The 72,089-nt window shown below is 42.9% G+C and overlaps 1 protein-coding gene across 2 annotated transcripts; it reads left to right on the top strand.

Annotated features, from left to right (window-relative positions):
- Positions 1–37,585: 37,585 nt before the first annotated feature.
- gabra1 (gamma-aminobutyric acid type A receptor subunit alpha1) lies at positions 37,586–70,410 on the top strand. Of its 2 annotated transcripts, none has more exons than XM_080435525.1 (7): positions 37,586–37,603; positions 42,192–42,412; positions 44,658–44,740; positions 47,770–47,913; positions 49,747–49,899; positions 68,893–69,095; positions 70,003–70,410. In XM_080435525.1, the coding sequence occupies exons 1-7, from the start codon at positions 37,601–37,603 to the stop codon at positions 70,318–70,320; spliced, it is 1,125 nt and encodes a 374-aa protein (XP_080291651.1). In that variant the 5' UTR covers positions 37,586–37,600; the 3' UTR covers positions 70,321–70,410. The 2 variants fall into 2 exon arrangements, with proteins under 2 accessions (XP_080291651.1, XP_080291650.1); XM_080435524.1 differs by having other exon boundaries at positions 70,000–70,410.
- Positions 70,411–72,089: the final 1,679 nt, after the last annotated feature.

The raw sequence follows: 72,089 nt of genomic DNA, 5'->3' as shown, positions 1-72,089 counted from the left end.
GACATAAAAGGGACAGGAAGTGACCTGGCAACAGGAAATGACAGGATGAGGGCAGAGACACAAAGGGGGTCAAAAGACGGTTGGGAGTGAGAGATGGAGAGAGCGAGATAGAGAGAGAGAGAGAGAGAGAGAGAGAGAGAGAGAGAGAGAGAGAGAGAGAGAGAGGAGGGAGGTGCAGGCAGAGAGAGAGGCCAAGTAGTGCTCAGTGGCTTGGAGAGAGACATCAGCAATGGAGAAGGAGGGTAGGAGATGGGAGGCCGAACAAGGAGATGAGTGAGGGGGGGTTGGGGCGGTCGCTGGATGTAATAGGCAGACGATAAGGGACTGGATGAATGGTGGGACGGTTGGACCCGCCGCGTGGATGAAATAAGGGGTGTAGACGAGAGCGGGAGGGAGTGACAGGAAATGAAATAAGGTAGGCAGTGGCTGGGCAGTCAGCGTCAATGGCCCCCGAGACAGATAAGTGAACGGACAAAAGATATCCGTGTATAGCAGGGGGAAGAGCCTTGTCATGTGCTGTTGTTATTGATCATGCTACTATTGATGACGGGCGATGATGGTGGAGATAATGGTGTTGTTGTGATTGCCTCTTGGAAATCCAACCCCGGCTGTCTTTTCTCCGTCTCCCCTGCCAGGGGCGCTCAACTCCCCAAAGAGCTTCCACTGGTGGGATGGGACCCATTAATATTCATCATCAATCACTTCAGAGTCAAGCCCGACGTGCTGACTGCCCTCGAGTTAATTCCTGCTAAGAAGATGACTTTCAGGAAATTCAGGCTGTCGTCAATTCCACATAATTCACGGGAGAGGGCGGTGGCTTTCGCCCGGATGGACGCTTTCGTGCCAACAGAACAAACTACAATCCGTTCTACCAGCCCTATAGCTCTGCAACGCAATGCTTGAAATTTAAACTGGCGTCTTGAGGCACCGTTATTATTTGAGCATAAATAAAAGAGACTTTGAGGTCCTTATACACCGGGAGCATGACGAAAAAAAGTTCACATCAAACTGGTTTGGTGCTACCTCATTCATACAGTTTGATTTGCAATTAAAAATCTAGGTTTTACGTTGCTTTGTCGCCAAGTAATATTGTTTATTGTTTGTTGTTTATTACGGATCCCCATTCATCCTCACCGCAGTGAAGGCATAATTATGGTAGTCATGACACAAACATCAGTTTAAATTAATGTGAATTAATGGCACAACATACACGCTCTCTGTGTGTACCTTAAAGGAGTAGTTCACCCCAAGAAAGTATTAGGAATGCGACAAAACAAAAATAATCTCCATGAATTCAAGGCTTCATGGGGTGTGTAATTGATAGAACATACGTAATTCTTGGGTGAACTACTCCTTTAAAAGGTAAAAAGGGCGCTACTGTAGAAAGCCAAGGTGTGAGCACTGCACAAGAGACCACTGCATGTGAACTCCATTCAAGCAGATGATATATTATGCTGGCTCACCTAATCCTGCCTGCCTTGAGCACGTCCAGACAATATGAAGTTCATGATCAATATGTTGATCTCCACCAAGGCCAAGCTTATCTCTACAGTACCTATAATGATGTGATGGGCAGGGTTGCCAGATCTGCTTATTATAATTTCCCCGCAAGATTTTATTTGAAAATAGCCGATCTACAAGCTCACAACGCGTCGCTTCGCGACGCGTTGTGAGCTTGTAGATCGGCTATTTTCAAATAGCTGATGTATATGTTAAAGTGCTCATGTGGCCCATAGTCGCTTCTTTTGGGCTGGTTTTCCTAGACCTGGTTGCTTGTTTCTCTCACAGAATCTGGCAACACTGGTGGTGGGTTCCATCACTCAGAATGTTGACTTAACTCCGAGTGTAAACATGGACCTGTAAGAGCTGAGCTGAAGAAGCTGGGAAGTCTTTCTTTCTTTCTTTTTATTTGTTTCAAACACCATAAAATAAAAAAGTCACAATAAAACAATAAAAGTTAAAATATAAAATATATTAAAACAAACCCAACTATCTCAATGAACAATAGTGTTTGAAAAGGAGCAGGGAGAAGCTAATAATATCCTACCCCTTCATAACAGTTTTATATAATCTTATGAGAAAAAATATATAAAAAACAAAAACAAATGGGAGAACCAAATTTACACATATATTAATACTTCAACACAACTTCACAACGCAAACCTTTCCATCATCACCAACTATTTCAATTTCCCTCTATAGTAAATATACAGAGTCCTGCAAAGATTTGTAGGCCTTGACTGAAGAAGAGTTGAAACGTCCTGAACAGATATCATTCCTCAATTTATTTGGTAAAAACTAGTGATGGGTCGTTCATGATCGATTCGTTCATAAGAGCTAGTTCTTTGCCGTGAACGTCAGCGAACCCGTTCACTTCCTTAAACTGTTTCGTTCACGATTTCGTTCATGCTAAGCTTAGACCTGTCACGGACCATGCGCGCTGTTTACCGCGCCGTGCGCACGCACTCGTTGCCGGCCGGAACCGGAAGCCCTACTGAACGGGAACGTGAATGAATCATTTGAACGAATCATTGACGTGAACGTGAACGAAATCGTTTTTTCCCCACCACTAGTAAAAACAAAGTACAAGAGGGTTCCATGGAGTTTGACCTCTGACCGGCAGCCTCTCGGCCCGGAGTGAACACAGTCAGATTGCATATTCAGTTATAGTTTTCCTATTATAGCAGTGGTTCATACATGTAGGTGTGATAGAGAGGCAGGTCCATGTGTGTGGGTCAACCCATGAAAGGTGAGACACCACCAGTTGACGTGATTGGATCAACTTGATCAGCTGCTGATTTGATTTACAATTGTGGCAGGAAGGGAGGGAGTGAAGACAGAGGGCTTCTAGGTTAAACAAAGGAATTCTGATTACTATTCACACCAGGCTTCAAGGCCAGCAGCTTCTTGGACAATAGGTCAGGATTAACATAGTGAAGACATGCTCAGAACGGAGACGCCCGTGACAGACAGATAGACTGGGATCAAGACAATTTGGGTAAATATATCTTCATGATTCAGTTTACAATATATGGGGTCCAAATATACTACACCTTCTCATTGCTGTACTTCTTAATAATGCTTTTCTTATATTGATGTTTTAACTGTGGCATACTATTGCTTTAATTGTTTTATCTTTTCCTGAAGTTAATTCCACAGAGTAACCCTGCAGACTGAAATGCACATACCTTTTTCTTTTCAAGATCTTTTTATTAGATTTTTAGGGGCAAGCAATACTGCACATACATTTTTATATCGTATCGCAGAGAGAGTAAGAAATTGTACATATACTACATTCCCCTATCCCACCCTCCCCCCACCCTCAATTCCCAGGACAGTTATAGGCACAATTGTGAGAGAAAATTTGAAAAAAAAAGGAAAAACAAGGAGGCACGAAAATTAATCAGAGCAGGTAGAATAGGAAAAAAGCAGATATAAAAATAAAATAAAAAAACATAAAAATAAACATTTCGGGTTTGCTGTGTGCTGCAGTCGCAACAGGCATACGCCACACTATGCAACCTGTGTGTTGTGGTAAAGAGTCATGAACGAAATGCACATACCTTTTTGAGTAGTGCGGACTATAGGCTGCTGTAAATCTTCCTTTCTTCTTAGGTCATACCTTCCTTCTTCTTTATCCTTAAACATTTTTTGTAGGTTCCTTGGAAGTAAAGTATTCCTTGCTTTAAAAACCTTCCGCACAGATTTTCATTTGACACAGGCCATGAATTTTAAAATCTGTTTTTAAAAAGTTTTAAAGAAAAAATACCATGACATTTTCCCCCTTTTTTAAATTCATATTCATATTATTTTATCATTCCAACTTAGTTTGTTTTTGCCAATTATTTGAGGGCACACTTGCAATATCATCACAGTCCACAGGTTGAGAACCATTGGGGTGAGCCAACATCTTCTACATAAAGGACAGCATCATGAAACCCAAATGGTCAGATGAAAGTCTCCAGGTCATTCATTCAAAACAGAGACGCATGGTTACGATCACTTGCCACTTGATGTTGTGATATTACAGGTTTAACTTGACCATCACAAGTTGCAGCTACGGATATGCCACAGCCCTCTGCACACACAGCTAACGTGGAAGGTCTTGTATTACCACAATAAAAGCTCCTAGTCTCACTTTTGTTGTGTTCCTTTTTCCTACAAAACGTTTATCTCGTAAAGAGACTTACAGTGATTGTCCTTTGGACGGGCACGCCTTAAGTGGTGGGTGGGCCGATCGAATCGCCGTGCATGATTTTGTGCCCCAACCAGCAACGTTGGATATTTGATGCATACGTTGGATCAGTCCCACAGGATAAAGATAACGTTGTGACTCTGGACGAAGCAGGTTGGTTTAGTTGGCACGGTAGTGCACATTGGGCACTGCGCTGTGATGCGGAGATGGAGACGCTGTGCGACCCAGAATGAAGCATTTGGGTTAAATCTAGTCGGACGTGGCAAACTGCTGACAGTCACTTTGAAAAACAGAATGAGCCTTGACCCCCCCCCCCCCCTCACCCTGACACCATTGAGAGACAATCTGCTGTTCATGTGTCAACCTCTGCAGGTAGAGTATACTGTAACACTTCATTCCAACCCACATGTCACCCATTTAACTGACATTCCTCTCTCTAGCCTGGCTTAAGGACAATTTCTTTGGGCACACCCTGACTATTACTGGTCTATGATAGTGATCGGTGGCTTGCCAGGGCTCGCTACAGAAGCTTGATGTTCGCTATCTGATTTGCCATAAATGCCTCCTTTAGAACACACCACTTTGCACTCTACTGTATATTCTTTAAACTGGCCATCTTTACATACCGTCAAAATATGTATTAATTATTTTTAAAGCGGCACTATGCAACTTCTACCCCGGATTTGACCACAGGTCTCCTCCTGTGCAAGTGCTGACATTTTTTTACCACTGAGCTACTAGAGCCTGCCTGCTTGCTCAGGGGAGAAATAGAATGTTGACCTTCAGGTTAAAATGAATGTCAAACCAGAAACAGATCGTGTCAAAGGTCGTGTCAAACCAGACACGGGATCTAAATGTCTCAATAGAAGAGCAGGGGGACCAAATACAACCACCTCAATTGTTTAAGTTATTGTATTAACATACTCTACCATACAAATTGAACAACATCACATTTTGTTCACTAAAAAGGTTCATATAACACCTTTAATATACAAAACTCTCTTATCTGTGTCAGCTGTTGCCTACCTCATATGCTGTATACAACACCCACCCGACAAGTTTGATTCTGCTTAAGGTCCCAAAAACAAACAGAGAAGTTTAAACCTGGACACTTTCATCACGTTAAAGACTCTATTATGGACATGCTTAAAGAGGAATGCTGCTGTCCTTCAGATTGTTTGGCAATTTATTTGTTTTATCCGGTCTCTGCAGTTATGCCTGGTTACATTTATGGTTTATTGTGTTTTTATTCATTAATTGTGCTCTTTCTTCTACTGTGCTGCCTATGCGTTTCACTATTTTTTGTTGTATTTGCTTTTAACCTGATTGAGTTCTTTTAGCCCCTATTTCCCCTCTCCCTCAAAAGTGCCTTTTGCCAGGCCACAATTGTACTGTAAATAATAATATGTTCTTAATTTGTCTTGCCTCGTTAAATGCAGGTGAAATAAAAACAACAAAAGAGTAGACACTCCTGAACCTTGACTCATGACACCTTAACCTTAACCACTCCAGCCCTACAGTATATACTTCATCATATTGTAAGACGAATACCGAAAATAGCCGATATACAAGCTCACAACACATTGCGATGCATTGTGAGTGAATTATGTTCAACTACACACAGAGAGAGTACAAAAAACAAAATAACAAACAAACAAAAAAAGCATATTTTTTTGCAAAGACATTCTAAGTAGGTTAACATCGCTTTTGAAAAGCAACTTTGTTCTTCCACAGAAAATATCTGGAACAGCAGTTTGGGAAGTTAAACCAAATTCTCCCATTTTTGTTGTTAGTAGTGATGTTTCAAAAGAATATGCAAACGCAAACACACACCCACGCATGCACGCACACGCACACACGCACACACTCCCTGTTCCTGTTGTGCTCATCGCCTTGCTGCATTTTATATTGTCACATTTCAGTGCATTCAGCCTCAAAGAGGTAAGTAGACCGAAACATTGCCGTTGCTATAAGTGCACAAATAGTGATTACTTTAGGGACCCTGCAGGGGCCCTAATAGACTAATTATCTAACAGGACTAAGGGTGCATCCAAATAATCTAGATAATGACATCCTATGTCTTTTCCTAACCACTTGTCCTTGACCGTGATGGAAAATGTCATGAGGTCAAGGAAAGAAGTGAAGGAGAATGCATAAGGACTTAGGAAAAGACATCTTTTATATTATACGCTTGGCTTGATAGGCTATGTAATCATGCAAAGGCCTTTGTTATTGATGGGGGTCGGCTGTGGTGAAACTACAGCCTTCCAAAGATGGACTAGAAAAATCACTTAAATGTTCTCGTCTGTCTATCGCTTTATACCTACACGGTACCAAGCACGAACATACATGCACGGTAGATGGGTTAAATTTCACACACACTTACATTTGCACACAGAACCTAATGGAAACAAAAATGCTACACAGCCTGGATACATTGCACCGTGCATTCATGACATGTAAGTTATATAAACCCGGCCAACCCACCGAAAAATCTTACATACACACACAGCAAAGTCCTGAGGGTCAATACAAAAATGTGACGACGAATACATTAACCATAACCACTCATCTACTACTCTACACAACATCATAACAAATAAAAACAATGTGGCCAAAAATGTCTCGTCGACTTCGGCCAAACTTATGACATAATGATCTTATTATTACAGCCTATCTTAGGAATCACCACATATCTCAGGGTAAACCTTGGAATTGTGACTTAATTGTGCTTGGAAGCAGCAGCTTTGTGGGATTGTTTGATTTAAAAAATGTCTTTTGAATAGTGCTGGAGCAAGGAATTGTGGGGCAGCAAATCTGTCCTTTTGTAAAGGATGGTCCAGTGTACCCTATGCATGCCAAAGGAGATAAGAATGGAAGCATTGAAGCAGCTTTGCTTAGGGTTTAGAGAATTCAACCAACTCTTATCATGGCTGCTGCTTCCAGGTCATTTCACTCATTTAGGAGCCTTCCTAAGCAAAAAAAAAAGACTATTCAGATGCACCCTAGGGGGCTGTGTGTACACAAAAAGCACTTTTTGAGCGCTTTGGATATCATGTCCAGGGTGCTTCTAAGGAGAGTTTATTGATGCCCACTTGAAAATTTAAGCGATGTACGCCGAGAGCACTGTAATGCGATGTCTGGCACTGGGAAGGGGAGTGCTCCAGCACGCCTTTACCATAGAAATGCATGGTAGGAAAGCGCTGGCAGCTCAAACAATGCTTTCTGTGTACACGGCCTCTAAGAGTCTAACAACCCTGCTTGCCAGCCTTTAGAGGCTGTGCTGCTCCTTTACACCCAACTGGAAATGTTGGCCGAAGGGTAGTGCCAGCTCAGAGGAAATGCCATGGGGTCACTAAAAACAGATAAGGTTCTGACTGCTGCGAGCGTGAATGCACTCAATACACACGCAATAGCAATCTCCACGTTAGATTTTGAGATGTGTTGTGTGCCAGCTGACATTTTTGGCCTAAAGTGGGGGCTAGAGGAAAGGCCATTGGGTCACCAACACATCGCTAGAATTAATTCTCCCAGGAGCGCGGATGTGCTCTACCAGTTTTGTGGCAATCCAGCCATAAAATGTTGACGTATCTTGTGTGAAACCGGAAGTTCTGGACTAATGGTGCCACTAGGGTAAAGGACAGCGAATCCCATGGCAATCCAGCCAGTAGTTTACAAGATTAGTTTTGGACTAACGTGGTGGACTTTTTTTTCTTCATGAAGGGCCTCAGCTAGTAGTGTGCATCAACATTTAATATCATTTTAGAATATTTTATATACCCGCTTGTCAACAAGAGCATAATGAACCTAGCCACTACACACGTTTATAGTATATAGCCATCACCACAACCACCACAACTACCATCACACTGTTACCTCGGTGAGCTTCACTGGTCACCTCTCCCTCACCAGAGAGGTCCACCGCTTCTCATCAATCATGCTCAACTAGCTACAGAGAGGTAGGGGAGGTAGAGGCACATTGGGATGAAGTCGCTGGTGCCTAAACGGGTGCAGTTGTTGTTTACAAATTTTCTATGGGTGATGACAACATTGAGCTGAAACTGAAAGTCCAGCCAGAGATGTTCCTTGTATTCAGTCTTGAAAATAAATGTCATTCATTCATTCATTGTCTCCGCCAGGCCGAAAGGCATGGCGAGAGAGTATGTTTTCGCCCCTGTCCGTCCGTCCGTCCGTCCGTCCGTGTGTCCTGTCTGTGTGTTACCAGCTAATCTCTGGCACCGGTCGCTCCGAAACTGTGCACACACACTCCCTGGATGCCAATTCAGAACCTCTGCCCCAATTTTTTCACATGGGCCTGTTATAGCGCCACCAGGAGGTCAATTTGTGCAAAACCCTTTTTTTTTACATTACTCCTACAGATTTTATCCAAACGTCATGCAAATCGGTACACAGTATCTCTATAGTCATGTGATTAACACAAATCTGTCCGATTTCCCATATTCCATCCGCATTGCCTATGGTTGGCTTCCAAAGTTTGCAGGATTGGTCCGTTTTGAACAAAAAACTCAAACCTCAAACGGAAATCGCAGCTTGCGATTTCCGTGAATTTTCACACACACATTCCCACTAGGCCGAGGAAGAAATGCCACCCTTTTCACATTGGCCTGTTATAGCGCCACCAGCAGGTCTAATTTAGCAAAACACATTTTTGGAACAAAATGCCTCAAATCATGAATGCAGTGTCCGATTGCCGTGAACGACCTAAGAATAAATGGCACCCTTTTCACATTGACCTATTATAGCGCCACCAGGAGGCCACAATAACGTGCCTGACCTGACGGAGACCTGTGCTCCGAGGAGCACTTTTTCTAGTTTTCTCTCATTCTGAAGCTTTCGAGGTCTCCCGCTTGTATACATGCTGCACAAACACACAGACACACGCACGCACAGTCGCACGCGCACACACAGTGTATCTCAGGGAGAATGGAGGTAGTGTTTGGCGTTGAGTTAGGTCTTTAGGTCCCCGCTTCATCGGTCACAACCAAGGTCAGCAGTTTGATGAAGATTGATGCAGGTGTCATGTGCATAAGATTATACTGACGTCCATGTGTGTGCGCGCGAGCACCCGCACGTGTGCGCGCGTGCGCTTGTGTGTGTATATATGTATGTGTGTACATGTGCATGTGTGTACTGTAAGTGCAAATACATTTTCACAGTTAAGCAACATTTACCTATCCAACACTGTGATGGAAAGGTGTGACTGTGTGATCCTGACAAGCACTTTCAATTTACATTAATGTATTCCAAATGATATACCTTAATGATTACTTCATTTATGTATTGAACCAATATACACGTTACTGTTCAGTATCAGCATCAGGTTGACAACACTGCTTTGACTGTCAATACGTCATGGTACGTTTTATTTAACCGAATTGGAACGTGGTCCCTATTTAATCAAAGGAGGTTATCTGGGATGTGAGGCCATGGGGTACAAAACCCAACCTCTGATCTGTGCATCTGAATGGAACAAAAAGGAATGAAATCAAGATTAATTTATAAACAGAAAGTTCTATCTATGTCATCATACAGTACGTTTGCGTTTACAGGAAGTCATACAATTTTTAGGGACTTTTGATACAAAAATATCGATCTATTGATAGATTTGTCCTCATGATGCTCTAAAAGTGTAAAAAAAAACATATTTTTCATTTCACCACGTCTTTAAGCACGGTCCATACTTCTTCAGACGTCCGGACATTTCCTTGCAATGGTAGGTGATAGAACTACAAATTTACCATTTTACCATTTTACAAATTAACATAAAGTCAGCAGCAAAGTTCTCATCAGTGCCCTTGCCCACAACGTTTTCTCCATTTCATTTTAGTGAACTTGTTCAAATGTATTACTGAAAGAAAGAAAGAAAGAAAGCAAGAAAGAGGACAGACCAGGGGGGAGAGAGAGAGAGAGAGAGAGAGAGAGAGAGAGAGAGAGAGGAGAGAGACAGGTAAGGTGACACATTTTATGCTGGAAAAGGCTCTCGGAAAAGGTGTCAATGCCATACGCATTGACACTTTGTTTCAGCTGAAATTACGTCATTTAAGTGTAAAGTATGTCTTGATCACATAGCCCAATACATAATGTTATTTGAAAATGTGGAATGTTCACTTTAATTACAGACATGTACTGACATTGCTGCTTTGTGTTCATGTTATGGTGCAAGGCTTGCAGGTATACCACAATAAATGTCCATGCAGTGCAAAAGCACTATGACACTTGTCTGAGCTTCATCTAAATCAAATGTCTAGGCCATCTTCTTAAGTTAGTAAGTTACCAGATTTTACATAATATGGGCCCAGTGCGTCAGAACAGAAGCGCTAGCTGCATCCCATTCCAATCAGAAAGAAGCAAGTGATTGACCCCCCCAGTGTTTTCTTTCAGTGATAGAAAAAATAAACGTTATGACTGCAAATCGACATGGGTAATTGACGCCTCAGAAAGTGGTACTGTAGCTACTCCCCTTCGTGACTTCCTTCCTATAGCTTTCACAGTCACTGGGTGGGGACGGCGATGGGGGTGGGGTATTCTCACACTTTATATGCAAATGTTCAATCATTATCGTCTAACCAAGTTCAGAGAAACATTTTCACCTCAATTTTAATCTGTTTACATTCACCGACACCTTGCCAATTGGGCTGAAAATGGCCTGCACCTGTTTGACAGTGATGAGCTAAGCGGCACACAGAGACATACAGACACTCGTTATATGACGCCAGCAGCATTTTAAGTCTCTCTCTCTCTCTCTCTCTCTCTCTCTCTCTCTCTCTCCTCTCTCTCTCTCTCTCTCTCTCTCTCTCTCTCTCTCTCTCTCTCTCTCTCTCTCTCTCTCTCTCTCTCTCTCCTCTCTCTCTCTCTCTCTCTCCCCTTTTCCACCCCCTGTCTCTCCATCTTTCTGTTTCCTCATTCACTCACTGTTTCTCTAACCCTCTCTCTCTCCATCTTTTCCTCATTCCTCTGTCTATCTCTCAAGCTGAATGGCAGCAACTCACGGCAAGAAAATAGCATCGATTTATTTGTGCTTCGTCTTGTTGTGTTGGTGCACTTTTCAAGAGGCACTTTTCAAGAGGCACGTCACAACGCAGGTGCATCTGGGGGAGCGGGCGGCAACACGAATGTCAGACACTCCACCGCGTGTGTATCAGCGCTCGGCAGGAGGGAACAAAATGACAGCAAGGGTTTAGAACAAAGTTATCCTTTCATGTTCCAGTTATCAAAGAGAAGGGCAGGATTGTACAAGCTAGAGCAGATGGAATGTTCTGTCGTGACAGAGGCTCTCCCGAGTGTCTACCTGAGGATGGTTGATTTATTCACAACAGGCAGGTGACTAGGCCACCATATGTATTTGGTAATCCTGATCAGGCAGCAAAGAAGCTCCGCTGGATATGAAGCCAATACGGAAGTGTTTTTCAGCTCTGCAGTTCTTATTAATGGCCTAGAGGGTGTCGAATAATTACCACGCCATTGATTACAATGGGGATTTGACCGAACTTTACACTTGATTTTATTAGTAATCATCATAAAATGTATGATGATATGATAATATTTATGACATGAATTACTAATTTAATTAATAAATATTGTATGCTTTCAGACGCTAGTTTAAAGTCTTCTTTCAATCACCATGATATGCGTTTTTTGTAAATTATGGTCCCATTCATTTTAAATTGATGATAAAGTAGGGTATGCGTCTAGGGCTTCTACTGGCTCTATTGAGTGAAGACCCGCCCTCGCTGCCGTTCCAGCCAATAGCATTCGTTTCCGGTTGCTTTTCGGGACCGAAAATTCCAAGATGGTGTATTTGAATTCGCCGAAAAAGTGGCTTCAAAACGGGTGACGTCACCGTTCCCTTAGTCCAGCGCTACTCAACCCGCGGTTTTTTTTTAAGCACAGGATAAAAATATACATTTCCATTCAAATATATGGGTTGCTAAAACATTTTTCAAAAACAAACAGACAGACATACATACAGGTGCGTCAATTGTTACAGGTATAATGCATAGTTTTCTATGCATTTCGGGTTTTTGGGGGGGTTTGACCCCCAAATTTTTCCGGCCGCACGGCTTTGCCGCGCGCCCAGGATAGGTGTCTGCCACTGGACATACACACAACACAAAATAAACTGGTACAGTGAAAAGAATATGATGTCAAAATGTACATTTTCTTGTGTGTTACAAAATCGAAAAATCCGAAATAGGACCGTCATTTTTATGGCGGCCCCTTGGACTTTTGGTATTTTGCTGAGTGGCCCCTGAGCCATCTTAAGTTGAGTAGCCCTGCCTTAGTCCATATTTTTTTTACAGTCTATGGCCCTGACTTGAACCTAATTTATGCATCACCGCAAGCCGGGGCTGCTCGCCATAAATAACGAACATAAAAGAGATGCGTCACATTTATAGCTCGAAAATCAGTTATTCACGGCGAGTGACACCATTGTGCGACAACACATAAATTAGGCTTAACTAATGTGAGCGAATGATCTGTCAGTGACAAACACAGCGGGAGGATGTGAGAACACGTCTCACGTTGGACGAGATCCATACCGATCCCCTCATGCTAAGGTTCCCCATTAACCTTTAGTCTGCAGCGCGGTCAAGGAGCAGACAGACCGGACAATCAGATAAGTGGAACTGGATCTGAGCCGGTGCTGACAGGCGTCAGCGTTTCCCGTTTCCCATCTCCCTCTGGCTCTTCCTCTCTGTCTGACCATTCAAAAAAAATCATTATTGGTATATCGCTACTAAAAATGTAATCCAAATCATAAGAAAGACAAATACAGTATAAACTCATTTCAAGACACTGATATTGTCCCTGAAATCTATCCTCCTATCCCATATAGCAAGAACAATCCATTTAAAGCTAAAAATACCGTAGCTCTTATGTATACATTTTAACAACCACTTCTCCCATTTTCAACCAATCTTCATATAATTGGTCCTCACACTCATGCTCATTAAAGAGATGGTAGCATTTATGTCAGTCTGTGTCTCAGAGGTGGGATCTGGACTGTTCAGAAACCTGCCTACCAGTGACATCTTCTCTAGGCAGGTTTGGTCATATCAAAGATTTCAAACTTTAATATCATATTATTATTATTATTATTATTATTAATGGCAAGAACAATGGCTTTTATTTAAGTATGCTAACTTTCCAGGAAGAGAAAGGCTGTAGTTTCTATTAGCTTGGAATCACCTTCGGTGATATCATTGGTTGGCAGGTTTCTGAACTGTCCGTACATAGAGACGCAGAGTGAGTATACAGACATTGTGCCATCTTATTACAGTATATGAAGATAAGATTGAAAATGTGTGAAGTGCTCCTTTAACGGTAATAGGTTATATGGCAGGTTTGACATATTTTATGTCATGTGGTTGAACAATATGTCATGTGACCTAGCAACGCCAGTCCTGCATGGAATACAAGCCTAATGGTAAGATTTACCACGGTATACAATTACAATTTATGCATTTAGCAGATGTTTTTATAGGCTGAGTCTTATTTTTATAGGCCTGTCACTGTGTTTGGGCACACCTCCTGTCTCCATTTTGTTTGTTGCAGCGCGAAGGCACACTTTCATAGCCTTTGCTAATGGGAAAGCGTTCTCTGGGGAGGGAAATTTAACAACAACTTTAGATGGTAATGCCTACCTCCATATTCACACTGTCACACTGAATGATGGGCTGTAATGAGGGTGTGAGCGCACGCGCACACAGACACATTAATAACCTAAAAGTGTATACACACACAGTTGCACATAAAGCTGCACGCACGCACACGCACGCACACGCACACACACACACACACGCACACACACACACACACACACACACACACACACACACACACACACACACACACCTCCAGAAATAGAGGCAGCGACACTCTCGCTGAATCCCTCAACCCACATGTTGATAATGTCACCTTCTCAGTGTTTCATTATCTTGTGCTAACAACCACAGAACATATCTTTTACTGTTTATCCTCTCTCTCTCCCCATCTCTCCCTCTCCCTCTCTCTCTCTCCCTCTCCCTTTTTTCATCTCTTATTCATTTCCCTTCCTCACCCTAGCTGTTTCTCTCAACAGCCTCTTTATTTTGGGATCAGTTTGATCTGTCTGATTGTCATGCGAGAGAAATGAGCTCAGGAATGGTCCCGGCGCAGTGCAGTGTGAGTCTGCTGTTTCCTAACTAATAGCACAGGCTAGTTTCCCACAACAGCCAGCATATCCATTGATCGCCATTATGTCCCGCTGTTGCATCCTTAACTACTTAAAACCCTATTAAATGTAGTTGACCGTGTCCCCCCCCGGGCTCTATATATGTGGTCTGCTCCTTTTTGCCCTCAACACCAAATCTCTTCACCACAGAATAGGAACGCTGGGGTTCGTGTGGTGAAATAAAGATTATGAACCCCTGGCTGCCATTGTAACAGGCTCTGGGTGAAATAATCTGCCAAAGCATGGCTGAGGGCTCATAGACTTTGTAATACATGAGTCACGCATCAAAAATAACTGATTTTCAATTGCGAAAACAAAAACAAAACCAACCAAAAAAACTGCACATCACGATGGAGAGTGTGGAGAGGAGAGGTGTGGGTTGTTATTGGAATAAATATGATTTGAAAATATGTCTGGAGTCACCGCTAAGGGTCCACAGTCACTAATCTTTGATGCTGTTGTCAAGGTAACTCGGCTGTCAGTAGCTGTTTACTCTCATAATTCATATACATTTCATGGAGGCAGGAAGATATACAGTATCGACCAGGGGAGGTAAAGAGGCTTTCTGGCAAAAAAGGCTGGAGTAAATGCTTTCAATTTGACCCTTTCTTGGAGATAACACCATGTACATAAAGTATATTTTTTATCTGGTTCTTAAAGGACAGTACCAGTGACAGTGTTATTATGACATTGTCAATTCACAGCTTTGGCCGTATATCGTAATTAAGCATACAGGAGACCAGTGACCAGTAATTGGTCTATTTCTTTGGTCTATTGGTCTATTTTCGTGATCTTCGTGTTCGCTTAGATACAGTTCAGACAGTATTTTCTCAAGACTTTTCAAAATCAGTCCATGCTTTTAAAATTCAGGGCTAGTATAGAATAGGGCTAACAGTAAGTGGTTAAACACAATGTTAACTGTGACAAAAGATACATGCAATAAAGACACTCACTGTGTTGAAGTAACTATCTCTCTAGCTACCAAGATTCAAGAAAAGCAAACAAATCACATTATGCTTTGGAAAATGTCTGGCAGTAATACCCAGTTCTGTATAACCTAGGTGATTCATACAGTATATGGGCTAAACCTACCAGACATATGGTCCCTCAATTATGACTCATGTCATGTCTTTATTCAGAATTACACTTTGATCAGTAACTGTTATTTTTGCCAGTGACTTGGCCCACATTTCTGCAAATGTTCTTACAACCATACTTACTGACTCTTACTTACTCATCCATATACTGTAAATATGTGTTTCTGACACCATGTGCTCTACTTTATAAAATATACTGCAGGCCCATGTATACATGATGTCACTGTTGAAGCAAAACTGCTTACTAGAACCATGGAAAAAGTACTCAAATTCTTTACTTAAGTAAAAGTACCAATACTGCAATATAAAAAATACTCTGCTACAAGTAAAAGTCCAGAATTCAAAATGTACTTGAGTAAAAGTACAAAAGTATCAAAATGTACTTAAAGTACCAAAAGTAAAAGTGTGAGCTTGTAGATCGGCTATTTTCAAATAGCCTAGGTATAAAATAGGGCTAAAGTGGTTAATGTATGTTTTATAATGTAATCATTTATATCTGCAAAGTAACAATTAACTAAAGTTTTCAAATAATTGTAGTGGAGTAAAAGTACAATATTTACCTCTGAGATGTAGTGGAGTAGAAGTAAAAGTATTGATATTTGGAAGTACAGTACTTTAGTAAATGTACTTAGTTACTTTACACCACTGGCTTACTAGAACATCATGCTTTATATCTATTCCTATTCCTGTCTTCTTACTTCTGTACCAGCTGTGACTCACAAAGCTTCCAGTCATGTCACGTGGCTCGTGCAAGCGTATATACGTAATGCTTAATAAACTTTAAAAAATGTCATGCTGCCTCTGTCATCTTGTTCTCCAAGCTTGCCACTTGTTTAGAGATGAGTAATCCAACTGAATGGCAAACCCTTCAATAAAGGAGTTTAATCAAATAGGTTTCTATATTTGTAATTCTACAGTGTGTGATATGAACAGCATGGTGTCTGGTTTACCACATCAGGTGAGTTGTGTGGTACACAAAATAGCATCATACAAACAGAATCATCTCAAATATAACAAGTTAAAGTAATACTAGGTAACTTTTTCAAAAAAGTTAAATTTAAATCTTTTGTGAGTGGCAAATGTTTCACAACACCCATTCCATGAATTTCACCTCCAAAAGTCTTTTATAAACATATTTTCTATTGAAAGTGGACAGGGGCGTCTTTCCCGCAAAAATGACGTCATTCGGCGGGAAAACGGAAACGGAAACGCACCGGTTTTCTGTTTGTCCTGGAACTACCGCGATAGTAACAAAAAGGAATATCACACTGTTTTTATGGAATTATAGGATTTGAAGATGGAAAAATAACAGCAAAAGAAAACACAGCTCACGGTAACTAAAGCTCCACTAAGAGAACGATCCGCAGATAGTATAAAACAACAAAAAGAACGCTTTTTGAAACGCTTCCGCCTTCCGGGGAAAACAAATGGAATTTTGGGTAATGCAAGAATCCGCTAAAGACCTGCAATGACGGTAGTGACCAGCAGAGGTTGCTAAAAATCGTTATTTTGGGACTTGCACAGTACCCCTTTAAAGGGGTAGTTCACCCCCAAAATACAACTTTTTTTCTATTGATTACTGACCATCTGGAGCCTTGAATTCATAGATATTTTTTTGTTTTTGTCACATTCCTAAGCCAATAATTTGATTATAATAAATGTGTCCCCATTGATTCCGGTAGGAGACACAAATGCATTTGTGTCTCCTACCGGAATCAATGGGGCTAAATTTATTATAATCAAATAATAAAGGAAGGAATGCGACAAAAACAAATAAATATCCATGAATTCAAGGCTCCATGGGGTGAGTAATCAATAGAAAAAAAGTTATTTGGGGGGTGAACTACCCCTTTAAGGTCTGGTCTAAACTGTGATAAACATTTTAGAATAGCTACTGTATAGATTTTGGGTTTCAGACATGGGTTTCTACAGTATAAAAAGTAGAACAAATTGGTCACTCCTATCAAATCAAGAAAGTGCAAAATGTATGGAATATCCAAAGCCATTTGATGCACATTGCCACATGACAACATCATGTGTACCGAATGTGGTGATGATGGTGCAAAAACTAAATTGTGTTTCTGCCACATACGGTTCAACTTTTCGCATTTGTGGTGCCCCCTACAGGTCAAAGCCTAAACGTTTTCACACTGCATTCCGTAGAGCAAGGGTTCCCAAACTGTTCAGGCCGTGACACACAAAATAATCATATTTGAACTGGGGACCCCCCCACTTAGTTTGACTCGGTTCCACAGATAAATATTGATATATGATGTAAGAAAGAGGCAAACATTGTGAAAATAGCCAAGCTATTTTCACAATCTCTTTCTTACATCATATTTGACAGTCAATTTGGTATTAAAAAGGTTTTAAAAGTCCTTAAATTGTAACTTTCAAAATGTGCAGATACCCTGTATACACTTATACTGTATGTTGGTCTGTTGGAGAAAACAATGTTGCACATTAAGCTGACTATCTGAGGACCCCCCACCCCAAAAAATGTGTCCCAACCCAAAGTTTTATAACCACTGCCATAGGACCACTCAATATGCAATGCCGATTTGGGGTTGATTGATGCATTCATGTTTTTAGATTTTTTTTTGGGCGGTGAAACCGCCCCTATATGTGAGGTTTGGAACATCGACATTCGCTGCACTGTGATTGGCCACCATTGTACCCCCCCTCCACCTATTGTACCCCCCCAACCCTGCGCTGTGATTGGCCACCATTGTACCCCCCTAACCCTGCACCGTGATTGGCCACCATTGTACACTATGGTGGCCAATTCAGGACTATTCAGGACTGTGATTGGCTAGTGAACACATGACACATAGCCCTATAAATAGGACTATGCACTTAAAAAAAACACATTTATGTTTTTTTTAAAGTTGGGGTGTACAATGGTTGGTCCACAATATTACTTTTCTTTAAGTGAACTTCCATCACTGTGATGACCACTGTGACCACACCGCCCACTTCACACTGGGTGTGATTTTTTTTTCTAAAAGCGGGCCCCTCCCATACATTTTGGAAGCCTATGGCAACCACACTAATATAATCAAACATCTGAAACATGTGGAATGCAGATGTCAAACATCCACTATAAAATGTGATTGACACCAAAGATTAGCTTAAACCTTGCAAAAGTTGGTATTGTTTTTTTTTGTTTTTTGGGGGTGAGGGGGAGTGGGAGTAAGCACGTGCAGAAGAACCATGTAGTTGAAGCGTCCAGGGGAGAAAGAAATTGATTGACTCGGGAACAGATGGTCAGTGAGACTGTAGGGGCCGGGCCAAACTAAACTGTTACTCGTTGGTTGGTTAAATCTCCGGGTCATAATCGGTGTTATGTAAACTGACAACTGAGAGCGCGCCGCCACGGCCTCGATCTGCTTCAAAAAGCCCCCCTCCCCTGTCAGCCTGGGTGAAACGCCACTGTTGTATGTGACACAGCCAGGGCTTATGAGCGCTTATGTTTATGTGCCACGAAGAGAGAGACAGAGAGAGAGAGAGAGAGAGAGAGAGAGAGAGAGAGAGAGAGAGAGAGAGAGGGGGGGGGGTGTATACAGTGGTGTGTGTGTGTGAGAGAGAGAGAGAGAGAGAGAGAGAGAGAGAGAGAGAGAGAGAGAGAGAGAGAGAGAGAGAGAGAGAGAGAGAGGGGGGGGGGTGTATACAGTGGTGTGTGTGTGTGAGAGAGAGAGAGAGAGAGAGAGAGAGAGAGAGAGAGAGAGAGAGAGAGAGAGAGAGAGAGAGAGAGAGAGAGAGAGAGAGAGAGAAAGGGGGGGTGTATACAGTGGTGTGTGTGTGTGTGTGTGTGTGTGTGTGTGTGTGTGTGTGTGTGTGTGTGTGTGTGTAAGAGAGAGAGAGAGAGAGAGAGAGAGAGAGAGAGAGAGAGAGAGAGAGAGAGAGAGAGAGAGAGAGAGAGAGAGAGAGAGAGAGAGAGAGAGAGAGAGAGAGAGAGAGAGAGTGTTAGGAGGACTGAAACCGAGAGAGGGAGCAAGAGAGAAGGAGAGAGAGATATGAGCATCATGGGATGCAGCAACAGACACAGTATAGTCTCATCCATTCAGAGCAGACTGCAGGAAGCAGTGAAGTCGTTACATTATGCAGAAACACAGGAGCAGCAAACAACTGATGCTTTTCAATGAAACTGGTGGCATTTCTTATTGTGCTCGTCTCATGTACAGAAGCTTGTGGTTGTATGTATTGAAAAAAACAAAAAAGAAGCTCATATTCCACAGTGGTGGAAGAAGTACTCAGATATGTTACTTAAGTAAAAGTAGCACTACCTCAATATAAGAATACTCTGTTACAACTAGAAGGCCTGTGTTCAAAATGCTACTTGAGTAAAAGTACAAAAGTATTGGCATCAAAATATACTTAAAGAACCAAAAGTAAAAGCATACTAAAATGTTTGAAAATAGCAAATCTACAAGCTCACAACGTGATCTGCTGTTTTCAAATAGCCTATGTATAAATTGGGCTAAAGTAGTTATGGTATATGTTTTAGAATATAATAATTTATATCTGCAAAGTAACTAGTAACTAAAGTTTTCAAATAGTTGTAGTGGAGTAAAAGTTCAATTTGCCTGTGAGATGTAGTGGAGTAGACTTAAAAGTATTGAAAATTGGAAATACTCCACCTTCAAATTGTACTTAAGTACAGTGCTTGAGTAAATGTACTTAGCTACTTTACACCACTGATATTCCATTACAGATAAATGGAAGTTGGAATGCCTTGCTGTCGGCTCAAGCAGGCTATGCACTGTCTGACCACTTAACATGCAATGTTGTCCAATCATCAGACGGAGACCTGTGTTGCAAATGATCCCTCCACTCTACACTCTCTGAACGCTCTCAAAGCAGAGATGCTGTGTTCAAAAATCAATTACTTATCAGACACATAATAGCAGAAAAGTAATCCATGATAAATATAAAGTACCAGTCCACTGTGGAGTTTATAGGAGTTGTAATGTAGTTTCTGACCACGACTTGGCCGAGTGTATAGATGGGTTTCCGCGCGACGTCATCACAGAGCAGAGTGTGCATTCTGCGCATGCGGGAGGTAGAACGACCCGGAAGTGCCATTCACTCTATTGTTATTTTCGGGATTTAGATAGGCATAATGCTGCTATTATAGGCAGAATAGGCATAATGCTGCTATTATATACAGACAGATCCAACTTCCGACAAATCATTTTTATTGAGTAAAGAAGATATTACAAACTGCATCATTTAATCTACTTCCATTAAACCCGGTGAAGACCATTTATTTTATCAATGTACAGTGGCCAGAGATGCTGCGGGTAATAGCGCCCTCTACAGGCTCTTCCCTCCACTGCGCGCGCATCATCCTCAATGTTTACAAACGGGAAACCCATCTATATACACGAACACAACGTTCAGAGGAGGAATACTGGGATGCTTTAGGAACTGAGGAAGAAATTATAGCTGGTTGTATCTAACCTTTATATTTGACCATCACTTATAATACTTTTACAATACATTATGATATTTGATAAGAGCCTAAATGTCTCCACTAGGCCTAATGGCTATTGTTTTGGTACCTATCTTGTTATGGTTCAGTTTGTCCTTGAAGCAGCTACAGTATAACTATGATGTCTGCCCTGTGCTTGAGGCAGAACTACCATACCACTGACATGAGTGTTAATGTACTTCTGACCACGATATCATGTAACATAAAGCGTAATCACCACCACCTAGAATATTGTCTCGACTCCTATGTGCCTTATCGATTGCTGATTGATCCAGAATTCCACGACAAATCCCCACAGGGACATCGACACAAGGGCTGCAACCAGAGGGGATCGTGAGGTGCAGTTTAGACACATTTTCAGTTCAGGGAAGCACAATCTGGAACAATATATCAACTGATAGAGTGTCCAACATTTATATCCTTTAAGGTCCAACGAAAAAAGAAAAACAAAATTAAATAGGCTAGAATTAGGTTTCTCTACTGTTGACTGTTGTCCTTCCTTAAACAAAAGGTTAACAAAATGGGGAGATTTTACAGTTACCGTGGGCCCCCAACGTGGCCCCTGGTATGACTACTCTGATGGCAGACCCCTGAACAGTGTTGGTGCGAAGATATTCTGGTCTTCAACGCAAAGCCTGCTTTGTTACACTCATCCCTCTTTTGAGCCACCCCCACCCCTGCCCAATACACACACACACACACACACACACACACACACACACACACACACACACACACACACACACACACACACACACAGAGAGAGAGAGACACACACACACACAGAGAGAGAGAGAGAGACTGGAGTATGACAAAGTGGTCCACAGTGTGTCTTGTTATACAGGGAATCAATGAGAGGGCTGTTTTATAGCCATGAGGTAGGGATGTATTGGTCTAACCTTTAACTTTGGGTGTCAACAACACAGGAAGCAGCAGAGAGGCAACAATCTCCGCCTCGGGTCCACAGTCTATCTGTCCTGTTTCCACGTGTAGCAGTGCAGCGCAGCATCTTTTAATTCCATAATGCATGTGGAGGCTGTTTATAATTCATGGCATTTTGTAGGCAATCATGAATAATCGAGCGTGGAGAGATCAATCGGGTGTAGTAAGTGCAGGGTTTTTAAGCCAGATTTAGATGTCATTGTACGACGGTGTCACGCACCGGAAATAGCGGATCTACAAGCTCACAACGTGGCATGGTAGCAATGTGTTGTGAGCTTGTAGATCTGCTATATATTTTTTGTATTAGGCATTACAGTGCTGGATTCTGGGATTTTCACAGATTTTTCACTGTATTGTGCAGTGATTTCCTGTACTATGCATGTGTGAGTGCGTGAGTGCGTGCATGCGTGTTGGGTTGGGTATGCTCACTTGCTTATACAGGACTGCATGCCACGGTGTACAGTATGCAACACAGAATATTTGCTATGTGTATGCACATGTGCATGTTTGAACATGAATATTTGCATTCATGTGAGCTCGCTCTCACTATGTATACGATTTGTGGACTCACAAGATGTGTGCATGTGAGCATGCGCTTACAGTACTGTATGTGTGTGGTTGTGCATTGTGTATTGTGAGTGTCCACAGGCGCGTGTGTGTGTGTGTGTGTGTGTGTGTGTGTGTGTGTGTGTGTGTGTGTGTGTGTGTGTGTGTGTGTGCGCGCGCGCGCGCGCGCGTGCGTGTGTGCAAGCGTGCGCGCGTGCATGTGTGTGAGATACTGGACTTGGCCTGGAACAATGAGTCAGAGATGCCAGCTTATGGCTGATTGCATTGCAGTGAGCAGTGCTGCTCCAAAAGGGAAGCCCCCTGTTGTCTTTTAGAAAAGCCTGATTTATTCCTCACAAAGACTGATGGAGGCCAGTCGCCGCTAATGTGCCACAGAGTGGGAGCTACGCTGCTGCTGCAGAGTCGTCTGAATGCTAAACAGGCCCAGCACCATGTATGGACACTCAACACACAGACGGACCACATGTCCGCTTGTCGAAAAATGTCAACCAAAATGTCAAATGCGTCACGAACGCAGTGTGACGTTTGAGTGATACAAAGAAATTACATATATATATATATATATATATATATATATATATATATATATATATATATATATATATATATATATATATATATCACTTTGCAGGGAGGGAGTCCCTGTCAGGCACCCACCGAGATGACGTTTATTAGGCTCGATTCACATGCACGCGCATCGACTCATACATACACGCCCTCGCTCACTCATGTGTAAACACACTTCTCCTGCATGCACACCCACCCAGTGCAAGGGCGCGCGCACACACGAAAGGCCTATATGAATGGAATGTGATTTGGTCACTTCATCGTATATAGCATCATTTACGAGCCTTAATTAGGCTACTTATGACATAGTAGGCTATTATATATTTGCACTTAAGTTGTACAATAACATTATGCTATTGTATACAACTAAAGTGCAAATATAGTATTGCATAGTAGGCTACGCACGCACGCACACGCACACACACACACACACACACACACACACACACACACACACACACACACACACACACACACACACACACACCGTTTCAACTCGTCCGTCCGTTTATTGACTATGCCAACAATGCATAAAAGAAGAGTCTGCATATTGTTTTAAATTCAAAAGCACACTTCGCAGGGAGTGATTATTTCCCACATAACCGGCACATCCCTGACATAAATTACCGTCATCCATCTCTCTCTCCTGTTTAGCCCTGCCTGCGCATACACACACACCTCTCCAAATTACCACACCTCTCCTATCCGTCCCTATCAGCAGCCTATAGCAGTGGTGTAAAGTAACTAAGTACATTTACTCAAGTACTGTACTTATAAGTACAATTCTGAGGTAGCCTACTTTTACTCTACCGGAGTATTTCCAATTGTCTATACTTTACTTCTACTCCATACATCTCAGAGGGAAATATTTTACTTTTACTCCACTACAATTATTTGAAATAGTTACTAGTTACTTTGCAGATATAAATGATTACATTATAAAACATACATTAACCACTTTAGCCCTATTGCATACCTAAGCTATTTGAAAATAGCCGATCTAAAAGCTCACAATGGGTCGCATGGCGACACGTTGTGAGCTTGTAGATCTGCTATTTTCAAACATTTTGGTAGGCTACTTTTTCTTTTGGTACTTTAAGTACATTCTGATGCCAATACTTTTGTACTTTTACTCAAGTAGCCTACATTTTGAATTCCGGACTTTTACTTGTGACAGAATACTTCTACATTGCAGTATTGATACTTTTACTTAAGTAAAACATTTTAGTACTTTTCCCACCACTGCCTATAAGTATGTATGGAGCAGTGAGACGCCAGCGTGTCCCTTTTGTTTGAACGGGCCTTTGATTGATCGCCTGCGGTTTTATTCAGGAGCTGTCCGTGGTGCTGAAGAAGAATGTCCTTCCCCGGCGAATGGGAAACGCCGTGTAGCATTTAACCCAGTGGTTCTCAAGCTTTTCAGGCCGTTAAAACACTAAATAATCACATTTGAACTGGGGACCCCCCCCCAAAATAGTCTTATTTTAACTGGGTAGTCATATTTGAACTGGGGACCCCCCCAAATAGTCATATTTGAACTGGGGACCACCTACCCTGACAACAAGCACTTGGTGTGTAGGAGTTGAGGCATTCAATTTAGTTTGACTCAGTTCCACAGATAAATATCGTGAAAATAGCAGATCTACATTTGGCCAATGTTTTTACTTTTAGGTATTAAAAAGGACCCTGGGGGTCCCTTAACCCACAGGCTGAGAAGCACTGATTTAAACCACTTTAGACCCACGCAGCAGCATCCCTATATTCTGCCGGGGGAGAACATTCTCCAACATTCAGCCGATCTACAAGCTCACAGGGTGTTGCCAAGTTGTCAGCTTATTGTAGATCGGCTATTTTTGGCGAAGAGATTTAGTGTAGGAGATGAGGTGTGAGGGGGGGGGGGGCTCCAAATAGAGTTACAACTCAGCTCTGTTTAAGATCAGAGGGTTGAAGTGGTTAAACGTCCGGAGAGAGACGAGACAGTATTATAGTGGCACTCCCCTCCACGCTATATATATATGTGCGTCACTCACACGCCCCACAAACACGCGCACGAGCACGTGTTCAGTATACGTATGGCAACACGTGGCCGCGCATACGCACGCACGCGCTCACGCAAAGCGAGCACAGCGGTATAGCGTCTGGGGAAGTCGAGTGTTCGGAGAAACATGCTTGAAATATACAATGGGTATATTTTACTGTGGCACTAATTCTTCTCTCTTTTGTGTGTGTGTGTGTGTGTGTGTGTGTGTGTGTGTGTGTGTGTGTGTGTGTGTGTGTGTGTGTGTGTGTGTGTGTGTGTGTGTGTGTGTGTGTGTGTGTGTGTGTGTGTGTGTGTGTGTGTGAGTCACATGCACCTGCAGCATCAAGTTAAAGCCTTTCCATCTATGTTCCGTAGTACCACGGTGTCGTTTCAACTGATGTTCAGGATAACAACACGTCAACGCGCTGGCAGCGTGTAGATCACTTCTTTTTGTCGGAGTATAAATTAGGCTTAAAGGGCGACATACGAGCGCATTGATTGCTGCGTTGAGCAGCAGAGTGCAGAACGAGCGAAGGAGAGAGAGAGAGAGAGAGAGAGAGAGAGAGAGAGAGAGAGAGAGAGAGAGAGAGAGAGAGAGAGAGAGAGAGAGATCATTGAATGCCGTCGCATTATAAGCCCATGACGTGCCTCATAACTAATCGTGCACATGCACAATTTTTACCACGCGCGCACACACACACACACACACACACACACACACACACACACACACACACACACACACACACACACACACACACACACACACACACACACACTTTGCATTGCAAACGAGAGCAGCTATTGCCCCATGATCGTTTGTTCAGTCAAGTATAACAACGAATACATGACTTATACATCTGTCAAGGTGTTTTAGTTTTTTTTTGCCCCAAAACATAATACCAAAATCAACTGGAATATAATTTCATGATGATTTTGATAATAAATCATAGCCTAGGGCAGTGTTAATACATTCGGAACTCATGATGAAAATGTCCCCTGATTTGTAGTTTCACTCGAAATGCGCACATGAACTACAAAAATATACGCTTGGTATCATCGGGCTTCTTCTTTTTTTTTCTTTTCTTTTTTTCCTTTTTTTTTTTTTTTTCTTCCAGATGCACAAAGCGCAGCGCTGCTCGCGGCTCCGTGCTCAGTGTGGAGTGTCGTGGCTCCCCATAGCAGCAGAATATTGGGCTGTAAACATTGCTACACTGGCTGTTGTCTCCATGACGAGAGACGTGGGCTTTTAGGAGACGGTGAGTGATTCAAGGGGACTCTATTTTTTTTTTGTTAGTCTTCTGTTTTTTTTAAGGAAGGTGGGGGGGTGGGGGGGGGGGCTGATCTCATCAAGGCAATCTGGGGGGGAGACAACATGAATGTCTTAACAACATCCTGAAGAGTCTTAATATCCGTGGCGAGCGAGCACTGAATTCGTTCATTGTGTTTTATCATCAGTAAGTATAGGCTACTAAGTATTCACATCGTGATTTCTTTAGTTCTGGGGTCGTGTGTATAGTCGCGTTGTTCCAGACGGTCGTTCTTAACACAAAATATTAAATGCTTGATTTTGTATTGTATTTTCTCTCTCTCGATGGAAATCGTCGTAGCCTACTACAGTAGTTGGGGGGGGGGAGAGAGAGAGAGTGACAGAGAGAAGAGGGAAAACAAGGGGATCCGGGTCGAGAAAAAAAATGTAAGAGGATTTGATTTTGCAGCCACTGAAAAGAGATTAGAGGCGACAGCAGTGGAAGTTAAATTGTGCTGCATAAAATAAAATGGGGCGGATTGGTCTCTCATGATGAGAGATTGGTGCCACCTTCCATTCTGAAATTATAATTCACCGCCGGGCTTCGATCACTTTCACTTGGGGACCAATGCAGGACCGTTGTGTCATGTGCCCGTTTAACGTCTGTTTTGGTCGTTAAACGTATTTAGACTCGGATTCGTCCCGTTTATGTGGGACTGGAGCAATTTCACTGGCGACAGACTGTGTAGAGAGTTCAACTCGCCACAAACGCCACCAATGAACAGTATGAACAGTGTGTGCGTGAGACCTGCGCATACTCAGCACCGTCAGCAGCCGCTTCTTCTTCTATACCACCAAGGCTCAAGCCGAAAAAAAATCGTCTTGATCTGAGATCATAGAGGATTTTTTTCTTTCTCCCCCCCCCCTTAAAAATACCGCTAGAAAAAAAGGTATTCACAAAAGTTTGGGGGGGGGGTGGGGGGGGTCGACGCCGAATATAGCCGACTCATCTGCCTGGGCTGCCTCGTAAGTGATATGTCTTTTTTTTTTTTTTTTTGCTCAAATTTCTCGCCTTTTATCGGGGGTATGAGACGAAGAGGGGGAGAGAGAGAGAGAGAGAGAGAGAGAGAGAGAGAGAGAGAGAGAGAGAGAGAGAGAGAGAGAGAGAGGGGACAGCAGTTGAATTTTAGAAAGGGGGAGAGGCTACTTAGTTGTCGTGCAACACTGGTGTAGAACAGGTCAGTAGTTTCATTGGGAGAGAGAGCGCGGACTTTTAACGGTGGCGAATAAAAAAAAACAATCCCCGAGAGGCCAATTCGTGACCAAAAAAAAGCGAGAGCGCCGCTGAATGCGCGTCGTCCGTCCGAGGCGGCTGGATTTTCAGCACCACGGACAGCAGCAGCTGGATCTCAGCACCACCACCACCACGGACAGCGCTTCCTCGGGAATGAAAAACACAGTGTGGGCATCGCAACATTTCCCCCTTTAATTACTCGTTGCCATCGCGCACGGATTGATGCGCCGTGCATGCGGTTAGCAGCCTTGTTGCAGGGATGCCAGTTGCATGCTAAATATTTTTACCGTATAGGCGATGTAGCCCGTCGGTCGGATGGGGGAACGGGTTGCCACCACGGAATGGTTTAGATAGAAAGTGTGCTTGGTTTTTTTGCTCTCGCATCTCGGTCGTCGTCTCTCGCCGCTCCATCTAATCCCTGTCAACTAAAAACGGAATATTTAATAGAGCATCGCATGCCCTTCGACTCCCAGCCGTTGTTACAGTACGTGCACCTTGGAAGAACACGAGCAAGTAGTAGGCGTATTTGCTACAACACAGGGGTATGTTTTTTTTTGCTTGATGGAATTGTGCAGTCTTTGACGAAATGGTGTTTCTAGATTGCTGTTCACGAGTATGATTATTTCAGTCACGGTAACATCGATTATACATTGTCCCCAAAAAAATGGACTCCGAATTGGGGTTAACGTTTGGTTCTGTGTTCTGTGCTACACTATAGCGCATTATATCGCCTATACCTTATGCTCATGATGCATTATATAGCTGATTCAGGAGGACGCAAACACTCTTGTTTAAGGGGATTTGTCTTGATATTGCGGTACTGTCGTGTCTCCCATTGCAGGCTGAGTGAAGCCTATACTGTATACAGGTGCTACAAGCCTATATTCTCGGTCTTGCTCGGTCTTGTGCTGTCGATGCTGTGATGCCTTGTTATTTCTTCACACCTATTTTGCACCCATAAGACATCGTGATGTGTGCACATGCACCGAATGCCTATGTAATCTAAAACCCTATGCTTACACTATACTGTAGCCCCCTTTGCAGCAGTCGGGTATAATATATCCGGAGGATACAGCCTCTGCATTCTGCTCAGTGCTTCCCAATTTTAACCCGGTCTCCCTCGGTGTTGGGGTGTAGGCTCAACACATCATTCACAATGAAACATGATGTTGAAGGTTTTAACTGCTGCATGTTTGTTTCAGGTGACATGCGATAGCCTACAGTGCTGGTGGCAGGGCCATTTGCTTTGATTCATGAGCCTTCAGTAGATCAGTGGAAGGTTGTTGGGAAATGCCTTTAATGTATATGTGAGGGAACCAGATCCCATATATCCGGCAGCCAGAGCAACATGGCAAAATCCTGGATGTTAATCAACCCCTGAGAGTATAAAAACTGACATTTAGTATACACTAAAACTCTGGATTTGACAGTGTAAGACCTTCGTAGATTGCTCCTTAGCATGTGTTGTTATTGCATAATAATGTGTAACTTGAATGGATGTCTGGTCATGGTGGTGCAGAGTTTCCTTTCTTTTACAACATTCACATAAAATTCAGATTATCTCTGTTTGTTCTCTCTCTTTGGAACCTCCAGCAGTGAGGTCCTCATATTGCAACCATGTGTGGACGGACCAGGGTGGTCTTGCTGTGTTGGGGGGCCTGCTTGCTGGCAGCCACCACCGTACTTGGTGCAAGCAAAAGGTAAGAGCAAACTTTATACCTCTGAAATACAGCATACAGTAGTATGTACACAGTAAAGCTTAAGTGTTAATTTAACTCTGCACAGTGTAAAATGGACGCCTAATTGACGCTTTGGTTCCATTTATACACAGTTAAACGTCCATTTGGTTCCTTTCACTTAAATGAACACTGAGAATTTCACTGTGTACTTTCCAAAGTGTATATTTTTTTATAAGAATAGCTAAGGAGTTCATTGTCAATATTTGCCAATACTGATCGGACCAACCATGTTACGAATACTGCATTCCTTTTAAGGGTTTGTGCATGCAGCCTATGCATATTTGTGCTGATGAAAGTTCAAGCCATCATATATATGTATGCGGTAACGTGGACAGGTGGGCAGGTGACAAATGCACAGCAGGGCTCTCTGTGAAGCTATAGGTCTAAATATGGCCTATATATGGCCTTGAGAGAATGCTGCGATGCTCAGTGATGGAACACACAGTTATGCATGCCCGTGGTCTACTTCCAGAGGAGCCACCATATTAATCTCTCAAGAGCCCCGACAAGGAGCAGAATTAGAATAGACTTTGAAAAGCGCAGTCATCTTTTCATGAGGGAGACCATTCCTCATCGCCATGCAGCCAGGCAGGCGGCCAACGTGTTAACACACCTGGCGGTCAGTCATGGTCAGTCAGTTAGTCTGTGAGTTAGTAAGTCAGTCACTCAGTCGTTCAGTTGGTCAGCCGAATAGTCAGCCAATAGGATAACCGGATATAGACAGCCAGCCAGTCAAACAACTCAGTGGTTCTCAGACCTTTTAATGTTAAGGTTATATGTTTTTGGCTGTGGACCCCCATTTGAAAAGGTTTTGTAGTAGAGAGCCCACAAGAGAAGATACAGTATGTGTTGTTAAAACGTTTCTAAATCATTCCAAATTGTGCGCAATTTGTCAGGATTTGCCCTTCCATTTTTTCTCTGAAAATAGCAGATCTAAAAGCTTACAACGCATCGTAACGTGCTATATTAGCTCATTTGGCTGGGGACCCCCTGGAAACCCCTCAAGGACCCCTGGGGGTCCCCACTTTGAGAGCCACTGAATTGGCAGATCTACCTGGGAGGGCATCCCATCAATCATTTTCCACAGAGGAGGGGCTTTTTGTTGTGTAATTATCACGTCTTTAAGCCAGCTTTGTTTGCTTTGTTCTTGTTTTACTCTTATACTCCACTGTGGTTATAATTGGGGCATCCCTGCATCCCGCCGTGTGAAGGTAACAAGTAAAACACAGAGAGAAGATGGGGGAAGTTTTGGAACCGAAAATAGCAATTATCCATGTTACCCGTCGACCGGCTGCTTTTTTGGTTCGCCATGCCTTGCGGGAGAGCACTGAATCACGTTGTTTAAAGTTGTCCGGGTTGTGGCTGCGCAGTCATTGTGTCCCAGACCCTGCTGTTTATGACAGCGGTTCTCAACCTGTGGGTTGGGACGCCCCTTCCCCACACGATTTTGTTTTGGGGGAGGGGGGGTCCCCAGATGAAAAAAAGACCATTGCTGGTCAAACAAACTACACATAAAAGCTGGTCAAACATTGGCCAAATTGTTTGCGAGGCGTTGTGAGCTTGTAGATCTGCTATTTTCAGGATATTTATCTGTCCGAGTCTAACTAAATTGAATGCCTCAACCCAATTCCAAGTGCTTGTCAGGGTGGGGGGTCCCCAGTTCGAATATGATTACTTTGGGGGTCACGGCCTGAAAAAGTTGAGAACCACTGGTTTTTGGCACAGATAACACAGATGCTTTTCTTGTGGCATGTTTGACAATGGCCATGGGGATAGTAGGCCAGTGTAGAGAGTCCCACTTCCCAATGTCAGCACAGGGGCCACTGGATGTGATCCAGGCAGTGAGGTACTGTATAAAGAGAAAGAGGCGAGGGAGGGAGAAAGAGAGAGAGAGAGAGAGACAGGATGAAAGATGACAGCAACATGACCCACCGTCATGTGACTGCAACAGCATTAATCCCTGCATGATTCAAACGGCGACCGGCATTCACGTGCAGCACACCTCACAACATCATAATCCCACTCCCCTCCATGGGATTAATGTGGATAATTTTGCCACCGCGCCCCAAAAATCAGTGCGCGGACAAAATCAAACATTCACCAAACGCAAAAAAAAAAACCTGCAACATGGCGAAACCCAAACGCAGCGTCTGCTGAGAGCATGCATGCATGCATGCAGATAATGTGGGACTCTCCTTCCACGCTTTATAGTGGCTACTCTCGTGAAACATGTTAAGAGATTGGATCCGACTTTTCGGAGAGGCTGAATAATTCAGCGCCACTGTCAGGAGTTGTCATCGGAGTTGACTCAAACGGTGATCTATTGAGATGGTCCAGGCTGCTCTCCCTTCTCGGTGACAAGGCGCGCACGTGCCTTCGGGAGACACCACTTCCACATATACCTGTTCCGGTTTACATGACGCGGCGCGATGTGCATGTGCGCAGATCCCAGATGGCATGTTGCCATAACGTCCATTGCCTAAGGCGATGGCTTCCATCTGAATTAGCTAGTTATATCTCCCACTGTTGCCATGGTATCAGCTATGATGTTTTACTTTATTTGGTCTTATTTTGGTGGGGGAGGGGATGGGACCAGCGAACTGAGGGCTCTAATTTACTGGGTTTGATGTACTGTTAGTTGAACAACCCTCTTAGGGGATATTTCACACCCGGCTGGGGAAAAAAAGAAACCCTCACTGATTACTTTACTGAATAACTGTCACCAAAACCTGCAGAGCAATTGTCAACAAAAGATTTACTGTATAATCCCATGCTCTTGGAGTCAAACACAGAAGTGCACGCACGCGCACGTGTGCACACACACACACACACACACACACACACACACACACACACACACACACACACACACACACACATACAGACACACAGACACACACCTTGGAGGATTTCAAAGGGGCACAGCAATCAGGAAGAATTAGTGATTTGCCATAATATGTTGCCAAAGAAAGAAATGGCCTCATAATTAGATATTCACAGACTATGGAGGGAGGGGGAGAGAGAGAGAGAGAGAGAGAGAGAGAGGATGGAAAGCAGAGCGGGTTGCAGTGAGCAGCACTGTTGCTGTTCAGATGACCTGTAGATGGGGATGGTGTACAATATTTTATGAGGAGGTTGCCCCTGGCTTGTCAGCATTGTGTGTATTCCTGTCTTTTCTCATATCACGTTATGCCCCTTCCTATCTCTCTCTCATCACTGTACCTTCTACAGTTGCCGTGACTACTAACCACCTCCCCCCCTTCTCTCCAAAACCCCCACACTTCCTTTTTATTTCTCAAATCCTCTCCGTCGGTAAAGTATGTTTTGGCTCTTCAACCGGAACAAGGCAGACTAATTATAATAATTAATTCGTTTTCGGAGAACGGCACGGCAATTACCTCCAAATTATACTATGCCAGACTTGTGTGAAGCAAAATGGAGTTTAAGGGCTCGTTTCGGTGGCGTTTTTGTTAGTTTTTTTTTTTTTGCAGACTGGTAGACTTTGGTGAATTATGGTAACGCTGTGGTACAGAGAGCGCTAATCCGTGTCCGTGTGTGATATGAATGGAGACAATTGGGAGCTAATTTGAATCGGCTGCGCACGTTGCAGTCGTGGGTTCTGCCACGGCCCAGCGTCCCCGCTCCCCCATTTATGTTCTGTGTCTTTCCTTCCCTCGCCCTGCGTTTCATTCTCTTTCACCCATTCTCTCTTCTTCATCTTCCACTCCGTGAAACATTTCCCAGTTTTTCTCTCATTATTTCTCTTTCACTCATCAATATCTACACCTTTCCTTCATCCTCGCTCTTTCTCTGATTCCTTTCTTCTTCCCCCACCATTGCGCCCCCCCCCTTCCTCCTTCCACTCCATCTCTGTTGCTTTCATTTTTCAACTCTTCACTCTTTTCTTCTCTGCTCTCACATGTGTCTTTGTTTTCTCCCTCCAACCATCTACTTTTCCCTTCACTCCACTTCCTTCATCCGCAGGTCTTTGCCACTTTCAAGCTGACGTACTTATATTCTTGTCATATACAGGCGAAGATTGTCTAAAATTCTTCGTCACATCGCAACGTTTTGTGAGATTGTAGTCCGGCTATTTTAGCTACAGTAGTTAATGACCTCCGCTCTCACCTTGGCACCCTTTTACGAGCAGAGCTGGTTTCCAAACATTCACCAGTTGTTTATTTATTTAGCATGCAATCAAACCAGCCAACCTCAGCCATCGTCAGAATTAAAAAAGAAGTGGAGGTTATATGATTGCCTGGGGCGTACAATTAATTATGTGAGAGATCATTCAAAGTACACATGCACACACAAGCATAGGCGCAAATGTGTTCGCTCCAGCACACACACACGCAACAAACACACGAGAGAATGTATTACGCAAGCATAACACACGCGTGCGCACAGTTGTGGCCGCAATCGCTCACACATAGAAACACACAAACTCACCATGATAATATACGATAATATATCCTGTTGGGGGCCAGATATAAATTCAAACAGTGATTGAAATCAGTATTGCTGATGATGAGTTTGTTGAAATATGTATGAGTGGAAAGGGACAAACCATGCCCACACAATTACTGATTGTGAGCGTTTTGGCATCGCTCTAAGCATTTAGTTTCATGTTGTTCAAAGAGCACGTTCAATGAGGCCTCTCCGCTGTTTAAAAGACAACATTATGGCCTAAATAATGCACTGCAATTTCTGCTTCTCACTGCTATCATTTGTTTGCGCGTATGTGGGTGCATGTGTGTGGCAGCTGATTGGTCGATGATCAAAAGGAGCTTTCCCAGCAGGACGCTCCCGCATTCCGTCCCCTTCCGCACATCCAGCACTCGGCAAATTTCTCATCGCAATAGGAGATCCAAATCCTGTTATTCACATGCAGCGCACTGTGGAACAGCGGCAACACATCTGTCGCCATCATCCACTTTAACATTTCACAGGAAACAACATTCATTCATCGCCAATACCGCACACGCTTTACGCCACGTCCCCATTAAAACCGGGGAAGCCATTTTTGATTTATTTGGCTATTCAAAATAGCAGATCTACATTTTCATAGCACTATGAGCTTGTAGATCTGCAATTTTTTGAAAAATCATGGACATTTTTGCAAATCCTTGAATATGTATACTTTTATAGCGAACATTTTAAACTCAAATCTTTGCTTCTGGGGGTCTCTGGAACAAAATATTTTGAGATGGGGTCCGCAGCCAAATACATATAATGTGGGGGGTCCTTGACATGAAAACGTTTTGAGCACCACCAACTGTTAGGATCTAGAAGACATTTTTAGAATCGGCCTCAGGCCTTAATGGGTTAATGTCACACAGTAGTTATTTGGAGTTTGTATTAGCTCTGGTGTGGTGTGTGTGTGCAAGCCTGCAAAGGTCGACTTTACACCCGGAGATTTCGAGTTTGGATTATATGTTAGTATGTGTTCATGTACATGTCTTTAGCACTTTGAATTTGACGGAGGTTGTGCTCCTTGCTTCGCCAGCTCCACTCAGAACGGCATGACAGATCAACAAGATAACACAACCGTGTTCACCAAAATCTTAGACAGTCTTCTGGATGGGTACGACAACCGCCTCCGGCCAGGACTCGGAGGTAAGTCAAGTCAATTCAATAAATAAACAGTGTCATTTTAGTGTTCAAACTTTACCAAAAGAACCCGTAACTGTCCATTTGGTTACATTGGTAAACTTTTGGAGTCGCGCATGGATAAATGAACAGTTAACACTCACAGGGTCACAACGCATCGCAATGCAACACGTTGTGACCTTGTGGATCTGCTGTTTTTGCCAAACGTGCAGTGGTGGAAAGTAACTAAGTACATTTACTTAAGTACTGTACTTAAGTACAATTTTGAGGTATCTGTACTTTAGTTAAGTATTTCCAATTCCCTATACTTTTACTCCACTACATCTCAGAGGTAAATACTGTACTTTTACTCCACTACAATGATTTGAAAACTTTAGTTACTAGTTACTTTTCAGATATAAATTATTACATTATAAAACATACATTAACCACTTTAACCCTATTTTATACATAGGCTATTTGAAAATAGCAGATCTACAAGCTCACAACGCGTCGCATCGCGACGCGTTGTGAACTTGTAGATCTGCTATTTTCAAATATTTAGTACTTTTACTTTTGATACTTTAAGTACATTTTGATGCCAATACTTTTGCACTTTTACTCAAGTAAATTTTGAATTCCGGACTTTTACCTGTAACAGAGTATTTCTATAATGCAGTATTGGTACTTTTACTTCAGTAAAGAATTTTAGTACTTTTTCCACCACTGCAAACGTGTGCCCCCGGAATATGGACGCTCATGTGGTTAAAAAAACACCCGGACACTCGCTCAAAGCACAGTAGTTGCCTCACTTGCCTGTACAGACTCCCTCTGTAAAGTGCATCACTTTGCATAATATTCATACTCACACGACTAAATGATACAGAGATATGTGTATTTATGTGCCACCATTGGAAAGCGAATGAGTTCATCCTCATGATGGCTCTTTTATGGGAGGGTGAATAGGGTGGATATTCTCCATAGAACCAGCTCTGTAATATAACACAGTAAATGTCATTGTGCTGTATTGTGTGGTGTGTCCTACTGTGTCGCACTCAATTACATGGCGGTCCATTATGAGGAAGAGACACAAAGACGGAGGAAGAGAGAGAGTGTGTTGAGTATGGGGAGTAGCGAGAGATAGAGAGAGACAGAGGCAAAGAGAGGGGGGGGCATGTAAGAGAGAAACTGAGGGAAAAAGTGAGGGAGGGAGAGAGAGAGTAGTATCGGTGTGTGAAGGACACAGCAGGCATCAAACAGACACAAACAGATGCAAATGAGTGTAAATTTAAGTGTAAAGATGAGAGTTAATTCAAGTGTAAAAATGAGTTAAATTAATGAAGATTTTGCAGTGGGACGGGGGGGAGGCTTCAGCACAGCTCCTGCAGGTGGGCAGCCGCGAGACGGAAAGGAATTACGGACTGAATTATGGATGGGAATCATTCATGAATCAAACTGCTACATTTCAGCCTAAAAAAATCCCAAAGACAACCACTCCCCACACACTGAATGAGTACCGCATGAATAGATTGGGGGAATCTGAGTAAGTAAGTAAGGCAAGCAGATATTTCAACATCACAGCAATTTAAAGTACTTTGCACAAAGAATTAAGAGCATTAAGAAACACATTATAAAATGACATTTGGATACAATTAAAAATCATTATTAAAGAGGTCAGAGATTAGAAATTAACATTTAAAATTTAACAGAAGAATAAGAAATATATATATATCTTTTTAAACGTCAGTAAAAGGCAACAACACACAGAAGAATCTTCAGATTTGATTTAAAATAACTGTTGTAGCGGACCAGCAGTTTTCTGGGAGTTTGTTCCAGATATATGGTGCATGAAAAACTGAAATTGACTCTGGGGGACATAAAGCACACCTGCCCCCAGAAGACCGGAGAGGTCTGGGATAGTTATAAAGTAGCAGAAAGAACAAAAATGTGGTTTGGCCCTAAACCATGCAATGCTTTACTTTATACACCAACAGTAGTATTTTCAAATCATGACTTTCACAGACAAGGGGCCAGTCCAAAGAGCTGAGAAGTGTATTGATATGGTAGTCCGCTTTCTTGGTATTAGTAAGGACTTGAGCCGCAATGTTCTGAATCAACTGCGGCCGTCTGATACATTTCTTAGAGAGACCTGTGAAAGACACCGTTACAGTGGTTGAGTCCACTGTAACGGTAGGTATAGGTGCACCGTCTTCAGTTGCAATACAGTGTATAATAATGTGATTTTATTAAGAGATCGGGCGGTGTGTTGGATGGGACTGACAATCACTGATGAAAGAGATATTGACTTCTGACAGAAGCAATAAATTGTTTATTTTAGCGTGCAGCTGTGTGTGTGTGTGTGTGTGTGTGTGCGCGTGTGTGCGTGCGTGCGTGTCCCCCACACGTGCATCATTTTCATTACAATAACGTGTGAACAGTGTGAATAGACCCGGGGCTTTTAGCCAGGTGGTCTTGGATTAACAGGTAGTTAAAGTGCTAATGAGACGCACTGATGGACACTCACTCTCCCAATTTCCTGCTTCAACAGAGCGTGTAACCGAAGTCAAGACTGACATTTTCGTGACGAGCATCGGGCCCGTCTCAGACCACGACATGGTAAGCCTTCGCTTCGTTTTAAATGGCACTCCCCCCCCCCCTCTCCTCCTCCCCCTCCTCCTGCTCTCCCCCTCCCCCTCCTCTCCAAACCCTCTCTGGGCTCTGTGGTGTTTGCTAAACGGCCAAAATGTTTATTAATTTGATTACTCATGCCATGAATTTTCCACGTGTAAATAAAAATGTCAGGAGCGATGAATGGCTGTTGCCTTTTTATCTTTATTTTTTTTTTGTGTCGCCCCCATAGCCCGGTAATCCCTGCCATAAATGCCATTCGCAGGTCGTGAACGCGGTCACACGTGACTTTTATGCGGATGTCGATATTTATCGCCGACCGTGAACCCTGTGCTGTGTTGACTGGTGTTTGTGTTTACAGTGGCTTTGGGATCTTTTAGGCAGTGCATTTTAGAGAGAGTGTTTACCTTTTTTTTATTGTAAGGCGCTCTGGTTAAGAGCGTCTGCTAAAGGTCGCCTAAATTGTACATTGTAATTATAAATTGGGATATACGGCTAATGTTTCAGCTGTGTGTCCGTCATGCTGAGTTCGCATTATTAAACAGGTTATTTTGGGAGGACCCGACACTTTTGAAGAAGCAATATGTTAGAACTATCTAAAGAGCTGTTTTTCACTTGTATTTCATCATCACTGGCCTATAACTCATTATTATGTCTTGAAAGGTCAACGTGACCTTTCAAGTCACCAAAATAACCAGGTCAGCTGTGAGACCCAGATTCATCTAATTTAAACACCAGTATTTATGATTAGATAGATATTTATTGCAGTCATTGACGACTCCTGACACCGAACAGTTCACAATAAGTGAGAAGGTATAGGGGGTTGAGAGTCTTGCTCAAAGGCAACGGGGCACAACGGCTGTTGTGGGAATCAAAACGGTTTCCTCCCGTTTCTCCCCAGAGTTGGACAGGTATTTAATTTCAGGCCAGATATACAGTAGTGCTTTGGTCTACGGCTTCCGTGATATGACACGATAAGGCGTAATCATGCCGTCAGTCATCACTGATATATGAGTCAAATGTAATCTCATTTAAGTGAGAAGAGCATATTGTTAGTATGCAAACTTTATATATCTCTGCTGTCCGGCAGCAACCAGCTAACTCCAAAATGTTCATTTTTCAGGAAATGACAAAAACAAAACAAAAAGTGCAGTTAGGAGGTTTTGTTCATCATTGATAAGAACAGCTGAATGGACCTCCAAGCTCACAATGAGGTTTGGAGGTCAAAAGGGGGTGGAGCCTGGAGTCAGCTAAACCAGCTAACTCCACCCCCCTTTGGTGGACTTTGCTGGTTTTTGTCAGAAGCGCTTTTTAATGCTTTTCATTGGTTCAATATTGTTTTAATCAACACAAAGACGTAAAGGGTGTTCAATGGCCCTGATTTATGGAAGAAGAAAAAAAAAGAAAAAACTGAAAAATAGAGTTAGCTGGTTTCTGCCTGACGCCAACAAATTATATAATTTTAAGATCTATCTCATCATGCACTATGGTAGTAAAAAGCACATTGATGGGACACGGTTCAGTTCAGGATACACTTATTATTATTATAATTGCATGGAATGTTTATATGACCTAGGTTAGGTAAAGGTCGGCCTGTAATCAATATGATCGAGGATCCCAGATGGACGCAAAAGCTTCTTGTGTGAGTGAGGCGTATATGAACCGTCGTATATGCTCTTTGTTTGTTGGAGAACACCCGGGACCCGTCCGAACTGACACAGGGAAGGACTTCTTGACTCCCGTTTAAATTTATTTTATCGGTGCCATGCCACGAGGGAGTCATATCATCACGTATCATTGGGAAGATAAATGATAGCATATCAAAATAAGAAAGGCTATATTGACAATGGTCAAATTGATTGCCCTGTTTAAATATGGCCCGACTGTGGCACATTCACAGATGTGTCCCCGAATCAATCCCCTAATCTTCACACACCGTGCACGTAAGAAACCCACTTATCTAAAGTGTGATTGCTTCTCTGCCACTCCACCTTAACCCTTTAAGACCGAGGACGCAGCTGTGTCATTTTTTTTATTTGAGCTAAAAAGCACTATTTTACACTTTGGCTATTTAAAAATAGCAGATATATACGATATACAATATATATATACGTGCTATTCAAAAATAGCAGATATACAAGCATACAAACATTGTAGATCTGCTATTTTTGAAAAAACGTGAAAATGTTTGCAAATCTTTGAATATATATATATATATATATATATATATATATATATATATATATATATATATATATATTTTTTTTTTTTTTTTTTTTTTAAAGCGAACATTTGTAACTCAAATCTTTGCTTCTGGGGGGTCACTGGAACAACATATTTTGAGATGGGGGGGTCCCCAGCCAAATAAATAATACATTTTGGGGTCTTTGACATGAAAAAGTTTGAGAACCGCTGACAAAGTAAACATTTTTTTTTCCAAAAAAATATATTTAGAAGACATTTTGTAGTCTGGTCTTAGTGGGCTAAAAGAAGGAGGAGAGACTCCCATTTCTCTCAGTCGAAGCATTTGGACTATGCTGACATAATCTCAGTTAATTGCATCAGCTGGCATAAGGGGCCTGGAAGAATTTTGCCGCTGCGTTAAGCCAAGAGGAAGAGAGAGCTCTCTCTAACTAGGTAACTCTGACTCTCATTCCAGTTCTTCTATAAGGCCTACCTTGAAGCTCTGTTTCAGTTCACACTAATTATCTCATGTGGATAGGAAACGAAAGGGGGGGGAAAAAATACAACAAAACAAAATAACAGACCGCACTGTAATTTTCTCTGGCTCTCATTGCTCAGCCAGTGGTGTGGAACCATTTAGATCTGCTCTCCACCATGATCATTAGTGGGCTTCAAAAATAAATGTCCCCCCCTACTTTTTTTGGGGCAAATAACTAGGTTTCAAGCGAACACTGACTTTCAAGCTAACAACGCATCGAGTTGTGACACGTTGTTAGCCAAAAAAAAACAGTTATTTTCAGCAAGCAACGCCATCGTGCAATGGAGTATAAATTAAGCTTGAGGATTTGCTTTTGTGTACAGATCACTGAGCTCTGATTCATATACGTACATTTTTTTAAAAAGCCACAATGATCATTTGTGGCATTCGGCTTTCAAATCTAATGCTAAGTGACCTGGCATCCATTAGCTCTCCAGTGGTATTTGGTTAATTAAATGTATTTTCTTTTCTTTTTTTAACAGAAGACTGTGTAATTGTATCTAGGGGAATAAATACATGAAAACCACAATTAGCCATTTGACTATGAAACATATAAATAGAAAATCACCACGCTCTAATAGTAAAGTGTTCCCCCCCCCACCCCACCCCCCACAACGGCACAGGCGCTCACAGCCTCCATTGCGTTGGAAAAGCCGTACCTTTAAAGCCTCTAATGTGAGTAGACAGTAACCAGCATGGAAACTAGGCCATCGCTACCATATGGAAGCCAGAGTGACAAGAGAGGAAAAAAAACAACATAGGATATAAGTTAGAAGGGGAGGAGGGTTGCATTACTCAGCATTCTCGCGAGGCTAACTCTGGCAGATAACCAGCTGCGAGGGGTTTCTGACATCTGGCTTTTGCCTCTTGCCTCTCACACCCAGCTGCAAAGGATGGGAGTTCTGACATCTGGCTTTGCCTCTTGCCTCTCACACCCAACTGCAGAGGATGGAAGTTCTTGACATCTGGCTTTTGCCTTTTGCCTCTCACTTTCCCTCTCTCCCTTTTGCTGAAGTTATACTCCATTGTATGATGGTGTCGTGCACTGAAAATAGACGAGGCAGTATAGATCTGCTATTCAAAAATAGCAGATCTACAAGCTCATAGCACGGCACCGAGTGCCGCGCTATGAGCTTGTAGATCTGCTATTTTTGAAAAATCGAGAAAATGTGTGCAAATTAATATATTTATATTATTCTAAAGCAAACATTTTCACTCAAATCTTTGCTTGGGGGGTCCCTGGAACAAAATATTTTGAGATGGGGGTCGGCGGCCAAATCATCATTTTGGGGGTCCTTGACATGAAAAGGTACAGCTGATATAGAAACATACGTTTTTTTTTCAGAAAACTGATTTAGAAGACATGAGTAAGAATCGGCCTCAGGTCTTAATGGGTTGATGTGTCCCAAACTGGGCAATTTATGTTACAGCAGATAATAAAAGCTCTAAAACACAGTAAAGATACATAAAGAAGACATGGACATGGACATGGACATGGACATGGTCACAAGATCCAGATAATAATAGTAGTGTAAGTATAACTGTAACAACAACCATCCTGCCACCTCCATAATTGTGGCCAGCAGACCACAATCGTATTGCACCATAGGAAACAAAAGAAAAGGAAAAAAATAAAACACATCAGCCCATCAGCCTGTCATACGATGAAGTATACATCCGGCTTTACTCAGCATTATCGCCCCGGCTGACTATGGCAGATAACCAGCTGCCAAGGGATGGGAGTTCTGACACCTGCCGTTTCCTTTTTGCCTCTGACACCCTACAGTGTCTCACTATTCTCTCCGTCTGTTTTGTTCCCTCTCCGCCGCCCACCTTTCCCCGTGTCCCCAACAGGAGTACACCATCGACGTGTTCTTCAGACAGAGCTGGAAGGACGAGAGGCTAAAGTTCAAGGGGCCCATGGCGGTGCTGCGTCTCAACAACCTGATGGCCAGCAAGATCTGGACGCCCGACACCTTCTTCCACAACGGCAAGAAGTCCGTGGCCCACAACATGACCATGCCCAACAAGCTGCTACGCATCACAGAGGAAGGCACGCTGCTCTACACCATGAGGTATGCTGGACGATGATTGGGGCTTTGTTCTATCCTTCTATCCCAGTGGTTCTCAACCTGTGGGTCGGGACCCCCAGTGGGGGGGTCCCCTCATGATTTTGGGGGGTCCCCAGATGACAGTAAATTGACAATTTAAGGACTTTTAAGACCTTTTTAATACGTAAAAAAAAAAATTATGGAAAAAAGACCATTACTGTGTCAAAAGTAATCAACAAGCTATACTATAGAAACTGGTCAAACATTGGCCAAATAGTCAAATAATATAAGAAAAAGGCAAACATTTTGAAAATAGCCGATCTATGTCGGGTATTTTCACGATTTATCTGTGGGAACTGAATCAAACTAAATGCAATGCCTCAACTCCTACAATTCCAAGTGATTGTCAGGGTCGGGGGGTCCCCGGTTCAAATATGATTCTTTTGCGGGGTCGCGGCCTGAACATTTTGAGAACCACTGATATATCCTCCACATTTTGCTAGGTTAAAAGTATAAGTGGGAGGGAGAAGGGCTCATTTTTGTATTTGTATTGATTGAATACGTTATTAGTCAGATATGAAAACAGCACAGAGGTACAGTATACATTTAGGCTAAAGGGATAACACAAAACAAGTCCTGGGGACTTGTTTCTATTGTGGTCCTATGTTTTAAGTCATTAACATAGCATATTAACACATAAATACATGTCATCAACAAATACAAATAACTATATGTACAAAGGAGAAGAAGGAAAGGAAAAATGGAAAAATGGCGGCAGTGAATAACACCTCCTTTCTATGGGAATTAAAATCCTCCCCTAGTGGTTTCCTGATGTTTTTTTCAGGACAGTTTTGAAATAAACCAGTGATTCACAATCTTTAATGGAGGATGTCAGGGCATTCCACATTGCGGTGGCAGAGTACAGAATGAGAATTGTCCCATGTTTATTCTAAATTTGGGATGTACCAAGTCGTGGTTGCTCCCTTGTGGCTGTGGGTGTCACTTTGGAGAAGTAGCTAGACAGGTATGAGGGCACTGTCCTGTTGAGTATCTTAAATAGCAATCCCATTGATATTTGCTTAACACTGTCTTCCACCCTGAGCCATCCCAAACTAGCAAAGTGTGTTGGAATTAGGTGATTTCATGAAAATGTTGACAATTGGACCTTTAAGGCAAAGTAGTAGTCGAATGGGTTTGTTTTGGGAGGTCTGAAGCTTGGTTTTTAGTGACATTGAGGTGTTGGAGAACCAAGAGGTGCAAGCATAATCAAAATGGCATTGAATGAGGGCTCCTGCTAGAGTCTTGAGAGCGCTTGTGTTGACAAAAGAGGAAATCCTGCCCAAGAATCTTGTTCTTTGATCGACTTTCTTGATCACCTTTGATGCCATTTTTGATCATTTGATCATTGTTTATATCAAGACCGTTGTGTATATTCTCTGATGACTAGCTCCGTTAACATCAATAATTATAAAGTCTTTCATAGGGAGTAGCCTAAGCAACACTGGAAAAAAAGTAAAGGAAAGAAAAAAGGTAATTTGTTATTTTGTTTTACAGATTGTCAGTATAGTTTAGTCCTGTACACTATTTATGTTTTCCAGTGCCCGATCGACCAAAGTTATCAGCTTCCCAGAAAAGTGCAACGGTTCTCCCCGTCATGATTTATCACCAAGGGGACATTTTGTGACAATAGGCAGCACTATGATGAGGTGCTGAGAGAGGACCGCACGTGGTACATCGGCCCTGTGGAGCTCGTACTGTACTTGGGCTGGAGGGGCCGTAAATACTAAGAGCCTTAAGATGACGCAAAGCCCCATATATTCACTACACGGCAAAAAAGGCTACAGGGGGGGGGGGGGGGGGGTGGGGCGGGTTATAAAGCCTCTTTTATTTTATTTTCATCATTTCTGTCAGTGAAGGAGGGAGGTTTGTTGGGGGTGGGGGGGGCTGTTTTGCTGTCACAGATGAGAGAGATGAGGGCCCGGTCGAAGAGATTAGGGCGTCACGGATGGCGTGACGCTCTGGTTTTCCCAGCGAGCGGGAAAAGGGGGTGGAGAGGCACAAATCAGAAGGCTGGCAGAGAGGGCGCCATGTGTTGCTTTATGTCTCAGTGGCTTGTTATGTCAACCCCCCCCCCATCCCATCCCACCAGCTCCAACATCCCGCGCGCGCCTCCTCCTCCTCCGTGCTGTAAGCCTCCTTGGTTCTGCCACACTGCATCGATTTCTCCATCCGTCTCCATATTGAACCTGTCTTCTCTCCCTCTACGCAGGCTGACAGTGAGGGCAGAGTGTCCCATGCACCTGGAAGACTTCCCGATGGATGCCCATGCATGTCCACTAAAGTTTGGCAGCTGTGAGTGTCCTGCTTTCAGACACACGTGCACACACACCCCGCACGCACGCACACACACCCCCACCCACACACACGCGCGCGCACGTCGACCACACTGTTTTCCAACCCCCGAACCGACTAGAAGCCCGCGACCCCAGCACCAGTTCCCTGATAGGGGCTGACAGGCCTGGTAACAGCTGTTCTCCCAGAGGATCTGTCATCCTAGACCCCCCCCCACTCCCCCCCCCCGCCCAGTCCCCTCCGTTCGGCCCCGCCGGGCCCTCGTAAGACCCCGCCAGGCGTGCAGTGCACAGACCTGTGTTTATCCTGGGCTAGCGCTCTCGCTGTCATATTTCCAGAGCGTTTGCGCCAGCTGCTCACCGCTGCCAGCTACCCTGACCCCAAATCATCCTTGAGAAGGCAGAACGGCGCGGAAGAGAGAGAGAGAGAGAGAGCGAGGGAGCTTAGTGAGAAATTAGAGAGAGGAGTGAGTGGGTAGGTGGGTGGGTGGGTGAGGGAGAGAGAAGTAGGGGGGAAGGACACACCGAGAGACAATGGAAGGAAGTGAAGAAAAACAGACAGGGGGTGAGCAATGCGTCTGCTCGGTTCTGTTTAAATAAATTAAAAAACGGAAAAAAAAACACAGCACACCGTGAATATTAAGAACGAGCTTTCAACCCCATCACTTTAAAACAGGCCCCAGTGTGTAAATCTTTCAGCGCTGCTTCTCTCCTGCTGCAGTCTGCAGTCGACCCATCCTCTTGCCTCTGCAGTGCTACAGCCACACACTGCAGTTTTGACAGGTCGGTCGCCGGGGAGAAGGAACGTCCGACTTTGCTGTTTTAAGGTCATGTCATCCTGTTGGTGCTGGGGGTGCTTTAGGTCTCTCTACCTGTTGTAGATATGAGGCCTGGGATGGTCTGAGAGAGGGGGGGATCAGAGGCCATGAAATGAGGTTTAGCTTAGATCAGTGGTTCTCAACCTGTGGGTCAGGACACCAAGGGGGGTCCCCACATGATTTTGGGGGGGAGTGGGGGGGGTCCCCAGATGATAGTGAAGTGCCAATTTAAGGACAATGTAATGCCCTTTACCTCAAAAGGGAAAGGAAAAAGACCATTACTGAATGGAAAGTAATCAACAAACTATACTATAAAAACTGGTCAAACATTGGCCAAATTGTCAAATAATATAAGAAAGAGGCAACCTTTGTGAAAATAGCCGATCTACAAGCTCACAACGCCTCGCGTTGCGAGGCATTGTGAGCTTGTAAATCTGCTATTTTCACAATATTTATCTGTGGAGTCAAATACAATTTAATAGCCCAACTCTTACAATTCCAAGTGCTTGTCAGGGTGGGGGAAGGGTGGGGGGTCCCCAGTTCAAATATTATTTATTATTTTGGGGTGTTGCGGACTGAAAAGGTTGAAAACCACTGGCTTAGATGGGCTAAGACAAAAGGACATAAGGCGAGTTGAGAATTGAGTAAACCACGACATGAGGTGAGACGAGATTGGATGCGACGAGAACAAAATGGGAGGAGTCAGATAAAATTTAGACGAGATGAGTGGAGAACACAAAAGAATGATTCAACGAAACGAGATGAAGGGACTCGAGATAAGATGAGATGCAACAATGGAAGGAGACAAAAATAGAAAAAAGATGCAGGCGACATGAGATGGCTTGAGAGTTTGTCGTTTCCCTGTAATCTCAAGCAAATCAAAGTTAGCCTGGAAACCAGACGAATCTGCCACTGCAACAAAAAAAAAAAAGCCCTTGGCAGATTTGGTCTGGCACCGCTCAGTTGTGATTGGATTTCACCCCCTCCGAAGTAGTAAGGGGCCAATCAGGGTCCAGTATGCAGTGGGGTGGGTATGGAGGCATTTTTTTTATTGACCCTTGGAAATGCGGGTTCCACACAGAGATTCCACATAATATATACGCAGTGATATTAGTCTGGCCATGCTAGGCTAAATCAAAGTGTCTGCCACAAGGCAAGCGCAATACACAACTCTTAAGCATTGACTGCCAGAGTTTATTCATAATGTACTCACCCCCAGAATTGTTATATCTATTAAAACCGTTTGTCTGGCTGGGTTTATAAACACACACGACAGATAAAGCAGCACTCAAAGAGTTACAGTACGTTTTATATCTAAGTCTCCATTCTCTATCTCTCCGCCTCCCAAATATCCGGTGGCTGTAGACGGATGTCCGCCCGCTTCCGCAGGGCATCTTAGCTTAGCTTAGCTTATGATCGGGTTTCAGATCGTTGGTATACACAACGACCATAACTGTTCGTCGTCCAGAGTAAAGAAATATACAACCGGAGCTCTCCGTTCGTTTTTAATACCGTGTGAAAAAAACGCGCTTTGCCCTATTTTGCCTAAAAATCACATTTTTCAAGCTAAAACTGAAAACCGGAAACGGAACCCACTGATTTTGCATCCGGGTGAGTCGGAAGTAAGTCGAAAGGGAACATGATCTCGGAAACAGCGCAATCGTCTATTAAACCACAATTAACCCATTAAGACCTGGAACTGTGTCATTTTTAGATTTGAGCTAAAAAGCATTATTTTACACTTTGGCTATTCAAAAATAGCAGATATACAAGCTCATAGCGCGGCACCGAGTGCCGCGCTACGAGCTTGTAGATCTGCTATTTTTGAAAAATCGTGAAAATGTGTGCAAATCTTTGAATATAAATACTTTTAAAGCGAACATTTTTAACTCAAATCTTTGCTTCTGGGGGGTCCCTGGAACAAAATATTTTGATGGGGGTCCGCGGCCAAATACATATAATTTTGGGGGTCCTTGACATGAAAAAGATTGAGCACCACTGATATAGAAACATACGTTTTTCAGAAAACTGTTGGGATTTAGGAGACATGTAGAATCGGCTTCAGGTCTCAATGGGTTAAACAAGATCTGCGTTCTGGCAGCCCACGGATTAATTCAATAGAACGCAGATCTGCGTCTATGGCAGTCAATGTGTTAAGTAGCAATAATTGTACGGCGACTAAATCACGTCTTTGTTTATCTACGTCCGTCAGATGCCTACACCCGCGCAGAGGTCGTCTACGTGTGGACCAGAGGTGCCGCCCAGTCTGTGGTGGTGGCCGAGGACGGCTCCAGACTGAACCAGTATGATCTCATGGGACAGCATGTGGATTCGGGCGTGGTCCAGTCCAGCACAGGTAGGTCCCAGTTCTGACCTATGACCTTTGTGACAGTTTTGTAGTTTTGCTGATGCAGCTACGGGTTCGAACCCATTCAGACCGGGAACGCGTCTGTGTCATTTTTAGACTTGAGCTAAAAAAACAACAACATTATTTTACACTTTAGCTATTCAAAAATAGCAGATCTACAAGCTCAAAGCTTGTATATCTGCTATTTTTGGAAAACAAATTGAAAATGTGTGCAAATCTGTGAATATACAAGCGAACATTGTTAACTCAAATCTTTGCTTTTGGGGGGTCCCTGGAACCAAATATTTTGAGATGGGGGGGTCCGTAGCCAAATACATATCATTTTGGGGGTCCTTGACAATTATGATAAAGTTTGAGCACCACTGATATAGCAACATACGTTTTTTTTTAGAAAACTGTTGGGATTTAGAAGACATTTGTAGAATCGGCTTCAGGTCTCAATTGGTTAATCTCTCGACCAGAGTGCTCACATCATTGTCCACGCCGACTGCACACTTGTTGTAGCTTTCCGAACCAACTCTAATTTCCGCGTGCCTGTGCACTTCCAGCCCCAAAAAACTGAGCAGGACAGTCGGATAGAGCCGTCGTCCGCTCAGTTGACAGCCTCCAGCATATCGCTGCTGCACAAACACAAAGCCACTAACAGCTCATTTAGTCATGCTAGCCGCGGCTTACTCCGGCTGTACTTTTTGGACAGCTGCATCGCGTCTCTTCTGCATTGTCAAAGGCGCGCCTTACAGCTTTGCTAACCGGCGACCATGTCCCAGATTTATCATCATCGTCCCTACCGGCCACTATACAGTTGTCCTTTTTCCTAGCTCTCCTGCACTCTTTGGTCTATTGATACTGGGGGAAAGAATTGTGACAGCATAAAATGGGTGGCCCATTTGCGGTGACATTAGCTATTAGCTCAAGTTAGCTCGAGCAATGCAATACCCTACACAAACAAACAAACGCTCTCACACACACACACACACACACACACACACACACACGGACACGCACACGCACACGCACACGCACACGCACACGCACATACAAGGCCTTTTATTGGCAACATGCTCCCAAGTGCCAGTACATAGCAAGTGCAATTCCATAAGCTGATTCAGTGCCTAGATTGATTTATCAAAGCAAATTTAATTAATTTTGCTTCCCTATCAACTAAGAGTGCATTGATTCCCGGGTGTTTGCTGGCCTCAAACATAAATGCTGCCTATTTATTACAACCTAATTAATTTCTATTGATGTTACAACTACTACTTCCCCACTGTCTCTCTCTCCCTCCGTCCCTCCCCCTCTCTCTCTCTCTCTCTCTCTCTCTGTCTATAAGTGGCTCTGAATGCATTGATGAATTGGGCTAGGCTTGGTTATCGAGTTAGTTGATGAATGGCTCTCATAACAACACCAATAAATCTTTGTTGCAATAAAACGGCAGCCTGAAAAACCATAAAACTTCGGCAAAAGCACTCCAGACCAGGGACAGATAGATGTCCCATCTACTGTATGTTATTTTTAGTTTTGACAGCGCAGCCCAATAACGCCATTTAAAGTACACTCTGGAGGTAAACTGCCAGTACGCCACTGAGATAGATAAGCCACCATGCAGCATATCCATATAGTTATTTTTTCTTAATAGGGCTTTAAATTCGGTGCAGGAGATAACAATGCCTAGAATGTCGGCGAACTGGTGTTAAACTTGCATCGGAGTGCACTGGGTCGAGTGGTTTTCCTGCGATTCATACTGTATGAGTTGACACCATCGTTTTGTCACTATATCCCTGCGCTTGTGCTAACTGTCTCTCCGTTGTGTGCCGGCCACAGGAGAATATGTCGTGATGACCACCCACTTCCACCTGAAGAGGAAGATCGGTTACTTTGTGATCCAGACCTACCTGCCCTGCATCATGACTGTCATCCTCTCCCAGGTCTCCTTCTGGCTCAACAGAGAGTCTGTTCCCGCCAGGACTGTGTTCGGTGAGTCGTCCGGCCTATAGTCAACGCAACCTCGGATTTGTGCGCAAAGCGCTTTGAAACGAACCGATTTATCACAGGTACATCCTAGCGAGTTCTTTGCATAGCGCAAATAATGCAAAAATGAGGTGGGGAGAAAAACTAAACAAAACAATAAAAAAAAAAGATATGACAGTCATATTATACCAGGTTGTGGCAGTGCTCATGTGGCCTATAGTTGCTTCTTTTGGGCTTGTTTTCCTAGACCTGGTTGCTTATTTCTCTCACTAAACATGGCAACGTTGAAAGGCGAAATGAGGAACAGCGCCACAGATCATAGAGATACATACAGTGGCCGAACACAGTATTGTGGGTCGTCTTTAGATCCCATATTCTGAGAGGACATTGAGCCCTCATTGGCTAAATGACCAGCCAATGAGGAAAAAGTCACTACTAGCGAGTGTAGATATAGACCAGGTTTGGCAACCAAGTAAAAAAGAACACGCACGTCACATACTCCAAGATGTAAGATCATGAGTCAACCCCTTGCCAATCTCTGCTAGCTCTTGCTAGTTTTAAATCTCGCAAGGTACCACAGTGATGAACTAAGCAATTTTAACAACTACTCAGTGAGCAGTGGCAGCCTAATTTGTGTCAGGACCCCACATGTATTCCCCATATAAGAATCAGATTAAAACAAAACTGTTGGAACATCTTATCTCAACTTGGCAATTAATATATATAAGACTTGTGTCTCCATTGTTGCGTATACATATCCCCCAGACTGTAGCATCTCATGTAGCCCTATTCTATTCTATTCTATTCCGGAGCTGTCTCTGCAGCAGTGAGATGAACACAAATTCTCTAATGAGCTGTGGCTGGCTGCAGTGGAATCTGAAGCACGTGGCTCAGTATGAATGGAGATTTACTTGCTCCGAATCTGTGTGCACGAGGGCATACAAGTGTGCATGTCTATATGTACAGTACCTGCGTATGTGCACTCATTCTACGCATGTATGTAGAATGTGTGTGTCTATGGGTGAATATAGGCCTATGTATAATGTGTGTGTGCGTTTATCTGTCTGTCACAGCGAGGTCTTACATAACACAGTCCAAAACTAACACTCTCTCGCTTGTCTGCAGCATGCTCCCCAGCAGCATAGCAGTTGGCTCGATGTCCTTGAGTTACCTCATCTCTCTCTCTCTCTCTCTCTCTCTCTCTCACACTTTCTGTATGTCTCTCTCCTCATCCTACTCCCTCTCTCTCTCCCCCTCTGTCTGTCTGTCTCTCTGCCTCTTCCTCCCCTCTGTCTGTCTGTCTCTCTGTCGTTAGTGTCTCCCCTGTCTGAGCTTTCCCAGAAACATAATAGAGACCGTCTTAACTATGGCACCCGAATTTCCTCATTCTCCTGCAAGTTTTTTCCTCCCATTCCCTGCAGTGTGTGTGTGTGTGTGTGTGTGTGTGTGTGTGTGTGTGTGTGTGTGTGTGTGTGTGTGTGTGTGTGTGTGTGTGTAGGATGATTTCATTCTTGCCTTAAGCTAATGGCGTGAGAGAGTGTGTGACAGAGAGAGAGTTTATGTGTGTAAGCAAGCACACATGTAGCATTTTGTGCATGCATCTCAGCATGTGCTGTACTATGTATGGAATCTGTATATATACCGTAGCTCTGTGTGTGTGTGTGTGTGTGTGTGTGTGTGTGTGTGTGTGTGTGTGTGTGTGTGTGTGTGTGCGCGCGCGTCTGTTACACTGAGATGTTACATAACGCAGCCAAAAAACGGCAGTGTGCATATGGTAGTGGGCTACCTGCGGAGCTCCGCACGTGTAGAGGGGAAGTGAGGATGGCCTAGATTCCATTGAAACCATTATCTAGGGCATGCGTGTCCCTTATGCCATCAACTTTGGTTCTGCCTCATAGGCGTGCATGCACGGGGGAACGTGCACACACACACACACACACACACACACACACACACACACACACACACACACACACACACACACACACACACACACACACACACACACACACACACACACACACACACACACACACACACACACACACACACACACGTGCACGCATGTACAGTACACACACATCACACACACACACACACACACGCATGCACGCACTCGCACGTACAGTACACACACATGTGCATGCACACAAACACACACATAGTACAGTATGCACCACAGGTATATGATCACACGCACACGGCAAGGCACGCACACATACATCATGATGCACATGCATGCGCACACTAGGCGTGCACATACACGCGTGGACATGCACAGATGCACATTAAAAGCGCGCATGCGTAGAAATGTGCATGTACACGCGCATACGCAGCTAGGTAGGTCATTGATGTGATTAGTATGCATGATTGGAGACAGGAGATGATCGAAGGGGCTACGAAGCCAACGCCGCTGTGAATGATTCATTAAAAAGACGTACATGACAAGAGAGAGTCTATACTGCCCGATTTAATCCTCTCATTACTGACCGGAGACAAAGCTGTGTGTGATCTAGTGAGAGTCTCCTCTGGAATATGTGCGGTTGTTATGTCATCATGCAAGTTCCCAAGGTTCTTGTACTTGTGATATTTGGTGCTTTAGCTACGGTATTGTATGACTATATGCTGTCAGTGTACGTTTGCGTGGTGATGTAATGGACTGGATCTCGGCTCTGGTCGCGGACCCAGAGTTTTCTGTGCTGAATTTACACGGTCTAGAAAAGGGTCTGTCTGTGAGTCATGGTGTGTGTGTGTGTGTGTGTGTGTGTGTGTGTGTGTGTGTGTGTGTGTGTGTGTGTGTGTGTGTGTGTGTGTGTGTGTGTGTGTGTGTGTGTGTGCGCGCGCCACATTTCTTGTGCACGCTGCCAGCAGGCAAAAAAGAAAGCACCTCAATGCACCTTAATTTTTTCACATAATGTTTTGCATATCTGAAATAACTGTAAATGTCGATGGCGGTCGGATCGTGCTGCTTGCCCAAAGATTTTGTCATACGTCTCAGATGACTGGAGTCCATGGAAACCACAGCGTTATTAGATCCTGTCATTCCACTGTATATTATGATTAAAGAAAAGCCTGCATACTAGACCTTTTTTCCTTTTCAACCAGAAATGCGACGTTTCAATCCTGTGTGTATCCTCAAGCAAGACCTGAGATCTCATCCAAGCATCTGGCGAGGGGCTGTTCACATGGCAACTATTTCTACTGGTTTTCATTCTAGACATGTTGTCAGGGACTCATTTAGAACTTAGAGAACCCCCATAGCTACAGTATAGCAGAGCTGAGAAACACGGGCCTAGAGCGTATGGCAGTAACCTTAGTAATTATATTCATGCTGCTGAGAGAAAATATTCTGGAACCTAAAAAAAAAAAGAAGATGGGTGGCAGCTGATCTCTCGAGTGCCAATTAGCCCTGTGATCTTCTCAGATCTGAAACGCTATCCAATGCTAACGCGCAGGCTGAATAGCAACCACGGCTATGCAAACCCAGGGGGGAAAAAGAATGCTGCACATGAAATTGCAAGTTTAAGTAAGGTCAAAAACAACTGCTGCTCACTGCAGCAATGCTCCCTGCACTTGTGAGGCTCACTGGTTATTTGTCTTTGCCACTTGATATCGCTGAAGCATGCTGTACGACGTGATGGTGATGTCTCTTTAGAGGCAATTACGGTCTTTGACATTATAAACAAAAACATTTCAAGGAATGATGTGCTGCAGAACAGAAGGAAAACAAAGAAACAAATAGCAAGCTTTGAAATATCTGTCGGATGTTTTTGAATGCTGATCCGAACAACTTGTATAATGGATGTTTTCGGGTGTACAGAGGTGTGGAGAAAGATACATCAAGGAAATGCTGCTGTGTGATTCCTTGTCTGGTGGTTCAGAAAGACAACAATATAAGACGGGGTCCAAAACCGATGCGGCTCCCATGTATGATCTTTGCAGTGGTGGAAAGTAACTAAGTACATTAACTTAAGTACCGTACTTAAGTACAATTTTGAAGTATTTGTACTTTACTTGAGTATTTCCAATATCCAATACTTTTACTCCACTACATCTCAGAGGCAAATATTGTACTTTTACTCCACTACAATTATTTGAAAAATGTAGTTACTAGTTACTTTGCAGATATAAATTATTACATTATAAAACATACATTAACCACTTTAGCCCTATTTTATACATAGGCTATTTGAAAATAGCCGATCTACAAGCTCACAACGCGCCGCGATACGACGCGTTGTGAGATTGTAGATCTGCTGTTTTCAAACATTTTTGTACTTTTGATACTTTAAGTATATTTTGATGCCAATACTTTTTTACTTTTACTCAAGTAACATTTTGAACACAGGCCTTTTACTTTTGAGTATTTTGAGTATTTTGATATTGTGGTATTGGTGCTTTTACTTAAGTAAAAGATGTGAGTACTTTTTACACCACTGGATCTTTGAAATCATACTGATGTTGACGTTAGTCTTGCCCAAATATGGAGACGGCGGGACGTCGGTGCACGTCTTTTTTGTTGTTGTTGTTGTTGTACGTTTTGCATGATTTGATTGGTAGAGAGGCATTGTGTTGTAGACTAGAGGTCTTCACGGGCCCGAAGCTAGATTGACCCGTGAAACTTGATTTGAGATCCGTTTTTGTCCGAGATATTTACAGAACCAATCCATGAAATAAAAAGTGCCACTACTTCACAATGGAATCTAGCAGCTACGTAGAGTAGCAGCCTACAATAAGAGACAATGACACTAAATTGCATTTGCGTGCAACTTTGATTCCATGGAGACATAGTTTGATGTGCTCTCCCAAGTCGGTGAGCTGACAGCTGGCAGTCTGGCATGCATGCGTAGCTTAGTATTTCTGCATTATTTTACGCTGCAGTAATCTGATCCTAGGTCAGCCTAATCATCGCGCCGCACTTCATGCTTTTCTCTTCTGATCAGCACTGAGTATGGGTTTTCTCGGAACCACTCGGGTATTACACATAATTATAATGAGACCCGGGATCCAAGGTAAAATAATTTGAACCGACCCGGACCCGAGAGACGTTGATACAAAAATGGTGCATTTATATAGCGTCTTTATCCAAGGCGCTTTGCAATGATTGTGTAATACATTCACCCATTCACACACACACACACTCATACACCGATGGTGGAGGAAACCATGCAAGGCACCAACCTGCTCATTGGGAGTAATTAGGGGTTCAGTGTCTTGCTCAAGGACACTTCGACACTAACTTTTGGGGGAGCCCGGGATCGAAACTGGGAACCAAGCGGGCGCTCTACCTCCTAAGCCACTGCCGCTCCCAAACACGGACCCGGACCCGGATGGATCATGGGTACTGTCGGGTACAGTATTTTCGGTTTGGGGGTGGACCCGTAAAGAACTCTAGACATAACTAGCACTTCAAGGTGCTTGCACTCAAACTTTTAGCATTACAGTCACTTAGCTTCAAATTTGGGCACGGTTTCAGCCCCATCCGAGCACCTTTGACTTCCGTTATAAACTTGAAAACTGCACCTGAAATGAAAAATATGTTCTTCACATTTAGAGCATATCTGTGGAGATATAATTAACAATTATGCCAAAGCAAATTGAATTTTTTTTTTTGCGTTAAAAGTCCCATCTTAATTACTTCCTGTCAAACTAAAATATACTGTGTGATTACATCAGCAAGCCCCTGAATAATCATCAATCATGATTCCCATTCAATGTTCCTCCACACAAAGCTGATTATCATTATGGAGACACTACAGGGCTTTGAATCTAATTCAAGATGACGACCGGACGGTGCATTAGAAACACTTTAAACTTAAACTTACACTAAAATATGTATCTGAAAACATTTGAGGTGAGCTATAAGCAGTGCATAAGCATGCTTTGGCACCGCCTCTCTCTCTCTGCCTCGCAGTGCATGAGTCCCGACAGCAGAAGGGATCCCATAGCCGAGGGAACGGTAGGGTTGGCTGTGATCGGCTGAGACACAACCAGCATCTGTTTTACTGGCAAATTTCACAATAAAGATCACACAAAAAGTTGGACTTTAAAGTTAAATATTTAAAAAGATATAAAACATGTGAATTACTATTTGGCTTACTAGCAGTGTGCACAAGACATTAGACGCTGATCAGTCCAGTGGTTTGTGAAATCAGCTCCAGACAGACAGCCAGACAATATAACCGAAAAAAGAAGAATTCAGTGTCATACTACATTTGAATCACGTATGGTATGAGGTTTTCAACTTCATTACCCCTGCAAATACCACTTTTCTGCTTGGGCACGCTTCTTAATTTAGCCTCAAAAATTGGATTTATTTTTGTACCGTTCAACCTCCATCTTGCAAGAGCCAACTGGCACCCATGATAAACTTCCACCTCCTGAAATATGAGCTCATGTTCATGCTATGCACACACGCGACCTACTTTGTGCATCGCCAACATATATCCACATGGTCCAAATCTGACACAGAAATCCTATTAAGATGATCAAATGAAGCACAAGATACACAGTATGAATTACATTATACCTCTGTGGAGCAAAGACCCCAACATGAAATCCTAACCAGCAGCATGCCCCTTAGAGATGGATAGGCAATTTAAAAACACAGCAGTTGGTAAAGTTACCTAATTTTTTGTGTCCCAAATGAAAATAGGGAACAAAACAAAATCCGTCAGTGATGGTAATAATATTGTGGTCCCTCATACACTCCTATTAATATGATTCTGTGTGTTTTGAACTCAAGAGTTTACAAAATGTGATCAAATGGACCTTTAAGGATCCATTTATTCACTTTTGTACGCTCTTAAATGAACGAGTTAAATGAATGCTGAGAATTTTATTGTGTACTTGCATCAGCCCTTTACTTTGTGCTTTCTCTCCCTCTTACCCTGAGCTGTCAGAGCAGTGATCAAAACATTACAATTCTCTCTGCTCTCTTCTTAACACATCCACTGCCAAGGGCTAATCTCATAATGTACTCACCAGTGCCAAGGTGTTTTTGTTGTTTTTTTCATGTCGCCATAGATCTTGTTAAAATCCTTAAGATTGAGCGCTACACAGTCTGTTTACATCCGCGCGATCTCCCTGTATCTCCCAGTGAAAACCACGTGTCAAACGGGGCATCCATGTTTGAGTTAGAGCGGATTACGTTAAACAGTGAAATGCGAGGAGAAAAAACTACAGGAAGAGAATTGAGTTTCAGTTTCGTCTGTAGAACGAGGGCGGGCGTGATCGTGAAAACCGGATCCCAAATAATTCTATTTCCTGTCATCAAACCGGAAACGGAAGTGGATCAAAAAAAATCCGAAAGTGCACCCGGACCGCGCATGCGCGAAAAGACCGCAGCCCGTAGGGCTACGGTCTCGGCGCTTAACAGTTGGATTTAACGGCCCGTAGGACTACGGTCTTGGCAGTTAATGTGTTAAAAGCAGTCGGCTGGGTATTTGTTGTCTCTGCCCTGGATGTGGTTTTGTGCGTCTGCTAATTAAGGGATAGCATCCTGTGTGTTAGAGTGTGTGTGTGTGTGTGTGTGTGTGTGTGTGTGTGTGTGTGTGTGTGTGTGTGTGTGTGTGTGTGTGTGTGTGTGTGTGTGTGTGTGTGTGTGTGTGCTCTACATGCATATGCTGCAGTATTCGTGTTTGGCATGCATGTGCACATATTCAACTCCACGTCGGTGTCCATGTGTTTACGATTGCAAGCTGACATCAAGGTTGGCACAGCCGCTAGCAAAAAGTGTATGCGTGTGGTGTGTGTGTGTGTGTGTGTGCGTGTGTGTGTGTGTGTGCATGGGTGCATACGTACGTATGCGTGTCCGCACGCGTGTACGTGTGAGTGTAGTGCGTGACTGCCAACAGAAGCACAGCTCTCTCAGCAGCATCGTCACACTATTCTTCCCAGCGTTGACAATGTCAATCCATGTCTTCTCTCATACCGGGTCCGGAGTGAAGCTGTGATATTGGAAGTAATGGTTCAATGTTTGCCGTTGGCAGAAAGAGAGCGAGAGAGAGAGAGAGAGAGCGAGAGCGAGAGCGAGAGCGAGAGCGAGAGAGAGAGAGAGAGAGAGAGAGAGAGAGAGAGAGAGAGAGAGAGATGAGGCTTTCGATATTGATATGAATGAATCACTAGCCTACAGGGTGAAACATGATAGATGGACAGCAAGGACAGCCTCGCTCTGAGGTGTGATTGTCAGAGACTGATTGACGGTTTTGCGTGCGCAGACTGCGCACACACACACACACACACACACACACACACACACACACACACACACACACACACACACACACACACACACCTTTTCATCAATAAGTAGTACGAAATACACAATACCAGTGCCATCAATACATCTAGATGCAACTCCATAACTCATTTGCAGTTGACCTCAACTATAAAAAATAAATCTATACTGGAGAGAGAGAGCGAGAGAGAGAGAGAGAGAGAGAGAGAGAGAGAGAGAGAGAGAGAGAGAGAGAGAGAGAGAGAGAGAGAGAGAGAGTGCAGTCCTCGCTGTGCAGCACCTTACTCAAACAATCTGTGGTGTTGATGAACATTTTAGTTGCTTTTGTGCGGAATAACACTTTAGATGCCGATGGTGGTGCTATAACATTTCACCAGCCTTTTAAGAAAGCCGTGGTCAATCATAAAGTAGCAATAGCTTTTGCGTGCTGTTGGAGTAGCACTGAATGCAATGTCATTTTAGAGGCCACGATGCAGCATTTCAGAAATATCTAGATACAAGATAAACGTACAATTCTTTATTACATTTTTATCCAGGCGATTTCTTCTGCTTGCCTAGTAGCATTGGTAGTACATTGGTAGCGGATGTTCTAGTTAAAGAGGTGGTGCCATGTTTTTGCACTTTTTCTGTTTTTCATGTGTCTATGAGGTTGATAGAACTTCATTAAGCCCCCCGGTGGTGTTTTTATGGTGTTTTATGTCTTCACTGACTATATGGAGTTTCTTCCTGGAGGCTGAAACCTTGAGGGTCAAACGTGCCAATAGAGAAACAGCGCTTTAGTGACATCACAAAGCCCACACCCTCCCCCTCATTATCATAACACAACAGGTGTGGGCATGAGGAGGAGGAGGGACTAGGACAGGTGGGTGGTGCTAAGGTGGTGGAGGAGGTGCTAAGGTGAGAACCAGGTATACTTAATGCACTGGTGGGTGTGTCTACATAAAAACAACATTTTAACACTTACTGTACACTTTTTTTTTGTTGAAAAAAATCCTTACATAATAATAATACCTTATGATCAGGTTTTAGGGTTGAAAAATATCATGGCACTCCATCTTTAAAAAAAAATATTTTTCTTTAAAGGGGCTACACCATGAATTTTTACTTTTCCTTATTTTTTTTGTGTTTTTGGTCTCTACCTCTCTTCTATCCCCAAAAATACCCCAGTTTGAGCATTCAGGCTTTCACAGCATATCTGGGGTTTTATGTAAATTGGTCTCAAAACAGGCCAAACTGATTTCCCCCCGCACGTAACGTCACAAGTGATACAATCCCTCCCGTTTTCTTTTTACTTTTTCCACACAGAACCAGGAGATAACGTGCATACAAACTGGCTCAATAGCGCCACGTGCCAAATCTGGACAATGTGGTATTGCAGGTGAAAGTGCTTTATAAGCCAGAGAGAAGTTAGTTGGAATGAGTATATCTGAGGCTTGATTTAGGCTCAAACCTTTTGAAAAACGTTTGAGGGACATAAACAATATGATATTAATTATGAAATATATTTTTTAAATGCATGGTGTAGATCCTTTAAATGCTAAATGCTTTAGTTTGTTTTAGTGTTAGTTTAAGTTTTTTATACTTTGGGTTATTTGTCAGGTACAGGATCGTAAGGAGCCAGAGTAAGTGTAGGATATTTTGTACTAAAAACGGTGGTGCCGACAGCTATAAATCTGGTACAGTACAGTGAAATAAATAGATTAAGATTTCATATCATCCCAAAAACAAAAACTAAGGGCATTGTGTCTATAATTTCAGTTTGTTTTAGTTCGTTTTGTAAACACACAATACAGTTTCAGTTAGTTATCGTTTTTATTTATTTCAGTTAATGAAAAGTATTTTTTTTTAATATTAGTTATTTCGTTAGTTTTAGTTAACTATAATAACCTTGACACACACACACTCACACACGTTTGTATTGCTATACTTGTGAGGACATGAAAATGTTTAACCCTAACCGTAAACCCTGAGCTGTGCTTGGTTGCGCACCAGTGTCACACACTGAACATAGCCGATCTACAAGCACACGCATCGCAATGCATCACCCCTCTTAACCTTGTCATTCATCACTGGAAAACTCTAATATAGTTCGCTCCACAATTTGCCTTCCTGTGCCATCCCTCTCTATATCTTGACATTTTTCATCTTTCGCCGTTGTGTGTGTGTGTGTGTGTGTGTGTGTGTGTGTGCGCGTGTGCGTGCGCGCCTTGAGTGTCTGCCACTGCACGCGCAAGTGAGTCTGCACACACAGGCAAAAACCTTGTTAAAAGATATGTATCGTATAAATCAAGTGTCAGTGCTTGTGCACACAGAGCTAAATCGAGTGGAAGGGGCTCCGAAGAATTGAGTTACACCACTATTAATCCAGTTAGAACTTTCCACGTCAGTGACTTTGTTCATTAACAGCCTTCAAACTGACTCCCTCAAGTCTATTAGCCCAACATGTCAAATGGAGTCATTTAAAGCCAGCTCCATATGTCCTAATGGATCAACTTGCTTCTGTTCTAAATTATTCCTAAAGGAGGCCCACCATTGAAAGGTTTGGTTCTCCGTGGATGTTGTGAAAACACCTGCTCACACACACACACACACACACACACACACACACACACACACACACACACACACACACACACACACACACACACACACACACACACACACACACACACACACACGTGAAAACGAATGCTGCTGTGCCGCACCCTCTGCCCCCCACGAGTAACCAACTTTGTGGCTCTGAGTGCAATTCTCACACTGTATCATCCCAAATTTTAACATCAGCATATATTTTTCCCCCTCTTTCTCTCTCTCTCTCTCTCTCTCCCTCCCTCCCCCCCGGTAAATATAAGTTGGAGGAGTTGTTTCCATGACAACTGAGCTTGCCATCGTTGCACGGCAGAATAAATATGAGCCTGGCCAGCAGAAACCATTTGAGAAGAAGACTCCGCGGCTCCCGGTTGTCTCGTCTTCATCCTCCCCCCCGGTTCACAACCACCTGCTTTACCGGCTAATAAATTACCCGATAGATTGACGTCCCCCCCCCCCACATCCCCCCCGTCGCTCCATCCATCTCTCCCTTCTCTCCCCTCCGTGACAGCGGCCCCCGTCTCTCCAAACGAGCTTACATATCCTCAGTGGTGGAAAGTAACTAAGTACATTTACTTAAGTACTGTACTTAAGTACAATTTTGAGGTATTTGTATTTTACTTGAGTATTTCCAATTTCCAATACTTTTACTTCTACTCCACTACATCTCAGAAGCAAATATTGTACTTTACTCCACTACATTTACTTGAAAACTTTAGTTACTAGTTACTTTTCAGATATAAATTATGATATAATGAAACATACATTAACCACTTTAACCCTATTTTATACATAGGCTATTTGAAAATAGCCGATCTACAAGCTCACAACGCGTCGCATCGCGACGCGTTGTGAGCTTGTAGATCTGCTATTTTCAAATATTTAGTACTTTTACTTTTGGTACTTTAAGTACATTTTGATGCCAATACTTTTGTACTTTTACTCAAGTAAGTTTTTTATTCTGGACTTTTACTTGTAACAGAGTATTTTTATATTGCAGTATTGGTACTTTTACTTAAGTAAAGAATTTGAGTACTTTTTCCACCACTGCATATCCTCCACCCACACACGCGCCGTCTCTCTCTGTATCGCAACGTTCCTCTCCCTCGCCAACGCTGGCAACGGCGCCTTCCAACACCGCTTGTTCATCATCTCTCCCACCATCTTTTTACTGCCACCGCACCGCTATACGCCCCCCGTGGCGCTCTCCTCAGTGCAGAACCCGTGGCGCTGATGTGTTTCTCCCTATGGGCTTCGGCTCCACCCGGGGTCCCCCGCTGAGCCTTCTCTCCTTGTCACAAAACAGTGGGCCGTGGGGGTGGGCGGTGGGGGGGCCCTAGTCTGTGCGGGAACCTTTGCTGGCTCCCCTCACTCCAAACTAATCTTGTGTGTAACGCGGTGTGCGTTCTCCCCTTCACCTTCTCCTAGCGTGTACTGGATGCTCAAAGAGAGCACACTGCCTGCCTGCCTGCCTGCGCTAATGCAGTCATTTATTCATGCGGTTTGCGAGGCTCGTGTTTAACCCATTGAGACCTGAAGCCGATTCTACATGTCTCCTAAATCTCAACAGTATTCTGAAAAACTTATTTTTCTATATCAGTGGTGCTCAATCTTTTTCATGTCAAGGACCCCCAAAATTATATGTATTTGGCCACGGACCCCCATCAACATATTTTGTTCCAGGGACCCCCCCAGAAGCAAAGATTTGAGTTAAAAATGTTCGCTTTAAAAATATATATATTCAAAGATTTTTGCACACATTTTCACGATTAAAAAAAAATAGCAGATCTACAAGCTCGTAGCGCGGCACTCGGTGCCGCGCTATGAGCTTGTAGATCTGCTATTTTTGAATAGCCCAAAGTGTAAAATAATGCTTTTTTAGCTCAAATCTAAAAATGACAAAGTCTTAATGGGTTAACCCGTCCAAGCCGGGAACGCGTGCCTTTTTAAATTGTATTTCTTTGGCTATTCGGAAAAAATAGCAGATGTACAAGCTCAGAGCTCAGAGCTTGTAGATCTGCTATTTTTTTTAAATCGTGAAAAATTTGGTGCAAATCTTTGAATGTGTATATTGTTTAAAGAAAACATCTGTAACTCAAATCTTTGCTTCTGGGGGGAGGGGGGGGGGGGTCCACGGCCCAATACATATCATTTTGGGGGGGGGGTCCTTGACATGAAAAGGTTTGAGGACCACCACTGACAAAGGAAACACGTTTTTCAGAAAACTGTTAGGATTTAGAAGACATTTGTAGAATCCCCAGAAGCAAAGATTTAAGTTACAAAATGTTTGCTTTAAAACATTCGTGACACAGATGCTTTTCCCGGTCTTAATGGGCTAACATGGGGATGTTTCTAAAGATGACAACTAGAATTTGGCACTTGTGCAGTGGCTGTGCTGTGCTGTCTGCTTAAAAGAAAGAGTGAGGATGACGTGTGTTTTTTTCTTTGTTTTGTTTTGTTGGGTTGTTTTTTTGCCTTTATTTAATCAGGGTAAAAGCACATTGAGATTTTCATGTTTTTTTTTTTTTTGTGGGCCCTGGTCAAGAAGGCAGCATACATTTAGCTTAAAACCTATGGGTCCCTATAGGTGACCATTTGGAAAAAACTGCTGATATATATTTTTTTAAAACCTTTTCTCCCCAATTTAGTCGTTATGCCAGTTAGATCCTCCCCACACACATGTCTGTGTGTTGTCACTGTGGTTTTACACTTCTGGCTCACCTGCCAGTGAGGAGCCCCTACCGGATGGCCACACTCCTCCCACCCAACACTCCCTGCTGACAGAGCATAGCAGAGCATGTTCCCACAAATTCAGTTTTCACAGTGGGAACATGATATAGAATATGACAACATTTTTTGATCACATTTTGAAAAAAAAAAAAAAGAGTGAACTGAATACTAAAGGTCCTTACACACCGGGGCGATTTTTTCGTGCGAATAATACGCTTTTTTTAAAACCTTATAAAGTCAATGGAAGCGTACATGGCGCGAAAAAGCGGAAAAGCGAAGCGAAAAAGCGTCTTTTAATTATTCGGAACGAGTCCGAATTTTGCGTATATTCGCACATTCGCCGGTGTGTAAGGACCTTTACACTGCGTTTCTGCCGAAATGCTAACGGAGCCCATTAGCTGTTTTGAAAAGCTCCAAATAGACAATCTTTAATTACACCAGCAAATAACATTCATGACCTACTTACAGCTTTGTAAATCGCATGCACACCTCATGCCCTGCTTGATTATGAGCAGCATAAATATACAAACACACACCCTGTGTGCTTGTCACTCTGATATCCAACAAATCCATCAGGTACCTTTCTCAATTATGGTTAATGACGAATAATTTATTTGGCTCCGACTAATGAGAGCATTATCAATCCATTATGTCTCATGTAGCGGGGAGCGTGCTCAGTTCTGCCAAAATGCGTGTGAAGAGAGAGTGCGAGGGAGGATGGAACGCACATGATTCATCGCTAGCTCTTCATCAGAACAGAGGAAGACAATTTCATGAATCTGATGGCAAACTAACATTTTCGGGGGCTGACATAATCGTTCACTGCCAGCTGCTTTCGAGATAATGTGGTCTGTGCACTTTCATCTTACCATCTTACCATTTTTCTTATTTTTTTTCTTTTGCCCGGGGGATAAAAAGAGGCTTCTTTTTCTGGACCAAGAAAGGACTTCTAATAATAAGTTGTGGTCATATAAGAACAACGCTCTCAGCCAGAGAGCGGCTCCGCCTAAAAGATTAATTAAAAAACAAAAGAAAAAAAAGACCTTTGTTTTCAGCGGGCAGAAATGATTCTGTACGAAGGTTTTAGGCACACAGCCCACACAAAGGCATGTGATTAATGAGAATATTAGATCTTTAACAGCTGGTTAGCAAACGGACCACATCACACAACTGTGGCTCCAAGAATGAAATGAGTTGTGTCAGTTGTCCAGGGTACCGCTCTGTGTATCTCTCTGTGGTGGAAAGTAACTAAGTACATTTTTTAGGAATTTGTACTTTACTTGAGTATTTCCAATTTCCTATACTCTTACTTCTACTCCACTACATCTCAGAGGCATATATTGTACTTTTACTCCACTACAATTATTTGAAAACTTAAGTTACTAGTTACTTTTCAGATATAAATTATTATATTCTGAAACATACATTAACCACTTCAGCCCTATTTTATACATAGGCTATATGAAAATAGCCGATCTACAAGCTCACACAACGCGTTGTGAGCTTGTAGCTGTTTTCAAATATGTTTTTTACTTTTGGTACTTTAAGTATATTTTGATGCCAATACTTTTGTACTTTTACTCAAGTCAATTTTGAATTCTGGACATTTACTTGTAACGGAGTATGTCTATATTGCAGTATTGGTACTTTTACTTAAGTAAAGAATTTGAGTACTTTTTCCACCCCTGGTATCTCTCTGCTCAAATGGCAACCACAAACTCCCCCTTGAGTTCTGGTCGCCATTGACTCCCGGTCCTATAGATCACAAAATAGCGCAGGTCATTACTTGCAGAAGTCTATCAATGTGTCAGTATGTGTTTGTGTGTCTGTCGTACGCGTGCCACGTGCGCGCATGGAAGCGTCCTCCACCATAATTTATAATTAATGATCGAGCCAGCTGTTCCTTAGTTCCAGCCGTTTGGGCTGTGTGCGCCCAGGCAGAGGGGTTTGTGGGTTGTTTGCCGCAGGACGGATGTTGTTGTTTGGTGTGTAAACATCTGCAGCGGTCCGTGTGGATGAGCAATGCACCGTTAGATACGCGCTGACCTGCTTCCTCTCTCTCTTCCCATACAGCTTCTCACCTCCGCCATCGCTAATGAGCGGGCCTGTCTTATGCTTAACAGCAGATCGCATACTGCGGTGATTCTCAACCTTTTAAATTGGAAGGGACCCCAGTTTTATATGCATTAGGCCATGGGCCCCGATTTGATAAAGAACATTTAAAGGTAGTGTAGCCTAAGTGATATTTTTGTTTTTGTTAAAAGGTTAAAGCACTATATTCTGATAGTAATCATTGCTATAGAGTGTTTGTTCAGTAACAGGGGTCTCCCTGTCTCTCCAGCTCTTTAATAAACAGAAAAAACATTTTCAGTGGTTTTGCATTTTTTTCTGCCAATCAGGAGAGAGTACCCATTAATCAACTTAAAATGTATACAGCTCCAGTTGTAATTTTGCCTGCTCATTTCTTGGTGTCACCACTTCCAATTTCACTTGTTTAATCTGTGTCATGTGCGAGTTCTCTCTCTCTACAAAATTGGTATCCTGACCTGAATATGCAAGTTCTGTTTACTAAAAAGCTGGAGAGGTCTTTGTTCAGTAACTCCCGTTACTGAACAAACACCCTATATCAATGAGGACTATCAGAACATAGAGCTGTGTAATACTTTTAACAAAAAAAATTATCTCTTGCCTTAAATGAATCTCTGGGATCCCTGGGAATGCATCGGCCCCACCAGTGGCATACTGAGTGTACAGGATATTGCAAATCCACGTAAGAGCTACTATGCCTTATCTGTTTCACCCGTTCAATCCCACATGGGAAACCACACCTGGCGGATGGCAGATCCCACCCCTGTACGACGTTACGTATGAGCTTAATGGCCACCATTTGAATAATGGTCACTTGGGGAGGGGAGGCTGCTGAGTTTGAGTGAGTTTTAGAGAATTCAGAAAGGTGTCGTTTGCGCTTTCACCTCGTGCCATACTCGTGAAATCTCCAGGCAGCTGTGTTGATGTGGCATTAAGTCCAGGGCCTTCAATCTTGACATTTAAGATAAAAAAGAAGAGACAGCATACAGAGTATTTCATCCAGTAAAACAGACATGGATTGCTCAAGAGGGAACAAAACTCGACTTGACCACTTAAACCCTATACTTAGTTTACCAGAGTCCCCCAGGTTTCTATGAAGGACCCCTACTGTTTTTGCTCAACTTATATCAATGTATCTTTGCCAAAACATAGCCTATTTACAAGCTTACAAACAAAATGCATTGTGAGCTTGTAGATTTGCCATTTCTACTGAATGTTACAATAAAGAGCAATTTAGGCATTTAGCAAACGCTCTGTATCCAGAGCGACTTACAGTGAGCCTAGATAAACACATACAGTACAGTACATCAAATGCAGAGACAGTGTAATGCCTCAGTAATCTAGGATCATTATGTAAACCAAGAACCTAGCATCAAAACTATTGGATGCCAGGTCAACAAATGAACCTGGCACCTGTCTAAATTACATCTAAACCTTTGCATAAGACTGTATGGTCGTCAAGGAGAGGTGAAGAGGTGAGTCTTCAGATTACGGCGTTGAATTGGGAGTGAGGGTGGAGTGTTGTCCCGGATGTTTTAGGGAAGGCTCAGACAGCTTCCCTGTGTTAGCTGATCTGAGTGAGCGGGAGGGGTTGTAGGGTTGGACCAGACTTTGAAGATATGGGGGTGCCTGCCATACCTTGCTTTTGTGGGCAGTAACTGGGACCGGGAGCCAATGGAGGGAGCGGAGAAGGGGGGAGACATGTGAACATTTTGGCCGGTTGAAGACCAAGCGTGCTGCGGCATTCTGGATCATTTGGAGAGGCTTAAGTGCACATGCCGGGAGGCCGGTAAGGAGGGAGTTACAGTAGTCAAGTTTTGATATGACTGAGGCCTGGATAAGGAGCTGGGCTGACTCGTGGGTGAGGAAGGGTCTAATCCTTCGAATGTTATAGAGTGTAAACCTACAGGATCGAGTGACCGCTGCAATATTTGCCGCTGCAATAAATCACTATCTGAGCATTTTCTAGTTTACTCCTTTCTCTTCATAATGTAACTCTGAGTCTCCAATGCTCCATTTGGATCACATGCTGCTTTGATTTATTGATTATTTTTTTTATTTTTTTTAACAAATCTGTATGGTTAGAGTATATGTTGGGCAACGGAGGCCTAAAGATTAGAGGAGTCTGTGTGTGTGTGTGTGTGTGTGTGTGTGTGTGTGTGTGTGTGTGTGTGTGTGTGTGTGTGTGTGTGTGTGTGTGTGTGTGTGTGTGTGTGTGTGTGTGCAGGGCATTGCTGAAGATGAGCAGCTCAGCTACTTCCCTGTGTAATTAAAGAACTAAAAAAACACCCTGGTGTCAGGTACACAGAGACACCTTCTGGTTTACTTACCCTGCCTGAAGCTCATAAGCCCAATATCTCCCTTGGCCAAGCGGGTATTCCCTCTTGCATGAGCGGCGTATGTTTGTTTTCCCATGCTGGGTGTTACAGTTTGCAAATACCTCTCTCTCTCCATCGAGGACATAAAACTTGCAGATTGCAGCTTTAAGCATATGGCTAATTGACCTGGTACCAATTCATGTGATTCACGCGGTTATCACAATGTGTTACATGATGTGACAGTGAACAGGTTTGCCTCTTGGCGGAGCACTCCCATTCTGGAAATATCTCAGCATGCTCGGCAAGGCTTTTTACCTGTAGGGCACTGTTTTCCTCCATACAGTATAACACAAACAAGACAGCCACGGTACAGACAATGTTTCAATATTAAATATATATTTCTATCTAATCACATCAAACCTCCTGACAATGTATTGTATAAACATGCAATAGAATATTAAAAAAAAAACTGACAATTATGGCACAACAAGCCGCTACAAGCTGTACAGTCCTGCTGTATGTGTTTCAAAGGGCAGAGCAGTGTTAATTTTGTCGACTAAAACTATGACGAAAAATGTCCGTCGAGTACCTTTTTTTCACTGACGAAAACTAAATACAAATTTTGGCTATTTTCAGCATGAAACCAAGTGTAAAATCTGCCATTACGGCGCCATCAAGGCCTGACAAAATCCAACTATAGATTTAGTTGACTAAAATCTTCTGACATTTAGTCGACTAAAACTAGACTAAAACCAAAACCTTTCAGATGACTAAACTAAATGACATTTTATTCAAAAGACTACTATGACTAAACTGGGGTCATCCCGATGTTCACTGGGGCAGAGAATGGCATCCACAATGGCAAGTTTCGGGAACCGATGGTTGCTACTGGGGATAGCCGTGCTAAAATCCTTATTGTGTTATTGTATCACCGGATAAACACGTAACGATGAACATGTTACACTTGCCAAGACCTGAGTTTCAATTTCCTCACTATTATTCTCTCTCTCTCTCTCTCTCTCTTGTCTCATACAGGGGTAACCACTGTACTGACAATGACCACCCTCAGTATCAGCGCTAGGAACTCCCTCCCCAAAGTGGCTTATGCCACCGCCATGGATTGGTTCATCGCCGTCTGCTATGCCTTCGTCTTCTCAGCACTCATCGAGTTCGCCACAGTCAACTACTTCACCAAGAGGGGATATGCTTGGGACGGGAAAAGTGTTGTGCCAGAGAAGGTATTTCAAGCTCCATTCATTGTCAATTATGAATTATGTGCAGACAATATAAACCCCTTAGCTTGTAGATCTGCCATTTTCACCCACGATGACATGATCAAAATAGGGACGCTAGGTTGAAAGTGGTTATATAACTACACATCTTTACATACTGATATATGAAATATTTAGCTAATTTGTGGACTTGCTATAAGTTTAAAGTAACCAAACGTACAGTATTTATTTATTTACTTTGCACTTATGGTTTATTTCAATTATAATAGTACCTCATAATGGTGTATGAGAATGAAGCCATATATTTCAAAGAGGTAATTCCCTCTCCGACTAGGACAGTTAGCACTTCCTTTGTTGGAGGGAACTGGACCAGGAAACATTTGTTGTCGCTTACTCATCTCACGGCAAATGAGATTCATGAGACATGACGTGAACATTAATAGTTTATTGTTTCTCTGGCTGCTCGGCTTGTCTCTACGCTGCAGTTAGCGACACACAACTTTGTCTCCAGCTGGTTTTAAAACAAAGAATTAATGGCTAAGATTTGATTCGAGGCAAATGCTTGGATTAGTGAAAATGTCACTTTTTTGCTATCCATATGAATAACGTGTAATTACAGTGCAAAGCTGCTGAATGCCACCATGTTTCGTTTTTGCTTTGTAAACTCAAAGACCCTGCAGTATAGTTTTCTCCTGATGTCAGAAAAACATCAGCATATTCTTTTCTTATTTTTCTGAGTAATAAATTCAGCCTTAACCACGACCATTTCACACACTGCTCGTAGCTACGTACATATTCTGCTCAAGCTTTGATGATGGCTTAATGCTGAACTTTTTTTTATCCTTGTTACTTTTCCCAACCCAACCCCCATGGAAAAAAATAAATAAAATAAAAAACAAAATATCAGCAAAAGAAAAAGAAGGAATCCCTCCTGAAGAAGAACAATACGACAGCCTACCCGGCAGCCACTGCTACAGCCTTCGCGCCCAACATCGCCAGGGACCCTGGACTGGCCACCATCGCCAAGAGCGCCCCTCCGCCCCCCACCGAGCCCAAGGAGGAACCCAAGCCCAAGCCTCCAGAGGCCAAGAAGACCTTCAACAGCGTCAGCAAGATCGACAGGATCGCCAGAATAGCCTTCCCCCTGCTCTTTGGAACCTTCAACTTGGTCTACTGGGCAACTTACTTGAATAAAAAGCCCAAATTGGGTGGCGCCATGGGTGGCCATTAATCCACATTTGATCCCCTCTAACTTCTACTTGTATTTTTTTTTTCTCTCCTTCTTCCTCAGAAAAAAAAAAGTGTTTATTTTCTGATAAAAAAAAAATGGTGTCCACACTGGTCTGATCTCCCAGTTGCTGCATCGCTTCTACGTTCACATAAATTCAAATATTTTGAAAAATAATAAAAAAAAGAGAGAGAGAGAAAGTTAAAAAAAAAAAAGAAAAAGGTGTGAGAGAAACATGGTGACTTTTGAACGTGTATTGATGGAAATGGGGAGAATGCTACGAAGAAAATAATGCTATAAATAAATATATACCCAAGAGAATGCTTTTCTTAAACTGCACATAGCCCAAAATTGTCAAGGGTCTTTTGTTTGTCCGTTTGCTTTCTTATCTTTTGTTTTGAGTTGATGTTGAACATTAAACCATTGACATTGTAAAAGACAATTGTGTATTTGCATGGGCAGGCCATCGGTTTGTTTTAATATATTTATTTCAATGACAGGTCAACACTGACAGGTGGCTTAGTTTGGCTTAGTTTTTTTTTTTTTTGCTATTCCATTTTCTGTAGATGTTGCTGTTTTTTGAGGTTAATGATTTTTTATTTAAAAAAATGTTACTTATAGGGTTTCTGCAATAGCAATAAAACATATCTGTGGAAACATTATTTATTTAAAGATCCAAGAAAATATGAGACAAATCCATCTATCTTTGTGCTCAGCGTTAATGATACTAGCCATTTACTTTGAAAGTATTGTAAATATGATCAAGTTTTAGAGATGTCAATATTTTGTTCTAGCTTTGCTTACGTGTAACTAAAGGGTATGTTCATTCAAAATGTTTGCTTTTTTTCCCACGGCCATGATACTTTCCATGAGAAGAGTGATGACTTGTCTACTTCACACCCAAGTGACTGTTTCTTGCAAAGTCTGAATTATACTTAGTTGCGTTGCCACTGTCCCGTGACGAAAATACCTGCTCTACGAGCTCACAACTCCCACGTACCGTGACATGTGTTGTGAGCTTGTAGATCGTCGCAACAAAGTATAAACCAGGCGATAGCGTTCCATTGATCATTTGCTTTCACGATCAACGTCTGAGGTAGAATGCAGTATTATTCAAATGCATATTTAACTGTCCACTCGTGAAAAAACAGGAACGATAACACTAACAACAAAAATGTCAAATTGGGATGGGCGGGTAGTGTGAAAGAATGTAAAACTCATCTTACATGTCGGAATGCATTTTATATTTAAAAATTAAAAATTTGTTCTTTACTTTTTTTTTTTGTTCTTTGGCTTTTGTGGAAGACATGACACCAGAGTTACAATGGCCAAGCGTCTTGGGCTTAATAACATTTCCCAAAGAACATATAGCATCACCGCAAGAGTACGGCAACATCACAGGAGTATAGGTACCTATTGCGTGTAATAGAACAGTTCTGTAGATAGTGTCCTTTTCTAACCCCACCATGTACCCCACCCAGCCTGTTCACCTCCATTCCCATCTCCCCAAGTGTTGAAAATATACCCTTTTCATGGCAGCCGTATTAACACAAACGGTTGCGTAATGTTTCTTTCTTCACATGTGTTACCAATGATACTGATTACCCACTTTTAGGCGGAAACAAAGAAAATAACATTTGAATAGCAGATCCCTGAGCTCACAACACGTGGCGATGTGATGTGTTGTGAGCTTGTAGATACTAGATAGGTTATTTACGCTACTTTTCAAATAGGGCTAAAGTGGTTGAGGCTCTGTTCCATTTACTTATTGT

Source organism: Gymnoscopelus braueri (assembly GCF_963280865.1).
Source record: "Gymnoscopelus braueri genome assembly, chromosome: 8".
Lineage (NCBI taxonomy): Eukaryota > Metazoa > Chordata > Actinopteri > Myctophiformes > Myctophidae > Gymnoscopelus > Gymnoscopelus braueri.
This window is presented reverse-complemented; position numbering and strand designations above follow the sequence as displayed.

Coding starts and splice junctions, on each gene's coding strand:
- gabra1 (XM_080435524.1), top strand. Junction 44,741..47,769: donor TCCACTAAAGTTTGGCAGCT/GTGAGTGTCCTG, acceptor TACGTCCGTCAG/ATGCCTACACCCGCGCAGAG. Junction 69,096..69,999: donor AAAGTGTTGTGCCAGAGAAG/GTATTTCAAGCT, acceptor AAATATCAGCAA/AAGAAAAAGAAGGAATCCCT.